Here is a 72089-nt window from a genome sequence, read left to right as displayed (position 1 = left end):
TTGACTAGTGTTGGAGAAGGTTAACGCCAAGTTAGTATATTTGAATTTTCTACATCTGAATTGATACTTTTACCAGGAGATATCATTTTCTTATACTTGTATTTAGTGTTATTGTATGATCAAATCACGTTCGTTTCAGTTTGGCTACATGAAGTATCCTATTCATATATACACTGTAAGATTTTAACAATATCTTAGACTATTTCTAAATATTTCTCTTATAAGTTATCAATGGTCTTTAATAACTTTAAAGTGAAATCTGTTACCTTCCTAAATATTGGTCAAAATTAATCAATTTTCGAAAAGTGCCTAGAGGGACATTCTTCAGCAAACCGCAATCATGATGGAAGTAATTACACAATTCAGACATGATATCATTAATTTTGATGATAGCCGTCCTAGTATGCATAATATGCAAAATTTTAAATATGTTTGTTAACTGCAATTTATCACTGAATATTAAAGGCCATATGAACAAAAAATGTTAACGCGTTTAGTATCATGACTTTGTTATTCAATCTTAGAATAACGTTAGGTCTTCAAACTTTTTTGTCTTTAGAATGAAACTATATGATCGAAAATCTTCTGTTTCTCTCACCCCTTAAAACAGAAGTGTGCATGTCATTATGTCATTAAAGCTTTATTTATACCTTTCGTACTAAAAAATCCATACCAGGCGGTGTATTTTGACAATATAACTTTCAATGTTATTTACCTAAGTATGCACGAACACTTGGAATCTAAAGCCATTTAAAAACATCGATTCAATGCGTATAAACGTTTTCAGTCCTTTTTTGGAATACACAATAGGAAGATTGAGTTATAAGACTTAAAAGAAATTATATAACTTCATTCTTATATCTCTTTATTTTGTTGATTATATGTTATTCTAGGCAATGGTACGTAGATGTGATTAGTGTTGTATATTAAACTTCAAAATGAATTAACATTTAAAAATTTATTGACATATAAATCAACTGATATGATATGGGATAGAATAAACAAAATATTTTTTATGTACGAGTTTGAAGCTACTTTAGAAAGCTCATCAAAAAGTTTTTGTATAGATATATGATATCCAATTTTTCTTTTGCAGTCATTTTCGTGTAAACCTTTACCCGAAATTTATAAAAAAGTGTATTATTTAATTTAGATTATCGTTTAATAATCTAGCTATAGAGAAGGGAAGGTATTCTAATATAAATAGAAACCTTAGAATCTGTACATTGTGTACTGATGATATAAAGGATGGAATGCAATTTACTTTATCGTGTTCTTTATATTCAAATGTTCGTGAATGTTGATAAAACCATATTAATGGCGTAAGCCATATGTTTATAAACTTTTACAATTACTAGTATTAAGCACTACCAATGTAAAAAGACTTGTGCAACTTAGGAAAATATATATTGAGAGCATTGAAGCTCAGAAATCAGTGTTTTAAGTAAGATGATTTGTAATTCATTTGTAACATATCTTTGATATTTGGAATTATATCTATATGTATTCATTCCTTTGTGTACTTGATACTTCTGTCTGTTTTGTCATGATCGTATATTTGTAATCTATGTATAGTATATATTGATTATACATGTACCTATATGTTGTAAAACATTTGGTTAATAAAGAATCATCTAGAAATGACAATGAGGGTCGGTTGAAAACAAAACTTTACGACAAAAGAGATGATTTCAGCTTTCCAATTGTGAACTTTCCATTTCTAAGTAGCAACATGCCAGCAGCATCTGCATACGGGGTATATATCTCCCAATTGATACGATATTCTATGATTGCATTTCCTATCATGATTTTCTTCATAGAGGGTTGCTGCTTACATGGAAGCTATTAAACCAAGAGTTCCAAATGGTGAAGTTGAAATCATACCTTCGTAAATTTTACGGACGCCATCACGAGTTGGTTGACCGTTATGGAATAACTGTTATACAAAAAATATCGGATATGTTCCCAACGTGGTAACTACAATCCCCTTCCCTTTCATGAAAGTGACCTACCGAATTAGACTATTTACCGGATTTGTAATTACATAAGCAACACGACGGGTGCCACATGTGGAGCAGGATCTGCTTACCCTTCCGGAGCACATGAGATCACTCCTAGTTTTTGGTGGGGTTCGTGTTGTTTATTCTTTAGTTTTCTATGTTGTGTTATGTGTACTATTATTTTTCTGTTCGTCTTTTTCTTTTTTAGCCATGGCTTTGTCAGTTTGTTTTAGATTTATGAGTTTGATCGAACGTCCCTCTTTTGAACAGAATTGTATAGTAAACATGTATAAATGACAAGAAAAAGCGATCAATATATGATAACATGGTTCACATTTTAATGTCAACTACTAGTCCCCTAGTCATAATTAATAAAGACTGGTTTTATAAAGGAATCTGTTTTTTTTCTATCTAGTTTGGGTTGACGGGCAGATCTGCATTTGCGTTTTCGGCATTATCCGCCATATCAGAAAATCTGTTCTGTTCTGTTCAGGTAGATTCCTTCGTTATATATCGGAGCACTCCCACTTGGGGATATATGGTTTTAAAATATTTACAGATATTTATAGTGAGGTGTGGTGCTCAAGTTTAAAAGTTTATATACAGGTAAAACTGTGAATTTTACAAAAAAAATGTTTAAAATTAAGTGCTATTTACATCATTTGTGATTCTACCTAGGTTAGAGTTTATAATTTTAAAAAACAGTTTTGATCCCTTTTCATGAGACGTTACTATCATATGTTTAAAGAATTAAAAGATTTAAATGTGAAAGAAAAATGATAAAATCAAAGGGTAAAAGGTAAAATAAAGTAGTTCAAACAAAAATAATAAGAACGGGATTAAATAAATATGGCAGTATGGTAATTGCTTTTAATAGATAAGGTAACCAATTAAAAATAAAAATTATCTTTAGCTAATAAAAAAACAAAAAGAAGAAATCTTTCATATATATCGTAAAATTTGAGTAAAAGGTGAATATCTGCCAAGGTCTTAGCATATAATTAGATGTAAGCAACTAATCTAGTCGTAGATGGAGGAAGTTAGCTTGGCATTCCATGCAGACTGCTTGGTCCATCTTTCCGTTTTGTATATATATATATATGCAGTTTATATAGCTGAATACAACAACAGTGTTGTTGTTTAAATGTACATTCACTTTGCTGAGGGTCTTGAAGAATCACAATTATCCGGGAATTAATTTTCAATAACTTATAATCTTATGGTGGAGTGCTTTACAAAAGAAAATGTATAGGCTGACATACATGTTTCGGATTGAATTTTTATGCTTCGAACCTTTACGATAAAAACTATTCTAGATCTGATCATTGTTGAGGATATTGTCTAATATTTTAAAAATTTGAATATAAACCTGTTTTTAATTTATCATTTGGATCAGTATATATATATATATATATAAAACAACTTTACTTTGATAATCAATATTTTCGAGTTTTTGTTCCTACTTTTTTTGTTTACGGTTAATCTATTGCTCTAAAACCAATACAATATTACAACAAATGCTATTTCTACTCACACCAGTGAGGGACACCTTTAAGATTTTATTGGTTTTATATGATGTGTACCAATTTTATTAATGTTCACAAAGGCAGGGGAAACAAATCACATGACTGACACTCCCAGCGCGTTAATAGGGACATCCTATATATGTCTGTACCAAGTCAGGAGCTTGTCACTCAGTGGATGTAGATTGATTCTGTTTTTGGTTCCATATATGGTACATAAATCAGTCAGTTATTTTGCCCGGTTGATGAATTGTTTTACATTTGTCATTTCGGGTCCTTTTATATCTGACTATATAAGATGTACGGGTTTTAGTCATTGTTGAATGCAGTATAGTACCTTTTGATGTTAGTTTGCGTTTCATCTCGTCTATTATTTTGAGAAATCGCATTGACTATCTTACCACTTCGTCTTATATTCATAATGATAATTGTTTGTATTTATGCAAAAAAGAAGATAAAAATTCAAACCCTACCTTCTCCAATTCGAATGGCCCTTCGCATGCATTACACTTACAAATCCATAATCTGTACAAGTGCTATTTACATAGCAAAGTTGAAAAAGTTAATGCTCTGAATTTGTTTTCCTCATTTTAGTATGAATGTGAAATACGATCCTTTCATTTATATGAAATTCACAACATTTCACTTGAATGCATTTTTAAAGCCATTATGATGACCTTAAGATATGTCGAAGAATGCTGTTTCTCTTTCCGAACTATGCGACCACTACATCTTTATTCATAGATATTTCAAATTTGGTATGACGCCAATGAAATAACTTTCAACTATTATGATATAGCTTATCTAGACTTTTGTTTGATGATGAAGGTTGTATTAGGCGATTGTCATTCAGACCTAAAAAATATTTTTAATGCACCTATCTAACACACAGCTACATTATATATCATTCGAAAGGAAAAAATATGTAGATTCCATTTGTCCCGGTCGTTAGAGTGAAATATAGTGCAATTTTTTTTAATTGGGGTCAAAGGTCATTCATAAAAAATTGACAAAATAACACTTTTGTAGTATTGATGTATTATTTGAAGCAGCTGGTAATATAGTTAATTCAAATTTTACTTTACACGATACTTTGATAACGTCTCTCTGATTCTTAGTCGCATATCGTTCATGATTTGGCGATAATTAACGTCATTTTGACGTTTTCACTCTGCTATATGTAAAACGGTACTTTCTACAAAAACGGCGTATAATCAAAAATATTTGACCTTTAATGTGTTAATATTTAGTATAATTGATGGTGTGCCATACAAAATAAAAAAAAATAAGATGAAATATTTGTAAGTTTGACGAGTTAAAGGGAGAGAAAACAACGCATTTAAAGAGAGTAGAAAGTAGTCGTCTTTGTCACATCAACAGCGACAATAGTCTCCTGTTTGTTAACAGCCTACAAACCGTGTCAAGATCGGAAATCACTATCGAGTGCATTTGTATATGTTCAATACAATCACCAGCAAAGTTAAAGAGGATACATGAATCATATTTTAAGTATGTCCGTCCGTCAGTCCCTCTTGTTTGTTGCCCGTGTCGAATTAAATCTGGTAACTTATAAATGTATACAGATATACAGTTCATCCAAAAATCAATGATTTCAAATATAAAATTCATTGATTTAAACTATAGAACTGATGTTAAACACACTTAGTTCAGAAATGTATTTATGGGATGGCACGTAAATTAAATCAGTTCATTTTGACATTGACATTGACATTTCAGCCATCAAGTTTTCAAACAGTGTTTGATTCGTGCTTGTCTGGTTTGTGTCCGGTCCATATCGTTTGAACCGTTGAACCTGTGTTTTCCAAATTAAATATGACTATACATCATGTAATAGGAGATAGTCATAAACTAAAATCAGGTCACTGTGATATTGATCCAATCATAATGGAACCCTGCCCGTAGCTGCAAAACTAAGGTTTACCAAACTTCAGATACAGAAGTCGGTTTCTCAAAAAAAAACTTAAGACAAGATTAATCGTAAGTTAACGGAACTTTTCATGCCTTACGACCAGTTTTAGTCTTAAGATTCGTTGTGAAACTGACTCCAGATGCAAATTAAAATGCGGTGATTTACAAACTAAAGTTCGGTCCAACAGTGACCTTTATTTTGACTTTTGGGATTTTACAATTTACAATCACTTTAATTTCTTAACGTATTGTTTTTATTACGACTGCATTTGTTTTCACTCACATTTGTGCAGTCAAAAGGTTTGCTGTTAAAAATGCAAGCATTGATTTCTTACCAGTATCAAAACTGAGATATATATAGATATTTATTAACTACATTGTAATATGAAGGTGGAATTTGCAGGATTTAATTCGGCTATACCTATATAGTATAGTTTTTTTTGTCATTCTTGAGGAGTTTCTGTGATTAATCTATGTCTATAAAAAAAAGAAATTACAAATAATGCATTTTCTAAGTTTGAGATTTTTAACGATATCAGACAGTCAAAATTCATATTTTAAAACTGAGCCTGTAAAGCTTTTGCTTTACTGGAATAATTCCCGATACTTTGCTATTACTGACATAATTCCGTGTAACAGAGGCTTTCAATGAATTCAGTACATGAACATGCTCCCTAATGTATATATATTTTTCCTTCACAAGAACAAATTTATCAAATCCAGCAAAAAGTATGACGTATTAAGACCACTTTTGTCATCTGTACTAACATATGGGAAAACCTACTGCCGTATTTGTTTGTTTTATGACGCCATGTCTTTGTTTGCTAGCTTTCAGAACATGTACTTAGTAGTTTTAATGATGATGCACTTAGTGGTAGGCGTGACACGATGGCAATCTTTTTGATTGGAAGTCTGATATTCAGCTTGCTCAAATCGTCTTGATTAGACTTATACATACTTATTTTTGGCTTCGGACACTTTAGAATTTTCTTGCAGCACCGACCTACAGTCGTGTCAATATGAATTTTGTTTAATTTGTGATAGACCCGCTATCTATTGATGATTTCGAAAGCTTTACAAAAGAGTTTTCTTAGGAACAAAGATAGATGAGCTGTTAGAACCTGGAAGAGCATGAACTGCTGGTAAAGAAAGATATATTAAATAAATAAAAAAAATATACATGCACAATAAACATGGTGCATCCCCAACCATAATTCCCACTGGTTATACAAATCGTAACCAGCACACAGTTGTTCCATGTCTAGAATACAAGGAAGTGTCAGGTTAATGTTGACCCTCTGACATTAGTCATCTTAAATTGTTAATCCGTATTAAGAATAAGAAGCCTAAAGATATCATAGTATAAGCCCGGTAAGTATGATAAAAAGCACACTTTGATCTTTGTATACCAGAGACGAAATACTTTTAGGTACACAACAAAAGCTAATAGTGTGGCCTAAATCAAGAAGCAATAGCCATCACTGTATAATAAGCTAGAAAGGTTCTAAAACAATTTTAATTAGATACCCAAAAGCTTGATTCATGCTCAAAACTACAAACAAAAGTAAAAGTCAAAAATCAATTTGAAAGATATCCGGCATATGATCAATTGTTTACGTTAGACACGCGTTTCGTCTACATAAGACTCGTCGGTGACGCTCGAACCAAGTAAAACTTCGAAAAATATTTAAAAACGCGTAATATATTTAAAATACGGTTTTAAAAGGTAATATATTCGCCTGAGGTGGAACATTTATTGTACTTCAAATATCTACGATTTTTTTTTCGTTCAAATGAATGAATAGATATCCCCATATATTAAAGTATTTATAGCATGTCAACATACAGGCTCTTGACGTGGCCCTAGCACGTTCACTATGCTTCCTCTAGAATACTGACCAAATGTGCATCATCTATAAGTCTACCGTATGTGGTGGTTAAAACGGTAGGACATTTAAAAGGTGGACATATCTCACGTTCAAGTTAATGTTGATAATATCAGATTTGACACATTTTGCGTACTTTTAGTTGCAAGACTAAAATATGCATTGATCAATTGAGAAAGAAGTATTTTTCAATAGTTATTCATAATCTCTGCCTATTGTAAGACTTAGTGCAAATTGACTAAGAATAATAAGACAGTGGTTTTCTACCAAGACTAAAAAAACGTTGACGTCTCAGCTTCTATGGTCCTTTGATTTTTTTTAATACTTTGCGCAATATTTGTACCAAAATAAATGCCTTCATGGTTATTCATACTTTTTTGAAGCGTTTTGGTGCGTTAACTTGAGGAAAACTAACAGAGAAAGCGATTTCGGAAATTTGATTGAAAAGGGGGAGTGTGTAAAAGTGTATAAAATCCAGAATAATACAGTGATAACAATATTTATTGAACGAGTAATAAACTTTTGAATAACACGAACATCACTTACTTGGGTTTCAAGCATAAAATGTCTAAGAAAATGAAGAAAAATATGAAAATTGGCACCACTTTTATAAAAAAATCCAAAAATGTTACGAAAATCTTTTTTTTTTCGCCAAAATTACCTCTTTTATTTTTGAAAAGTATTTTTTTATACATTGACATGTTAAAGTACATATTTTTTGCATTGTGACAAAAGAAAATAAAGCTACATATTATTTTTTCACGCTTCAACACTGTTGGTCATTTTTTAATTTGAAATTATTTCTCGATTTTAATTCAATTTTTACAAAAATTGCACCGTACGATTTTTTTACGACCGACCAAAAAAGGAAGTTCAGATATTATACTATAACATATAAAAAATTCAGCTGTGTGTTAGGTGGGTGCATTAAAGTCACTAACTAAGCGTCTTTTTTGAAAATGTCACTCGCCTATATTACCTGCTTTTTTTATGTCACACTATTGCCACCCACGGCCGTGTGTTGTCGTGGTAAATTGAATAAATAAATAACCGCTGAACCCAAAAGACAATTCCTTGGATAATTTTTCTTCCTGTGTATATTTGAAAAAAAAGTATATAGAGAAAATTGGGCAACAACAAATTGCACAGAATGTTATTTCAAATATTAGAGAGGGGGAGAATGCTACCAGAGGAACATTCAAATTCAAAAATCGAAAAGAAACTGACAACGCATGGCTAAAAATGAAAAAGACAGACAGACAAAAAAAAGAACACATGACACAACGAAGAAAACTAATGAATAAGCAACACCAAAAACTAATAAAAATGTTTGGATTAGTTTATTTTTGTCAATTGTTAGTATGAAGTGGTTGTTTTGTTTGTTTCGTAGACGTACGGTGAATGATAAGGTCAACACGGTCTGTATTACTGTCTTTGGTAATTATTGTACTAGTACCTGTAATTAGTGTCTTGCAATTTGTAACATTTCAATTTTCAGAATGTGTTGCACGTTCATATCTGTAAAACTCTGGAGAATAGACGCGTACGTAATAAACATAAGCTTATACTAATCTATAAAATATTAAATGGGATAACACCTGCATACTTATATGAGTTAGTCCAGCCATATCTTCCTAGACAAACCCCTTATACTTTGAGGAATGAAAATACCACTTTGAATCTGCCTCGTGCTAGAACTAGCTCCTATTTTAATAGTTTCATTCCTCCCACTATAAGACTTTGGAATAATAAATAAAATAATGAATAAAGTATGTTTAAAATCAAAATCATATCTGTAAAAGGAGATTTCATGTATTGTCCAGAAGACAGCCACGTACGCAATAACAAAAGAAACATTCTTAAATCGTCTTATGTATTGAAGGAAACCAAAACATGGGTTTTTCCTTCATGGTACGATTTGTGTGTCTACCCTGTCAAAAAAATGATATTTATGCAAACATATATCGTTTTATTTCCACTTTAAAAAAGTAACATTTAAATTTTGAAATGGTTATATAAACAGACCTACAAGTTCAAATTTAGTTTTTTTTCGGTCAATGGGTATGAATGTCGTTTTGGGCGTCGTGTATGTTGTCCGGTGTTGATAGACATCTTAATAAATGTAAAAACTACAATTTTTCATTATGTTATGCGTAAGGGGATCGGTTCTGATTGAGGACATTATAAATGCGTGAGGGGACCTAAAATCATATCTTAATATCCAAGCTATGAGTTGTTGAAAATTTTGGTCAAGTTTGGTTTGATTGTTCATGAAAAAACACTTTTGTGTGCAACAAAAATAATGAGATAGATAAAATAAATTGTGGGAAGATAGGTTTCATAATGTGTTAGGAAGAGTAAAAATTGTGTAAACTTTGATAACTGATTTATATCTATTAAGATAACCTCCCTTTAACTTTTTTTTTTTTTTTATAAATTTCTGATATTACATTGAGAAGTTATTGAACTTTATTTGTTTATAGTGTGACAACAGATTTACTAAGTATTGCGCAACAGCACAGTGTATTGCACAACAGCACAGTGCATTGCACAACAGCAATAAATCTTTAATTGAATATAAATTCAATTCATATAACCAATTTCAAGTTCTTTGACTATATTTATTCAGAAACATATAATATGTCAAATATTTAATTACAATCAAAATTCAGACCAGTATCAAGCTTGAATATTGTGTCAAATTTTGCCCAAACTGTTCAGGGTCAGACCTCTGCAGGCATATCCAGCTGCGCTCAGCAAAGCAGTTTATCAAACTCTGGTGAGTTCTTAAAAGGGAATAACAAATAATAAAGTTGATCAGAATGAACCTTTTCAATTGAATGTTAATGTTAATTACAACTCGGTAAGTTCCCATTAGTTGTAGCACAACCATGGTTAAAGATGTAAAGAATTCGAAAACATTCCGAATACTGGATCATCACAGATCAAGTGAGCATTTATCTACCAGGTTCAAATGCTTGGTATTGACTTGACTTACTGCCAAAAAGTGAACTTTTCACACAAACATCATTAAATGAAATATCTTGCCATCATACATAAGAACCTACACACTCAATTTAGTATTTGATCCTCAGTTAGATCAACAAAAATTGTGATCTATCATAGGAACAGACTAAAATCACAGACATACCTTTGACAGTTTTTATAGTGTCTACCTACTTAGAGTGGTCTTCGAGTGATTTTATCGGGTTTTTCGTCGGGTGTGATAACTTTTTTTTTCTCGAGTGAATAATTATAATCAAAAGGTAAAGAAACAGACTTCTTTTCCTTTAAGACTTGAAATACACACTTGGACTTGGACTTAATATGCAGAATCATACAAGGTAAGTTAGTATTTTTGATGAAAAGATATCAATAACCATACAAAAGTGTGTGTAATAGAAGTTTTATTAAGCTTTATAATTGCTTTCGTCAATCCGGGTTTTTCCGAGTGAGGCCCGGGTTTTTTGGTTTGTGCGGTCCATGTTTTTATCGAGTGACCATACGAAGTTTCAATTGCCAAACATGTTACATGTTAGTGTATTTACGTTTTAAACACAATAAAAATATTCAACCAACGTACTGTTGCAAAGCAGGGAAACATGTCAATACAGTTCACACATGTCAATACCGTGGGAAAATGTATAAATGGCCAGCCAGTTTTAATAGACATATACAAGTTATAAATAGACATAAATATTAAAGCAATCTAATAAGTTTTTTATTTGTTGCAAGTCTAAATATCACATTAATCGACACTAAAAATTAATCGCATCTTCGAAAATTCTACATCAGAAATGAATGCTATACAGTGATAATTCATCGCATCTATAGCGAAAGTGAATCGCTTTTTATAATTGATATTCTATATTATGTTGCTTTTATAACACATATTTGAACTTTAATACATTTATATTACATTAAAAAGACACACTATAATGAAAATATGTTACAATTGAGTTTCAAATCAATTATTTTGGTAATTTCAAAACGTAAACAAATAAAGTTTTCCCATGATCCTTTTTTCTACAATAAACATACTCGCAAACAACAGGGAAAATGAACTGACTGGATTCGCACTTTATATACCCTGATTATGGTATCAAAGCAAGTCCAATTGACATAGTTCTTTTGTTTGTTGTTACTACAATTTGAACATATATATTCGCATTCTGACTTTTAATATGTTCATTTAATTAGGTGTGTGAATTTTTTCAAATCACAAATATAAGCATGCAATTTATCAAAAAAATTCAACGAATTTTTGTAAAAAGTTAATAATTCCACTATTTTCAAAGGCCTCATGTGAACACTTTATTACCAGGTTTTTGATTGTACCAAGTGTACTAGTAATTAGAATAGACATTTAAGTAGTGGAACGATGGATGGAAGACGAAATAAATATATATTTTAAGGTGTTTTGTGCTGCTTCAGAAGCCAGTACATAGTTTGAACTTTCATTGTATTGTGTTCTGCTTTTAAAGAGGTAGCTGAATGTTTATGTTTGTTACATAATTATGTCATTTTCTGAAAATGGAATGTAAGTGAATTCGTGGTTTCCTTTTGCTGAACCTCAATGTGAAATTAACGTCAAATAATATTGTTATGATTAGCAGCCTCATATAGCCGGGATAAAAACAAATTCCTTGGCGAGTTCTTTTAGCATATGTTTGATGCGAGAAATAGGGCTATTAGGGTTGTTGTTAGGAGTAAAATGTTTTTAAAAGGTTTAATACGAACAACAACTATGTTCATCACTGAATTAAAAAAATCTAAAGATGTTTTGTCAGCTTTTTCTCGTTTTATCCATTTTGAGCAGTAAGTACGGAGTGAGTCTTGGATAATGTTACGACTTTCTGTCCAAATAATAATTGACGGGGTACAATATTTAGGTCTTTTACTGAGGAATGATTTCAACTCTTGGTCAAGAACAACGTTAAGGTATCCTGTTATAACATGGGAACTGTGGCTATACATGTATTTAGAGTTATTGCAATTTGATGACGTAGGTGGATTATCACTGATATTAACATCTTTACACACTTCGCTATAATTAAACGCATATTCCCGGGAAGATTTTTTGTAAACATAACATATAAGAAGGATTTCAGTATAATCCAAATAGCCAGGACTCTGTTCTTTAACAGAATGGTCATATTTACAAAATCAAATATTTGATTTTAATCAAATGTTTATATGATCTTCAGGACGATCAATTTTGGGAAACGGTTTAGAATAACAATATGCAATTATAATTTGGACGATTTCATACTTAAAACTGCAATATGGAATTGTGTTGCAATCCTCGAAAATTCAATGTAATTTATTAACAGGTAAGGAACAGAGCTTGATTAACAGATAATGTTTTCCGTGGTTTCTTTTTAAAAAGTAATTAGATGCGAAATATTTGTACTGTCGGTACAAAACTTTCTCTGATTGCGATATTTATAGGACTGGTTTGATATTTGATCACAATAATATACTGAAAATTTTATATTTTTATATTTGGTATAATGAATTCCATAGTGCAGGCACTATAAATCCAAACATATTGATAACACTGTATGGTTATCTTTCTCAAAATATAGTAGGAACAGAAGATTACGGACATTACGTTAAACAAATCTGAGATATGAACGCTGTCAGGGACAATATAGCAAGTAACAGTGATGAACAATTATAACAAGTGGTAGCTTTGAGGAAGTACTTGAGATGCGAGGCAGTGACTTATATATAATGATTGCATATACACATTTAGAGGTTTTTAAAGATTTAAAAACCAAATTCCAAAATGGTAATGTAAAGAGACTATGTAAAACCTTGTTATACTCTGGTGAGACTAGAATATAGAAGCATTCCCGAAGATTTTAACTACTGGGAAGAGCAGAGTGTTAAACAATATTTGTCAAGTGCATTGCAGAAACATTGGTTTTGAATGATGACGGTAAGACTATTCATGGTCCGTGTATATCAGACAAAGAAGGAAAATTTTACTGTTCTATTTGTTAACATTGTAAAAGGTGCACTTCAGTGGATAAAAACTTTAAAAAAAAAAGTAACTTGTGGTCGAGTCATGATGCCAAACAAAGTATTTTAAATCATGGAGTACTTTTTGTGCCGATCGGAGTAGTTAAAGGATCACAAAAAGAAGATATAGAATGGCGAGTATCTTTTTTCAGTTGGGGAAAAACTTCTGATTAATACCTTTACACGCACTCGATAAGTTTGCTCTATTTAAATTTTTTTGCAAGATATAATATCTACTTATTCCGAATGTAAAGATTTACTCTGTTCATATTTCCTCAAAAGAGTTAGTTTGCATATATCTGAAGGACTTCCACAATCCATATGGAAACCTAATAATCTTATACCTTGTTTCATGAGATGTAATAAACGGCTTATTTATTGTGTTCAACACTCAGTTTGTTTGCATTACTTCATTCCTGAGAACGACATGTGTGAGAACAAAATAGAGGGTCGTGCGCGTAAAATACCTTTGAAAAAACTACACTTTTCTACCTCAGGCATAGATAACCTTAGCTGTATTTGGCAACACTTTTAGAATTCTGGTTCTCAATGCTCTTCAACTTCGTTCTTTATTTGGCCTTTTTAACTGTTTTGGATTCGAGCGTCACTGATGAGTCTTTTGTACACGAAACGCGTGTCTGGCGTGTATGCTTAATTTAGTCCTGGTATATATGATGAGTTTACTTGTATAGCGTTTGTGTATCAATGTGGAATTTCTACATCGAACCACATACTGTATATGCAGATGACATAAAGAAAATACTAAACTCAAGGTTTTATTTTTATTTTTGCAAATAATAACTTTACATCTCGTTCTGAAGACATGGAATCGATGCTCAACAATTGATTATTACAGACCGTGTTGTGTCAGCAATCTTCAATAAAAGACATTTTCGCAACTTACATCACTGGACAGTACAAAGAATAATAAAAAATACCGATACAAACAGTACAAATACTATCTTAGTACCTTGCTACAGAATGTATATCATGACGCTGTAACGGGATGGCTGATGGTAGCATCGCTTTTCTATAAGACAGGACAATACAGAAAATCTTTATACATCGTAAGGTATTCTATATCGAAATGTACTTCAGAAAAATTGTGCCACTTCATGACTATGTTGGATTACCATTTCAGAAAAAGAGTTTTGTTCATCTGGAAAAAAAATAATGCTAGCAGGTGATTTACTTTGGTTTCCATCTACTGCGTATGCTGAAATCCGCGATTTACTTTATCATTATCATCTCAATAATGTCAGGATTCCCTTCAAGGTTTACAACTGGTTAAAGAAGAAAATTATTTAACTTATTTGTTAAAAGAAAAACCATACACTTTGTTGAAAGTAGCTTTATAGTCATTAGGTCTCAACGAATCCGCACTACAAGCATCCTTACATCTGTTGAAGTATTCCTACACCAAGCAGTGAGACCACTTACAATGCAAATTTCTATATAATTGACGATTACGCGGGGGATTTTTCTTGTAAACAAAATTGACCATCTCTGCATTTCGAACTCGTTCGAGCCATTGTTAAATAAACCTTTGATATGAATTACAAAGCCATCATTCGAGCGAAAAAATAATTCATCGGCATTGATTTGCAAACTTGCCTAACACATTGTTAAACATTTGACAAGAATTGCACACGTGAGAGCGCTTACAAGATCGGAAAGACGCGCGCCCGTTATTTATATGTCCACATAGCGTTACACGGAGACAATAAATACAAGGTTCAGTTTCATCATAGAATACAAAAGATCACAGTTGCTAGATAAATTCTGATACTTGTTACATACAAACTTGAAGTGATGTTTGATTGTCATGAATTATGAATGAACAATTATCTTGAAAACTTTTTATCAAATGTTAATGTTACATAAATAATATATGCATAGATCAAAAATGGACAAAAACACGTAAGACAAATAACTGTTAAAAGTAGACAACACTGTTAATTGGAGACTATCAATAATTATAATGGTTAAACTGCCAATTTTGTGTGACCACCTGGTTGTTACATGCTCGCATTATTGGACCCTGACCATCATGATCTAGACACAATCCACTTTTGATATGTTTGAGATATCCACTCTAAAAAAAATTAAAAACATAAAAGTAGGATTTAAAGCTTTATAATGTGTACTCTTATATATTCAAATTTTAAAAGAATGTCTGTTCGACAAAATAAGGATTTTGATTGCCTATTTTGTTTTTTTAAATTCGATGCCAGCGAACAATTCGTACTAATGATACCCCCTCTTTCCCGCTGTACTAAAACATTCAGTAAACACGAAGCTAATAAGCGATGGATGTAAAAACGCCATGCGCAATCCCAGTCAGACAAAATATCACAATCGGGAACAAGATACTACAAACAAGGACTACAGTTCTATCTAAAGGCCTAAACCGTAATAACATGTCGCTTGTGCACGAGTCCATCCCCAAACATCGTATCGGTCACGTGATGGTGTCAAATCATTATAACCACTCCTTTCTACGAAGCTAGGCATACATATTGAGATACAAATATAAGGAATGTTTGAGCTCTAAAAAACATACATAACACGCCACATTCTATGTATGGCTGCCCTAAGCCAGGAGCATGTAGTCCAGGAGTTGTCGCTTGTTGCCGTTTGTCATAATTGTTTCCGTTTTATTCGTTAAGCTTAAATAATGCTATTATATTAGTTGTTTGTATATGATACATAACCGTATTAACAATCGTATCAACCCGGCAATGCTAAAGAGTGTATGGTGACCCGAGGTAGATGCCTACATCTACGTTATTCGGTCTCTACTGGATAGTTGTCTAATCACCAATCATACTTTTATATTTAACATTTGCTCATAAACACACAAGTTTGGCATTTCGTCGTATACAACAAAGAAACTAGTTAATTCATTTTTTATACTATACAATTTAAGACCTTGTAATCATCGTCATTTCGGGAAATGTATCTAAAGGACGTTTCTAAATTACGTATTTTACATTGCAGTTAGTCCTGTTAATTACGAACAAGGTAAAACAAGTGATGTATACCATGTACATGTAGGTAATTTTTTAATCATTTTTAGCACCTCACTTTTCTCTATTCTTTACATATTTGTCCATTATTATCTATTCGGTAAACCCCATCCACACCCTAATGCATCAAATCTAATGCCAGAATGACAAAGCAGAGCAAAATATATCAACAAGTTCAGTGTAATGATCAAACTATATATTTCTTTGTCATTTGGTCTCTTGTGGAGAGTTGTCTCATTGGCAATCATACCACATCTTCTGATTTTTATATATAACCTTTAGCCTGATAGGTGTCTCGAGCTCTGGAAACCAGGCAAACCATGATTATACATATAGCACAGTCTTTTAACATTAAAACACAGACCTTTTTATGGTCCCATTTATCACGAGGACCTATAATACAGCCTTCTAACACCGGTCTGGTACCTTCATGCATGTCTTTCACAACCACACACTGTAAAGTTGTTCGAAGTAGCTTCTCTTTGGTCCATGAAAACCCCTTAATTTAAAGAGGAGGACGTATTAAATATATATATTTTGTATAACTCAATGAAACAGTAATCTAACGGCAAAAAAAATTAACTCAGAAGGTCAATGTATGGATTTAAACAATAAAAAAGGGTCTAATATGTCAAGTGCTAACAATTTTAACACTTGACATATAAGTAAAAAAATTATATATCCCGTAACCATATGTGACATATGATATATAGATATTCAATAAATTTCAATCAAACGGACGGCGTCCGTGATTGACCACACTCAACTCAAACGGTGTTTACGACAAGTATAAGAATTGAGAATAAATAGTCTTTCAATAAATATGTAATTATCAATGACGGATAAAACTGAGAATATTTTTATATTCCGATTTTGTTATTCTGGAGGGAGTGTTCAAAAATTGAATTGAACTTTTTCTCTGCAAGCACGCACAACTATTGGCAAGGAACAAACATTGAATGAAACTTATCTAACTTCACTTTTCTGTTAAAACATCTCACATATAACATGGTGGGATGCATACTGTTGATACATAAGAAGTACAAATGTATTTTCAAATTCTTATAAGCTATATTTGTATCGTATCCCAGCCTATGTTCGATGGTCTGAATGGAGGTCAGCCTATGTTCGATGGTCTGAATGGAGGTCCTTCATTTCAATTCTTGTAAGCATTATTTGTATCGTATCCCAGCCTATGTTCGATGGTCTGATGGAGGTCAGCCTATGTTCGATGGTCTGAATGGAGGTCAGCCTATGTTCGATGGTCTGAATGGAGGTCAGCCTATGTTTGATGGTCTGATTGAGGTCAGCCTATGTTCGATGGTCTGAATGGAGGCCAGCCTATGTTCGATGGTCTGAATGGAGGCCAGCCTATGTTCGATGGTCTGAATGGAGGCCAGCCTATGTTCGATGGTCTGAATGGAGGTCCTTCATTTCTGTATTCTAAGTCATTTTCTCTTTTCTTTATATTTGTTTTTTTCTCTTTTCTTTATATTTGTTGCCAATCATTCTCTATTCTTTTTATTTTTGCAACCAATTATTCTCTATAATCTTTATTTTATTGTCTTATTTTCCTCTATTCTTTATAGTTCATGTCTGTAATTCTCTATTCTTTAAAACCCATCCAGAACTTCATATAAGTTGATATGTTTTTTTCGATCTGGTATCGTCAAATCAAAACGTTAAGAAAACATTACATTGAAACCAAATTATTGATAACCTGCATTTACTGCATATGATAGTTTGTTCTGATAAAACACGATTCAGGAATATCTATACAAGTTAAAGGATGAGTTAGGAAAATATCAACATGATTACCTGAGTTTCCAGTTTGTAAGATGAATGAGGTAAATATCAACATGATTACCTGAGTTTCCAGTTTGTAAGATGAATGAGGTAAATATCAACATAATTACCTGAGTTTCCAGTTTGTAATGACATCTTTCTAAATAAAGTGCTTCTGGGGCTGGATATAGATAACTATGATTGTCTAAACATTGATTGTTTTGTATATTCCGTGCCTACAAAAGAAGTTAGTGACACTAACTAATTATAGTTATAAATTTATTTAAACAAAAACATTAATAACATAGTACACTAGGCCATACAAATGTTTTTTGTTTTTTTTTAATTTCAAATTTAAAATGTGAATCAGATCATATTATAACTAATGTAATGTTTTTGACTTTTTTTTTTTTTACAAAATTCAATTTCTTTTCTAAGAAGAACGAAAATGTTTACGGTAGATGGGGTGTCTAAATTATAGTCCATAGATTTTTTTAAAGATTTGACAAAATGTAATTTTTATAATGCTTTTTTAAAAATAATAATAAAAAGAATGGGTTAGCGTGCTTATTTTCACGCAACACGGTGTTCAAAATTGACAGATTTTGTATAGATTATGCATGGAAACCTCAATTTTCTACAATAAAGCGTAAACCACTCCATGGTATTTCGAAATCCAAGATGAAGGAAGACACCCTATTTACCTTAAGTAAGAAGGAATTTACTAAAAAATGACAATTTCTCGACATTTTGATATTTAAATTAGGCTGTGATAAGTCCAGTAAAATGTTTGATAATAACGGGTAAAAGGGTTGTCATTCCTTTATGTCATTAAATCAGTATGCATTTGATGTGCAGATTGTGCATCAAGACTTACGCATGTAGAATTATTTTATGATCGAGTCATATAAATACGGCAAGTAAAATACTGAAACAACAATGTGAGACCAGTGCTGATATGCATAAAACCACTTAAGTTAAGATATACATTCGTAGTACTAGTTTATCGTAGGACATGTAGAAATATCCGTCCGTTCTGAACAAATCTTAACTTATTAAGTAGCTTTATGCAAACAGTCCCAGGACTCTCAAATATTTGACACACTACGTATCCATAACCGAGACAAAGCAAACAAGGTTACGGGCTCGAATTATAATGTTCTTAATGAATAAACAATATCTTATATACTAAAAGTTTCTTTTGGTATGATTTACTGAATTTAACAAATAAATAAATACATTTTATATATAAAACAAGAACATCAGTTCTGCGATACAGGACTTATTTATATGTATGTTTATGTGTTTCGTGTCAACCCCTAATGCCCTATAACAAATTGAAAGTTTTCAAATAAAACACTTCCGCCCTCCATGATCCAGTAAATATATATTTTGTTATAAGAGTAGTAAATGAATGCACTCCGATACAGAATTCTAAATCTAAGTGGGTTCTTGTCGACAAGTTGGTAATGGTAAGGAACATTCTGCTATTACAAAAATCTGCTGACGGTCGGTGTTTCTCTTGAGGGCACTCCGTCTTCCTAAACCTATAAAAACTGACCGTAACAAAATAACCACCAGTGCTGAAAGTGCCGTTAAACACCAACCAATCAATCAATCAATCGAAAAATCAGAAGGTAGATTTACTGCATACCGCCATCTTGGATTGTAAAATCTCCCGTTACATGACTTAGTTGATAATTTGATTCAAACAACACAATACTTGGTATTTGATAAATCAGTTTATATAATACAACAAATCACCTATTCTTCTTTATTCCAATACACATCAATTGGCAATCTGTCTCAAAGTTTGCATATTTAAGCAAGGAACTAGACTTGTTGTGAACTGCTATTTTACAATCCAAGATGGCGGTATACATTTAAACTACCTTAACAGATTGAACGAACGTTTCCTCAATTTTCTACACGCAAACCTTAAAAGGCTTTTGTGATAACCCTCACATGAAAAGTGAATTATTGCTGGAGTCAAGCCATTCTTTCATATCAAGTTTTAAGTAGAGTTCGCGCCCCCTTTGCTATAAAAATTTTCTTGTTGTTTTGCTTTCGTGATATTTTAAATTTAAATGTTGACATTGTTTATATAGGTAATACTGTTATCTATCTTTGTCCTGTAAGACTTAGCATTCGATCACTTCGACAATTTTCACTTACCAATGATTTAAGTATTACAAATTGATAATGTCTTAATTACATAAACGGTACCAAGTTTATTGCATCAGATGCGCATTTCGACCATAAGTGCCTTTTTAGTGATGAAGGCAACATATATAACTTAAGTCAAAACCTTTGTTAAGCGATGAAGGGCTGATAAAACAAAAGAGGACCAAAAGTAAAGTACAACCCGGTCAAGGAATCTGATTTATTCATAAGGGAGAAACATTCCTTATATATCGCCCTGAACATGCATGAAATATTTGCCACTGAACGTTAAAACCCAACAATCAATCAATTAGTTTATAATGATTTCGGAATTTTATAATATTCGGCAAATTTGAATAGAACAATACACGTTTTTTCATGCTTGGTTAGACAAGGGTAGTACAGTTTGTTTGTTTGGGTTTTTTTTTGGGGGGGAGGGGTTGCGTTCATCAATCTTTTCTGTGTAATGTTTTGTTGTTTTCGTTTGTCTTTTCCTTTTGTGTCATTGTGTCATTGCAAAAGATTCGTATTTCTTTCTGAAGTGTTCTGATTGTTTAAAAAATTGTCTGGCATCTGGCGAATACTTACTGATCCCCAAGCAAAAACATTATCATCAAAGATAAATAATTCCGGCCAGATATTTGTCAAAAACCAAGTAAAATTTTTACACTGCAATTTCTCCTTCAGCTTGAATCGTTCTGATAAATCCCCAGCGTCAATAGTCTAGCGATAAATAAAGAAATACGTAAGGTCAAGTTACTGTAACGGGATGTTAATGCACAGATTTTTACTCGTTTACTGAAATTCATGTATCAACATATTCGTTTGTAAGAAAAATCGATTATTGGACTTGAAATTAGACATTTGATGATTTTCGACAAATTTAAGAACGTTTTACGCTAATTTTATGTGCTTTCTATACAAATATTCACCTATTTTGAAAGAATTCAATCAGGTATATTTCAGAGAATTAAAACCATAATTGCATATTTTTTTCTATTTACAGCTCAACTGTATGCAAAATTTTACCAAAATTTGTGGCAAAGCTCATTTACTATTCCTTGACCTTAAAGAATACAAGATAAAAAAAATGGAAGAAAGCAGTTTCATAATAAACACAACATTTCGTGTTTCACCTAGCAATGTTAAGTAAGAACTGATTGTACTTTAACAGAATGCAGTATGTCTAATTTCAACATTAGTCTCTTTTTGTGTTGTATTATCTTTGTATGTAGATATTCCCGTGCTTGCATTTCCTATCATGATTTTCTTGATAGAGGGTTACTGCTTACAAGGAAGCTATTAAACCAAGAGTTCCAAATGGTGAAGTTGAAATCATCCCTTCGTAAATTTTACGGACGCCATCACGAGTTGGTTGACCGTTATGGAATAACCGTTTCACAAATGATATCGGATATGTTCTTTACGTTGTAACTACAATCCCCTTCCCTTTCAAAAATTTGACCTACCGAATAAGACTTTTTACCGGATTTGTAATCACATAAGCAACACGACGGGTGCCGCATGTGGAGCAGGATCTGCTTACCCTTCCGGAGCACCTGAGATCACCCCTAGTTTTTGGTGGTGTTCGTGTTGCTTATTCTTTAGTTTTCTATGTTGTGTCATGTGTACTATTTTTTTTTCTGTTTGTCTTTTTCATTTTTAGCCATGGCGTTGTCAGTTTGTTTTAGATTTACGAGTTTGACTGTCCTTTTGGTATCTTTCGTCCCTCTTTAGATAAGAGTAAATAAAATAATTCTAATATGAATCGTTGATTTTTCGATCGTATATTGATTTTGTAAATATTTTGTGGATCTGTTATGTTACCGTTTGACTGTCCTTTTGGTATCTTTCGTCCCTCTTTAGATAAGAGTTAATAAAATAATTCTAATATGAATCGTTGATTTTTCGATCGTATATTGATTTTGTAAATATTTTGTGGATCTGTTATGTTACCGTCAACTTATACGAATTATAGAAATATGTGTGCACGGTAAGTTAACTATATAGCTGCAATAGTTTAAACTGTATCATACCGCCATTTCTGGGTAACTATCATAAACAAATCGTCTGTGTTTCGGTTCCATCCACACTTCTACTGCCCGTTTATAATTGTAAACCTCGACATACCTTCTACCACCGGGAAAACTGTATGGCTGTGAACGTGGTATGTGTCCTATATGAGAGCAGGGAATGTGAATAAGACGTCCACCACACATCCAGACCTAAGTTAAAAACCAGAATGAAATTTAAAAAAAAAAGTAAAGACAATAATTAAATTTAACAGAATGATGTAAAAAGATATATTGTTACAGTAATTGTATTTTAATCTGATATTGATCCAAATAAAAAGAAATGTATCTAATGCTTAAATGAGACGGCAATTCATCAACATGATACAACAAAAAATGCACGGGGGAACGGAACGCCACAGCTGCCTTATGAAAAGAATAACCATGTCGTTAAGGTTAGAGATATATCATGAAACCAATGTTCTATACTATAAATACATTTGACTATAATACTATGTCAATTCGTTATATCACTAAGATACATTTATATACTATAAATACATTTGACTATAATACTATGTCAATTCGCTATATCACTAAGATACATTTATATACTATAAAGACATTTGACTATAATACTCTGTCAATTCGTTATATCACTAAGATACATTTACATACTATAAAGACATTTGACTATAATACTATTATAGGGTTGTAAAAGCGTTGACCGTGCGTACATTTTTAGAAATGTACTTCGGTCAACGCTTTTACACCCCAATAAATTTACAAAAGGAAGCATTCAATTCTTAAATAGGCGAGGATAATTGACGAACTTTTCCGGTGAAGGACATAACTCGAAAGTGGTCTATGATATCGGCATGAATTGTCATAATCATGGAAGTTATTGATATATGTGTGTCATAAAGATGATATGGTATACATTTTCATTATTCAAAATATATGAAAAGTGTGAGGTATTGGATATTTCAGCTTCTCGTCCATACCACAAAAGGAGTTAGTTCCCCCTTTCCCGCGGTGAGCATATAACGATGTATGTCGTCCAAAACTACTTTTAGTAAATATGGTCTAGATGTCACTCAGACAGCATAACAACTAATTTCTGTTCAATTGTTAAAGTCATGTTGTCTTGTAAAGATTAAATAGTTCATGTATATATATACAATTTACATTAATAAGTACATACCCTCCAAGACATTTCCAGATTTTCACCACCCCATATATACATGTCTTCATCGTAAGTACCTATCTCACCAAAATAGTTACTGTCCACGGCATACGCAGCACCAACCATTACCGTACCACTGAAATATCAAAATCAGAAAACAATTGTAAATAAAGGATAATGGTTTTACTCCTGGTGTTTTAATAATGCGATAAACTAAGAATTGGAATTTAGGGGGAGGGGCGCAGGGACAGGAAGATTTATGACTCGTATGAACTGAAAATAAACAATTTTGTTCAAGACAAGATGAAAAAGAATATGCTGCCTACAGCAACGCCGAAATTAATTGTGTACAGAATTGGGATAATGAAATAAGCCGTGCGAAATTATTAAGCCGGCCTGGAAAAAGAAAAAGAAAAAAATGAATGATCTGTCTGTTATCAAAAATCATACAGTCGTCCCTTAACTTCATACCAAAGAATGTACTTTTGATGTATTTATATGGAATAACAACACTGGCACGATACCGCTGCAGGTTGGTTTGGCAATCATTTTGAGGGTCAATTTTGTCATATAGCTTTTCAACTGTTTCGGTTCTTATACATCCTTGGCTTTCTTATATTCAGCTTCGAGCGGTCCTGATTAAGAGAAAATTCAGAAAAGCCTTATGAACGCATGAAATTTATAAAATGTTATTTTCAATATTGTTTTCTATTTTAGATATAGTTCTAGTTTTATTCTAATAATACTTGTTATGTTTCTTATTATTGAATATTAACATACGGTCTTGCGTCTTCCTCTGTAGCTCCAATCTGATCTTTTCTGAAGAAAGTTTCAAAAAACCCAAGTTTCCATTCAAACCCATAGCGAGGCAAATGACTCTCGTAGAAATAATATTCAAAGTTTTCTGCATTTACATAGTCAAGTACTGCCATAGCTATTGTTTTTCTGTCCTTCTTAACCTCTGTAAGCAAGGGTTGTAACCTGAAAGTCAATCAATACACGTTTAAACACAAAATAAGAATTCTTCCTAACTGAAAATAAAACATTGACTATATGCATTCAGATTTAATAGACTTTACATGTAGTCGGGGTGGGGGTTAACGTGTCATTGTACGTTGATATTGACTAAGTATTTTATTATTATTGAGGTATAGCAAGTAGAGGTGTACTTTAGACTCAAAAAAGGACAAGGGTTAAAAAAGTAATCAAATTTGTTCTATGTGTGTAATCACAAATTACCAATAATTTCAGTTTCGTACTGTATATATTTTAAGCTCACCTGGCCTAAAAGGCCTAGTGAGCTTTTCCGATCACTTTGCGTCCTGTGTCCGTCGTCCTGCGTCCTGCGTCCGTCGTCGTCCTGCGTCGTTAACTTTTACAAACATCTTCTCCTCTGAAACTACTGGGTCAAATGAAATAAAACTTAGCCACATTAATCATTGAGGTATTTAGTTTGAAAAATGTGTCCAATGACCCGGTCAAGCATCCAAGATGGCCACCATGGCTAAAATAGAACATAGGGGTAAAATGCAGTTTTTGGCTAATAACTCAAAACCCCAAGCATTTAGAGCAAATCTGACAGGAAGTAAAATTGTTCAACAGGTCAAGATCTATCTGCCCTGAAATTTTCAGATACATCCGATAACCCGTTATTGGGTTGCTGCCCCTGAATTAGTAATTTTAGGGAAATTTTGCTGTTTTTGGTTGTTATCTTGAATATTATTATAGATAGAGATAAACTGTAAACAGCAATAATGTTAAGCAAAGTAAGATTTACAAATAAGTCAACATGACCAAAATGATTAGTTGATCCCTTTAGAAGTTAATGCTCTTTATAGCCAATTTTTAATCATTTTTCGTAAATCTTAGTAATGTTTTACAAAAATCTTCTCCTCTGAAACTATTGGGCCAAATCAAACCAAACTTGGCCACAATCATCTTTCGGGTATCTAGTTTGAAAAATGTGTCCGGTGACGCAGCCATCCAACCAAGATGGCCGCCATGGCTAAAAAAAACATAAGGGTAAAATGCATTGTTTAACAGGTGAAGATTTATCTGTCCTGAAATTTTCAGATAAATCAGATAACCCGTTGTTGGGTTGCTGCCCCTGAATTAGTAATTTTAAGGAAATTTTGCTGTTTTTGGTTATCATCTTGAATATAATTATAGATAGAGATGAACTGTAAACAGCAATAATGTTCAGCAAAGTAAGATTTTCAAATAAGTCAACATGACTGAATTGGTCAATTGACCCCCTAAGGAGATATTGTCCTTTATAGTCAATGTAAAACAATTTCCATAAAATTTATAATTTTTGACTTACATTTTCCACTGAAACTACTGGGCCAAGTTCATTTTAGATAGAGATAATTTTAAGCAGCAAGAATTTCAGTAAAGTAATATGTACAAACACATCACCATCACCAAAACACAATTTTGTCATGAATCTTTCTGCTTCCTTTGTTTAATATTCACAAATACCAAGGTGAGCGACACAGGCTCTTTAGGACCTCTACTTTATACAATAATGTTACTCATTCTTAAATCCTAGAACTATCTAAAACGAAGGATCTAGGTCATATTTATAAAATAAGCAAACATTTCATTAAATACAAAGTCCAGTATTAAAGTCCAAATACTGATTGGAGGTTTGTAGCTATGAATCTAAACTCGTAAACTGTACCCCCATTTCAAAGCATTAACCTAAACAGTACTTCACACCATCTAATCTCACAGCGATAACTTAAACGATACTGAACACCAGCAAATATCATAGCGTTAACTTAAACGGTACTACACACCACCCAAGCTTACAGCGTTAACTTTAACGGTACTTCACATCACCTACTCTCACACATCCTAACTTAAAGGGTACTACCCTAAATTAGTTCTAATCAATTTCATTGCCAGTTTTACGTTGTTGCCTGCCGGGATACACGAATAATGCTTTACTTCTGGGATTATACGGCAGGTGAATAACAGTAAAAAGGCGATTTTAAAAGTTTCCATACCGATGTTTGTACAAGTACGTCAAACCATGAGTCGACTTAGTTGATTACCACCATGTTTAATATTAGATTTCATTCAAATGTCTAGCGACTGACATGACTATCATTTTATCAATTATGGATTTTTGACGAGGTCTATACGTTATATATGGACCTGTTCATATTATAATGACTGAGGTCCATATATACCGTATTGACTGACTGAGTGAAAGTCCTTAATCTATATATTACATATGTTAATAGTGTAAGTTTAATATAATGTATTGACTAGATGTTACTTTTTTTGGAAATGATATTGACTCCATGATACTATTTTAGGTAACACGGAGTCAATATCATTTCTAAAAATTGTAACGTCGAGTCAATATGTCAAAATAGTGAAAAAATACAAAATATATATTGGAAAAAACGTGACAAAATAACCCAGTGAAAAACAAGAAAATAAAATCATATGTGATACCAGTCTATATTGACTTCCACGTGACTGTCATTCACCATTATAGTAAAGCTAGTGAGATACCAGTCAATTTTACATATGGTGTAGCATTCTCCTTCTTTCATTGGATATAACGATCACGCGTTTCAAAGGTTATTTTAGGTATCCGAAGCCTTGTCTCTATTTTTAAGTATATTGACGCCATATTTCTAGTTATAGGTATATTGACGGTCAATATAAAAAATCTTGCTAAATTTAGATTTATGACGGCATGACGTCTCACAGAACAACCATGAAGGAAGCCCCGCAACACACGAAAGGAAAATGTGTTTATCAGAAGGAAATATCAAGAATTTTATTTTAAATGCAGTTGCTAAGAATACAAGAAAGCTAACGCAACAAGCTATGAAGTTATTCAAAGAATATTGATATTTTTAATAACATGTTAAAATTCTTGCAAAATACAATTCAAAAGTACACAGATGAACATTGAACGCCATTTTCCTAATACATTATTTACATATGTAATATATAAATTAAGGAATTTCACTCAGTCAATACGTTATATATGGACCTGTTATTTCCAGGACTTCGTCCTCGGTTAATATAATCTGAGCAGGTCCATATATAACGCATTGACCGGTCAAAAGTCCATAATTAATTAGTATTTCATATCGGTTAAGAATTAGATTTTTTTATTGGATAAAAAGGGGCCATATGACATTCTTTATTCTTTCGTATCAAATTCCATCGGTCATTAACAGAACAAAACGGACCAGAAAATCGATCTTTAACGGACTTGACTTGTACATGTTAATGAACGGTGGGTCGTGGTTTCTCTGTAAATGACCGGTTGGGCGTGCTTTCTCTGTTTAGAGAGATGAACCTTAAATAAAACTTTTCCCTGTTTTCAGTTTTATATTAAAGTAAACTTTATATAGTATTCAAATACTGAAAAATTGAACATAAATGAATGGCAGTGACTTATAGCTACATGTTTTACTACGACTGGTATTCACTCTTTACTAAAGAAATCGAGTTTGCTTTGAACATTTTTAATTAGTGAGAAGTTGTAAAAACATGGTTCTTCAATGTAATAAACATAATAGTTATTGAAGAACTGGTCATTATCGTGATACATGGACTGCTGAAGGACAGCCTATATACCACGATAATGACCATTTTTTCAATAACTTTTATGTAAATATTGACTTCCATGTGTCTGTCTTTCACCGTTATAGTAAAGCTAGTAATATACTAGTCAATATTGACTTCCATGTGACTGTCTTTCACCTTTATAGTAAAGCTAGTAATATTGTAACGAAAAATATTCAGTTACCTTAATTGTGTTCAGGAGTTCTAAGTTTATCTATTAGGAAATCGGCAAATGTTTAAATTCATTCACTCTCGTCTCTTAATGAAGTACGTTTATTACGGTTGTAATGCGGAAAACGATTTCTGAAGTTTTGGTTTTGGTACTGGTTCCAATCCTTTCAAGTCGACAAGTAAGTGCTTGATATTAAATTACTATAGGCGTTATTATAAAACGTAACAGTCATACGGAATATATTTATTTCTGTTTAGAGATTATATGCATTTTGGTTAGAGATTATTCTAGTATATAAGTATAGTTTCTCGCAACGTTAATCAGTTAATTACTAGCAGCCATGAAGCTAACTGGAAAAGAACCTGCCTGGAAGTTTTCCGCAAGTTCTGACCAGGTGTCCGTACAGCTCACGTTGACCAAGACAAAAGCTAAGGAACTAGAGGCACCCTCTAGTAAATCCAAGCCGGCCCTGAAAAGTAAGCCACCCTCCACCAGGAGAAGAGACGCAAAGCGCTTTGACCAGTGGAAGGCAACAAAAACAGTCGAGGTACCTGCTGACAAAGTCCAACATACCACCACACAAACAGAGACAAGAGACAGCGTTGTTGGACCTGTACTTACACCAACGAAGTACAAGGGGGAACCAGTTGGGGTTGTAGTCAGTAGGGATATTGTCACCAGTCCCTACAACCCCAACAAGGCCTGCCACCGCCTAGTATTGTATACCTCCACCAATGACAGAGGCAAGCGCAGTAGGATCGACTTTGAAGATGGGTTCGACATCGACCACCCAGACTTACTGTGCACACCACCACACACATCGCCAGTCATTAATGAAGAATCCAAAAAGGCAATGAAATCAGCCATACAAGCGGCTCGACCAGATACTCCGTACCAGCAACACCAACGCAGTCGGAGTAAAATGAAGGCAAAAAGACCAACAGACTCCAGTCTTTAATATAGGTTACTTCAGTCGTCAATATCCAACAGGATAGCCGGACTTAAAAATCCACACATCATCATCACGTTAATCAGTTCGATCGTCAGAGACACCAGAGTGAAGACTTAAGCAAAGGTAATTATAACTATTTCTGAATAAGAAGTAGCTTACAAAGGACCTTTGGTTAAACTTTTATAACCAAGAGCCAATTGTACTATCTAATTAAAGGTGGTGACATATTGTCCTGTGGTATATAATTAAGGTGACAACGTGATACTGTCCCTTTGGACCAGCGACACCATGGCCCTGAAAAAGGACCAGGGGCGTACTGGAAATCATATTTCCATATCACCTTTGAATCAAAGAACTAAGGTACTGTAAGGCAAATATGTGATAGTCATATATCAACTTTTGAAGTAAGGTTAAGTCACAGCTCCAATTGAGTGTCCCTTGTGTTGTACTTCATTTTAAGATTAAGGGTTCCATTTTGTTTACTCACCGGAAGTAATCTTTTGTCACTCGTTTTTTAGGCTTTTATATCTGAGGTTGAATTAGTTTAGGAAACACGTTACTATTTGTAAGGGTAAGCCAACGATACACAACAAATCCAGGGAAGTAACCCTGGTACGGATCTACGGGTACACAAAGTACCATCTGGCGTGTAGGACCCCCTGCACGGTACAATATAGCAGTTTATATTGACCTACATGTGACTGTTTAACACCGTTATAGTAAAGCTAGTAACATACCAGTCTATATTGACTTCCATTTGACTGTCAAAGAACACAGCAACTTGTCCAGTTGAGGCTCGCCATCCGTTTACTCGAGACGTACCTGCGCCTACACGTTTAGGATTACGTACAATCTTTATCATATCTTTAGGAAAATTGTCATTGATATACTCGTCTAGTGGCCTTTTCAGTTCAACTGTAATAAATCATAATGATAAATAGTTATTCCGCATGTCTATTAATCTAGAATTACAATGAAACAGCAAACAAACGCAATCGACAATCAGCGGGTGAATCCGTTACTCTTCTATTTATATGACAGGAATGGAATCGGATGAGTTGTGACGAATGCAAAAGAAAAGACTTTGTGCAGATCAACATATTATATTGAATATTATATAAACCCAATCGAGACCCAGTCATAGCAAAGACCTCAATAATTCAATTGACCCTTGCAACAATCCTTAATGATATTTGTCGATGTGTAACTTGCCAATTTGACTGTTGTTTTAACCAAAAAGTAACCTACCCATTTGACTATTGTCGTCAACTAATATAATTTCTTGAAGTAAATGTCTAGGAGTTCTGTTAATTATGCTGTATACAGTTCGAATTAAAACCGATGGCCATTCGTCATAAAATGGAATAATGACACTTGTAGTTGGGAGATCATGTGCGTAGGTCCGGTATTTGCACCTGAAAATATAGAAAATAAAATCTTAAATTTTAACAAATACTTCCAAAATAGTTTCGAAAAACAAAGCAAATGGGGTATCCACCCATGACACAAAATCAGTACATGCACAGCAACAACAATAAAACAAACAAACAAAACAAAACAAACAAACAAACAAACGAACGAAAAACCACACACATAAGCAAAGAAACAGCGCTTTTATTTCGATGGTGCAGATGGTTGATACTGCTGAGAAATGGGAAGTGATAATTCAAAAATGGAAATCATCATGTTTGTCATAGATTCTAATTTGAAGACGTCCATCTGTGTCAATATTAAAGATCAAAATATAAAGCAGACCTTCTAGTTTTTTTTATTATCCTTAATTTTACTGAAATATGCATTTTTGACCAATGACAGGACATCACCAATATATCTGAAAGTGAAAATTATAATAAAAAAAATCAAGATGTTTATTTGGTCTTTTAAGAAGGTTTTGTATGACGTTCAGTTCACATGAGTACAAAAACAAGTTGGCCAGAAAGGTGCACAATTAGGACCAATTGGATTATCTACTGTTGATATATCAATCCATCAAACTCAACACATAATTATGTTGTCGATCAAGTTGAATAGTGAAAACTATCCATTTAGTTATAAAAAACATGTGCATATCTTTTTTTAAATTGAAGTTCCTTATGACTTTAACTAATACAATAGGTTAGTTGTATCAGAATATATCTGACCCTGTCAGGTTGTCGAATTGAAGAAGTTTGCCTGTCGAGGGTAAAAACCAAAAGCCTCATGAATCGCTCTATCGTTCACATATTGATACTATTTTTTGGCGGATTCGTGATTTGTGGCAATACGATTGATTATTTTACTTCACTATTGTTTTAAGATGCAGAACATGATTGATAAAGAAATACATTAATGATGATATGAATGGGATGGGGGGAGGGGCCTTTCTATATTCTTAAAACTTTTCCCCGTTATTCTCTTTTCTTTTATTTTGGGTCCATTTTTCTCTATTTCTTATAATTTTTGCCCTTTATTCTCTTTTCTGTAAATACCCATCCACATTTCCGTTCATTTAAACCCGCTGCATTTCTTTGCAGCTATCCTAAGTCAGGAACCTGATGTTCAGTGCTTGTCGTTTGTTGATGTGGTCCATGAGTGTTTTTCGTTTCTCAATTTTTAACCGGATTTTTGTGACAAAAATGTCGGTTATTGATTTGAGGATGCTCGGCGGGCGGGTGGGCGGCAATTAAATGTTGTCCGTGCATTAACTCATGAACCGTTCAACCAAAGCTTTTAAAATTTTAACATGTTGTGACAACTAAATGAAGGTCAAGTTCAAAAATGGCGATTTTGACTTTTACCGTTCAGGAGTAATGGTTCTTGAAATATTGAAAAATGGCTGTTCCAGTCGTGTCCGTGCATTTACGCATGAACTGTTCTACCAAAGCTTCCCAAATTTTTATATGTTGTTACTGATGACTAAATGGAGGTCAAGTTCAATAATGACGATTTTGACTTTTACCGTTCAGGAGTTATTGTTCTTGAATGATCGTTAAATGGTGTTTCCATTCATTGTTGCATTTACTCACGAACGATTCAATCTAAGCTTTTCAAATTTTAATATGTTGATACTGATGACAAAATAGAGGTCAAATTTGATGTTGAAGATTTTCACTTTCACCAATCATCAGTTGTGGTTCTTGTGATATTGCCAGGACACAAATGAATGCTAATAAATTCGGTTTGCCGTCGTTGTGACAGCCTCTTGTTATATAGATTATACTGTTGGTTTTTCCCGTTTGAATGGTTTTACACTAGTCATTTTAAAAGCAAATTTACAGATCTAACATTGTTGGGTTGATGTTTAGACGAGTTGTATATATATAGCGGGACGGCTGCAGTGCAGGCGATTTGGTGTCACGATATCACAGTAGCATGGGTTCGAATCCCGGCGAGGGAAGAACCAAAAATTTGCGAAAGCAAATTTACAGATCTAACATTGTTGGGTTGATGTTTAGACGAGTTTATATACATTATGTACACAGCCATGTATCACCATCATTGATGGCGATCCGATGGATACATCTGTTGTAGGGTTGTCACTGACTCAGACGTACTTATGAATATAATTATTTTCTGTGACTGTATCTTACATTAATTTGTAGGATCATTTACTATAGATAATTTAGCTGATCTGTAACAATAACATCTTCATGCCTTATATATCATGTACTGTAGTACGCCGCTAGATTAAAACTGACGTGGAAAGGTAACAACTGCCCACCGGAAGCTCTTTTTTTGAGAGCCCAGGTGGTCGTGTGGTCTAGCGGGACGGCTGCAGTGCAGGCGATTTGGTGTCACGATATCACAGTAGCATGGTTTCGAATCCCGGTGAAGGAAGAACCAAAAATTTGCGAAAGCAAATTTACAGATCTAACATTGTTGGGTTGATATTTAGACGAGTTATACGAGTAACGATACATGTACACAATAAATAAATTATTTAAACGCCTAAAAAAGTGTACACAACAACTCCAAATACAAAAAAAGGTAACTATAAATGTAATTATTTATAAATATTTCGGATAACAGATATCCTTCGTCAGTCAGATTCTGATGTTAAATGAATCATCTTTGAGTCTCGTTAGATTAAACTTTTACTAAATCTTGAATTATATACAATAAAAAAAGTCAAACCGAACATCAGTAAAGACGCTTGCACCATTCTAAAAAAATGTTAACATGACATAGGTTATATGGTTTATTACAACAGAGAGCTCATATATATGCTTTAAATACAAATAATAATGTGCGATTTGAACTAGCACAATTCTAAAACTGTATCGGGAACGACAATTATGATGGTATAACATGTATACGCATGATAACGTCTGTAAAATTACCAAATAGACAGCACTGAACGATCTAAATATTTGAAATTGAGAGTAAAGTAGTTACAACAGAGTCTGAATATTTAAACATCGTGAACAAACGGCCGTAAAAATGTAATAATATTTTTTTACTAAGTATAACTAGAAGAACGTGGCTAGGTACTTATACATCCCTCAAAAAATTAAGCAATTTAAATTGGTATCTTCAACAAATGTATTTAACAAATGAAAAAGGTTAAGAAAAAGAAACAGAGACTGTAATAATAAGTAATATAACCTGAATGTGAAGCACTACACGGAGTCGAACTACATCTTTTCATTTATCCCATTTGGTGCCAAAGTTGTTCATTTTCGTATCCAAAATCTTTCCCGAGCGAGTCTATCCTCCTTAGACCAAGCAGAGTTGTGGTCAATGATTTTAATGGTCAGTCGATTGAGATCTGCCTTAGTGTGGCCAGGGGATCTCAAATGTCGACTGAGAGGAAGGTCTGGCTTGCATTGGTAGTCGCTACGATGGCCGTTCATTCGTTTGTGAAACGGCTGTTCTGACTCGCCAACATACTGTTTACCACTTTTACACTGTAAGAGATACACAACATTTGAAGACTTGCAGTTAACATTGCAAAATATGGTGTATTCTGTGCCAGTGGAGTGACTGTTAAAAGTCTGGGTATCCAGTATTTGTTTGCAAGTCAGACATCGTTTGTTTCCGCAACCCTTGCAAGATCCCATAGATGATAAGCCTGCTTGAGAGGATAAATCAGCTCTCATCAGCAAGTCTTTAAGGTTTTTGGGCCTACGGAATGCCAGTACAGGTGGTTCGGGAAAGATCTTGGATAGTTTTGAATGTTTTTCGATCTCTTTCCAATTTTCGCGGATAAGGTGAGATAAGTTGTCAAATTTTGGATGGTAATTCAACACAAAAGGCACCCTCTTGTTGACCTTTTTTTCTTTATATTGTAAAAGCTCATCTCGGCTGATGTTGTTAGCACGAGAAAAACCTTTATCAATGTCTTTTCTTTTGTAGCCCCGATGTTTAAGGTGACCGCGAAGTTCTTGTAGACGTTTTTTTGCAATATCGTTGGTGGAGCAAATCCTTTTTATTCGTATGGCCTGGCTGTAGGGAATGCTCTTGGTGCAGTGTTTGGGATGACAACTCAAAGGAGATAGATATTGATGTTTGTCTGTGGGCTTGCAATACAGATCTGTTAATATGTTTCCATCCCTCAATTGCGTTGTAGTGTCAAGAAATGTGATCTTAGAGTCAGAGATTCCATCCCTCAATTTTATTGAGGGATGGGCATTGTTGGCATGATGAATGAACAGATTTAGTTCTTGTTCAGTATTGTCCCACTTCATGTCAATATCGTCGATAAATCGAAACCAAGAGAGGGGTTGATGAAGAGATGCATTGAGAATTCTTTGTTCTAATTTCCCCATAAAAATATTGGCATAAGACGGGGCCATCTTTGTTCCCATTGCTGTTCCATTAACTTGGAGGAAGTGTTCGCCATTAAATACGAAGTTATTGCATTTCAATACCAAAGTTAGAAGCTGGATGAGACATTCAGTTGGTGGATGTAAGGTGTTACGAGAGTTCCAGACTTCCCTACAGGCTTCAATACCATCGTCATGGGGGATGTTAGTATAGAGGGAGGTAACATCAAGCGAAACAAGGATCGTTTCAGGTGGGAGAGGGTTCAGAGATTCCATTTTCTTAAGATAGTGTGTTGTGTCTTGTATATAGGATGGTAAATTTTCTACATGTGGTCTCAGATGAAAGTCAATAAATTCTGATATTTTCTCTGTAGGGTGGTCATTGGCGGAAACAATTGGTCTACCGGGATTATTAACTTTATGAATTTTAGGCAGAAGATAGAAACGCCCGGGCTTTGATTTTTCAGGTTTTAGGTATTTAAATGTGTCTTCATCAATATGCCCCTGTTCACACATGTTTTTCAGGTTTGTTGTGATCTCTTTGTTGAACTGAGGGGTGGGGTCAGTGTCTAATTTCTTATAAAATCTCTCATCAGAGAGTTGACGTTCTGCCTCTTAAATGTAGTCACATTTGTCCATGACGACAACAGCGCTACCTTTATCAGCTGGTTTAATTATAATGTCGTCTCTGTTCTTAAGTTTCCGCACAGCTTCATTTTCTTCAGACGATAGATTGCTGAATGTTTGGGAAGTGGCAGTGGACAGATGTGTTACGTCGGATTTAATTTTGTCAATTATATGTTCCAAAGTTGCACATTTACTGGGTTTCGGAATCCATGAACTTTTTTTCCTGAATCTGGGAATATCGACATCTGCTTGGTCGTCATCTGAGTCGAGATCACTTGTGTCACTTTCAGTGGTATCATTTGTGGTGTTCTTATAAAAATATTCCTTGATTCTGAGGGATCTTGCTAGCTTGTCTAGGTCATCTTCCAAAAGTATAGAATCTATTTTGCCCGGCGTGGGACAAAAAATAAGACCTTTTGACAGTACCTTAGTCTCGGTCTCCGACAAAGCAACTGTAGACAAGTTGACTACAGTGTTTGTGGAGTTCATGCAACTTTGTTTCTTTCTCTTGAATCGGCGATTCCGGGTTTTTTTACCGGTTATGATGTTACGATTGAGAGTTAAGGTGGTCTGCTCTCTTGCAACAGTGTCCAAAAGTACGCCGTCTCGTGTAAATTTATTAATTTGTTTTTTGTGTAATTTCCGGGATTCAATGCGTAAGATGTCATGGAGGCGCTCGTTGATGTTGAGCAATTCAGGACCGGAAAGTTCTTGACATGATTTGTTGTAAATGTTGTTATAACTACGTTGTAAATTTAAATGTTTATGAGACGCTTCAGCGTGTAATAGATCCATCAATTTCACGGAACTACTGTGGAGAATATTATTCCATCTATCTATAAATCTGGTAGATTTTGCACCGGTGGTAAGGGGTGAAGCTTTCAAAATAAGCCCCATTGGAACAATACCCTGAGACAAATAAGTTTTTAAATTTGATACATGATGTTCGGTTTTAACTATTTTTAGACTCAAAGCTCTAAGCTTTTTAAAAAATGACATAGTTTGCCTGATGTTAAGGCTGTAAGAAAAATCGGATCGCGTAATAAATCACTCGATACAGACTAAGAATAAAAATATATATAAAACGTCTGTATAGTAGTCAACGATTTTCCCCACGAAGGCTGGATCGTTACGAGTAACGATACATGTACACAATAAATAAATTATATAAACGCCTAAAAAAGTGTACACAACAACTCCAAATACAAAAAAAGATAACTATAAATGTAATTATTTATAAATATTTCGGATAACAGATATCCTTCGTCAGTCAGATTCTGATGTGTAATGAATCATCTTTGAGTCTCGTTAGATTAAACTTTTACTAAATCTTGAATTATATACAATAAAAAAAGTCGGAAATTACACAAAAAACAAATTAATAAATTTACACGAGACGGCGTACTTTTGGACACTGTTGCAAGAGAGCAGACCACCTTAACTCTCAATTTGTAACATCATAACCGGTAAAGAAACCCGGAATCGCCGATTCAAGAGAAAGAAACAAAGTTGCATGAACTCCACAAACACTGTAGTCAACTTGTCTACAGTTGCTTTGTCGGAGACCGAGACTAAGGTACTGTCAAAAGGTCTTATTTTTTGTCCCACGCCGGGCAAAATAGATTCTATACTTTTGGAAGATGACCTAGACAAGCTAGCAAGATCCCTCAGAATCAAGGAATATTTTTATAAGAACACCACAAATGGTACCACTGAAAGTGACACAAGTGATCTCGACTCAGATGACGACCAAGCAGATGTCGATATTCCCAGATTCAGGAAAAAAAGTTCATGGATTCCGAAACCCAGTAAATGTGCAACTTTGGAACATGTAATTGACAAAATTAAATCCGACGTAACACATCTGTCCACTGCCACTTCCCAAACATTCAGCAATCTATCGTCTGAAGAAAATGAAGCTGTGCGGAAACTTAAAAACAGAGACGACATTATAATTAAACCAGCTGATAAAGGTAGCGCTGTTGTCGTCATGGACAAATGTGACTACATTCAAGAGGCAGAACGTCAACTCTCTGATGAGAGATTTTATAAGAAATTAGACACTGACCCCACCCCTCAGTTCAACAAAGAGATCACAACAAACCTGAAAAACATGTGTGAACAGGGGCATATTGATGAAGACACATTTAAATACCTAAAGCCTGAAAAATCAAAGCCCGGGCGTTTCTATCTTCTGCCTAAAATTCATAAAGTTAATAATCCCGGTAGACCAATTGTTTCCGCCAATGACCACCCTACAGAGAAAATATCAGAATTTATTGACTTTCATCTGAGACCACATGTAGAAAATTTACCATCCTATATACAAGACACAACACACTATCTTAAGAAAATGGAATCTCTGAACCCTTTCCCACCTGAAACGATCCTTGTTTCGCTTGATGTTACCTCCCTCTATACTAACATCCCCCATGACGATGGTATTGTAGCCTGTAGGGAAGTCTGGAACTCTCGTAACACCTTACATCCACCAACTGAATGTCTCATCCAGCTTCTAACTTTGGTATTGAAATGCAATAACTTCGTATTTAATGGCGAACACTTCCTCCAAGTTAATGGAACAGCAATGGGAACAAAGATGGCCCCGTCTTATGCCAATATTTTTATGGGGAAATTAGAACAAAGAATTCTCAATGCATCTCTTCATCAACCCCTCTCTTGGTTCCGAGTTATCGACGATATTGACATGAAGTGGGACAATACTGAACAAGAACTAAATCTGTTCATTCATCATGCCAACAATGCCCATCCCTCAATAAAATTCACATATGAAATCTCTGACTCTAAGATCACATTTCTTGACACTACAACGCAATTGAGGGATGGAAACATATTAACAGATCTGTATTGCAAGCCCACAGACAAACATCAATATCTATCTCCTTTGAGTTGTCATCCCAAACACTGCACCAAGAGCATTCCCTACAGCCAGGCCATACGAATAAAAAGGATTTGCTCCACCAACGATATTGCAAAAAAACGTCTACAAGAACTTCGCGGTCACCTTAAACATCGGGGCTACAAATGAAAAGACATTGATAAAGTTTTTTCTCGTGCTAACAACATCAGCCGAGATGAGCTTTTACAATATAAAGAAAAAAAGGTCAACAAGAGGGTGCCTTTTGTGTTGAATTACCATAAAAAATTTGACAACTTATCTCACCTTATCCGCGAAAATTGGAAAGAGATCGAAAACATTCAAAACTATCCAAGATCTTTCCCGAACCACCTGTACTGGCATTCCGTACGCCCAAAAGCCTTAAAGACTTGCTGGTGAGAGCTGATTTATCCTCTCAAGCAGGCTTATCATCTATGGGATCTTGCAAGGGTTGCGGAAACAAACGATGTCTGACTTGCAAACAAATACTGGATACCCAGACTTTTAACAGTCACTCCACTGGCACAGAATACACCATATTTTGCAATGTTAACTGCAAGACTTCAAATGTTGTGTATCTCTTACAGTGTAAATGTGGTAAACAGTATGTTGGCGAGTCAGAACAGCCGTTTCACAAACGAATGAACGGCCATCGTAGCGACTACCAATGCAAGCCAGACCTTCCTCTCAGTCGACATTTGAGATCCCCTGGCCACACTAAGGCAGATCTCAATCGACTGACCATTAAAATCATTGACCACAACTCTGCTTGGTCTAAGGAGGATAGACTCGCTCGGGAAAGATTTTGGATACGAAAATGAACAACTTTGGCACCAAATGGGATAAATGAAAAGATGTAGTTCGACTCCGTGTAGTGCTTCACATTCAGGTTATATTACTTATTATTACAGTCTCTGTTTCTTTTTCTTAACCTTTTTCATTTGTTAAATACATTTGTTGAAGATACCAATTTAAATTGCTTAATTTTTTGAGGGATGTATAAGTACCTAGCCACGTTCTTCTAGTTATACTTAGTAAAAAAATATTATTACATTTTTACGGCCGTTTGTTCACGATGTTTAAATATTCAGACTCTGTTGTAACTACTTTACTCTCAATTTCAAATATTTAGATCGTTCAGTGCTGTCTATTTGGTAATTTTACAGACGTTATCATGCGTATACATGTTATACCATCATAATTGTCGTTCCCGATACAGTTTTAGAATTGTGCTAGTTCAAATCGCACATTATTATTTGTATTTAAAGCATATATATGAGCTCTCTGTTGTAATAAACCATATAACCTATGTCATGTTAACACTTTTTTAGAATGGTGCAAGCGTCTTTACTGATGTTCGGTTTGACTTTTTTTTATTGTATATCATTCAAGATTTAGTAAAAGTTTAATCTAACGAGACTCAAAGATGATGCATTTCACATCAGAATCTGACTGACGAAGGATATCTGTTATCCGAAATATTTATAAATAATTACATTTATAGTTACCTTTTTTTGTATTTGGAGTTGTTGTGTACACTTTTTTAGGCGTTTATATAATTTATTTATTGTGTACATGTATCGTTACTCGTAACGATCCAGCGCCCTCGTGGGGAAAATCGTTGACTACTATACAGACATATATATATATATATATATATATATATATATAAAGTGCCTAGAAAATCAACCTAACGATGTTAGAGTAGATTTGATTCGTAACTTCCTCCCCGGCGCCGGGGCTGGAACCTGTACTTTATTTCTAACTTCTACGACAACACCGCCTAGCATTGTGCAGCGACCTTATCCCCTCCTCTAACTCTAGCTTATAAAAATAAGCCGTCGTTTCGGGAGGTGTTACCTGCTCGTAGGAATTAAACAAGGATCTCTGATACAATACACGAAGTATTTATTTTTAGTGTACAGAAATGATCATCTACTCATCTCTTCAGTATAATTGCAGGATGCTAATCTATTAATAGAAGCATACAATCACTGTAAATATATATGTGTATATGTCTGCCTGTGTGTAGTGACAACTATATATATATATATATATAAGTACGTCTGAGTCAGTGAAAACCCCACAACAGATGTATCCATCGGATCGCCATATATATACAGACATACTTATGAATATAATTATTTTCTGTGACCGTATCTTACATTAATTTGTAGGATCCTTTACATGAAAATACGGATTTTTTGTGGTATTAAAATTTGCTGTTACAAAATATTAGAAATTATTTTAAATTAAGGAATGTATCTCCCTCATGCAAAGCTCTGATTCCTTTCACTGATTTGGCTATACTGTTTGGACCTTTTGGATTATAGCTCTTCATCTTTTATATAAGCTTTGAATTTCAAATATTTTGGCCACGAGCATCACTGAAGAGACATGTATTGTCGAAATGCGCATCTGGTGCAAAAGAATTTGTACCGTTAATTTTATTACTATAGATAATTTAGCTGATCTGTAACATGTATTGTAGTACGCCGCTAGATTAACACTGACGTGGAAAGGTAACACATGGCCGCTAGATTAACACTGACGAGGAAAGGTAACACATGGCCAGCGAAAGCTCTTTTTTTGAGAGCCCAGGTGGTCGTGTGTTCTAGCGGGACGGCTGCAGTGCAGGCGATTTGGTGTCCCGATATCACAGTAGCATGGGTTTGAATCCCGGCGAGGGAAAAACCAAATATTTGCAAAAGCAAATTTACAGATCTAACATTGTTGAGTTGATGTTTAGACCAGTTGTATATATATATATAATAGTCCCGTTTGTTCTTACATACAATCCAGCCTTTAATAACCTTTCACGTTTGATCCGTGCCAATTGGCAAACTATTGCCAAACACCCTAAATTATCCAAGATCTTTCCCAATCCTCCTGTCTTAGCTTTTCGGAGACCAGCAAGTCTGAAAGACTTATTTGTTAGAGCTGACGTTTCCTCAAATAAAAGCTGTTCAACTGCAGGATGGTGCAAGTCATGTGGTAACAGACGTTGCCTGACTTGTCAACAAATACTGAATACTCAAACATTCACTTGCCACTCGACTGGGTCTGTGTACACTATATATTGCAATGTAACTTGCAAAACCCAGAATGTTGTATACCTCCTTCAGTGTCGATGTGACATGCAGTATGTTGGCGAGACAGAGCAGCCATTTAACAAACGCATGAATGGTCATCGAAGTGACTACACTTGCAAGCCCGACCTACCCGTAAGTCGTCATTTGAGATCACCTGGACACACACAAGCTGATCTCAAAAACCTTACCATCACGATCATAGACCACAACGAGTGTTGGTCGAAGGTCGACAGAGTCGCTCGGGAAAGATGTTGGATAAGAAAGTTACGGACAGTCTCCCCAGAGGGCATAAATGAAAAAACATAGAACGAGTCCCTCATTTTTCTGTGACCACCTGTTTTAAACAACGCCGGATTTAGTACTGGCTTTACAGTTCAAAATTATTTTTAAAATTACCGTTTAAATTACAGGTTTTCATTGATTCGGGATGATGTATAAGTACGTTGCCACGTTCAATTATTTAAGCTCAATATACAAAACTTATTTTTTCAATCACTATTAGACTGCTATTCGTTTGGAAGGCTTTAATATGTAGTTTCCGTTGTAATTGCCCTGCCGTTGTCTAATTTATACCATCCTGGATCGGTAAGGACACTTTTGATTATTTTGATTTTTTTGTTTGAGGACTGCCCTCAATGCAGTTATTACATCTCAACTGTCACATCCTTTGGAAATCTAAAGTTGTGCCATTTCACATCGTAAATAACTATTTTTATTTTTGGCATATTTCTGTAGTCTTTGCGGTGTGTTTGGAAATTTTAAAATTGTTCCAGCGTTCGCTTAAATTGTATAAATCAAGATTTTGATAGAGTCTCAATTTGAATTGACATGATTCATTTGACATCGTGCTATTATTGAAGAAGGATATCTGTTATCCGAAATATCTAATATTTGTATATTTTATAGTTATTTTATGGTGATGTTGTACCCTTTTTGACTTGTTATATATTATATTTTGTAGTGTACAGAATCATATTACATGATCCATCGCCTTGTAAGATTGATCGTTGACTATTTATTCAGTCATTTAATATTTTTACCTTTTTGGTAGTCTGCATCGAGTGTGTTCACCCGATCCGATTTTCTTACTGCATATTCCATCATGCATTTTCAATTTTATTTTAAGAAATTAAGATCTTCTACTATCAAAATTATCAAAACAGAACATCACATTTCAAATTTAGAAACCTACATTAATCAAGGAATTATTCCGAAAGGACTTATTTTAAAGGCCTCCCCACTCACAACAGGAGAAAAGTCGAACAGATTTTTTCACAGATGGAACAACATTTTATACAACAGTTCTTTTCGTCTGATGGATCTCTTACGCCAAGAAGCAATTCATCAAGTTAATTATATTTATAAATTACGTGATAATTTGCACTGCCGATCCCGTGAACATTTGTCTGATCCTGAACTTGACGAAATTCAAGTACGTCTTCGTGATATCAACCATATTGAATCACATAAGCTCCACGTCAAACAGATCAACAAATTTAAACGTGATGGTGTGCAAATTAACACCCCTTCAATTAGACCCTCTACGAAATCTAAGAAAAAACCTCGAAATCGTAGATTTAAAAGAAAAATTCGAGTTCCGATGGATCCCAACAACACGGTTGTCAATTTATCCTCCGTCTCTTTATCTGAGGACGAAACTAAAGTCTTGTCCAAGGGTTTGAATTTTTGCCCTACTCCCAATAACATAGATGATATGAAATTGGGAGATGACCTTGATAACTTTGCTAGAACCCTCAGAATCAAAGAATATTTTGGTAACAAGGATAAAGAGGTGGATAATGAGGAGGACACAGCCACGTCTGACTCGGAGGAAGAAATCATAATTCCGCATTTTAAAAAGAAGAGTTCATGGATTCCAAAACCTAGTAAATCTGCTACACTGGAAGATGTTATCGACAAAATCAAATCGGATGTTGTTCATCTGGCTACCAACAAGTACTCGTCATTTTACAACACTTCTCCTGACGAGAAAAAAGCCATACAATCGCTGAGAAACCGAGATGATATTGTGATAAAACCAGCAGACAAGGGCAGTGCCGTTGTGATAATGGACAAAGCTAACTACATCGCGGAAGCAGTGCGTCAGCTCTCTGATGAGAGATTTTATAAGAAGCTAGACTATGACCCTACATGTACTTCCGAGTTTAGCTCCAAAATTATCACTGCGTTACAAACCATGTACAATGACGGTCACATAGATGAGGATACAATTGGTTATTTAAAGCCAGAGAATGCCAAGCCTGGTCGATTGTATCTTCTTCCCAAAATACACAAGGTTAACAACCCTGGTAGACCCATTGTATCCGCAAACGGCCATCCGACTGAGAAAATCTCGGAATTCGTCGATTTTCATTTAAGATCTCATGTAGAAAATCTTCCTTCCCACATTCAAGACACTACAGATTATCTTCGTAAAATGGAATCCATGAACCCTCTTCCTCCGGAAACCCTCCTTGTCACTTTAGATGTCACCTCATTGTATACCAACATACCTCATGATGACGGCATACAATCTTGTAGGGAAATATGGGACTCGCGCAACATTTTAGAACCACCTACTGAATGTTTAGTCCAGCTGCTTACTCTGGTCCTGAAATGCAACAATTTCACCTTTAATGGTGAGCATTACCTTCAAATTAACGGGACAGCGATGGGGACGAAAATGGCACCGTCTTACGCCAATATTTTCATGGGCAAATTAGAAAAACAAATTATTGCAACATCTTTATCCAAACCTTTGTCTTGGTTCCGTTTCATTGATGATGTTGACATGAAATGGATTGAATCTCAACAAAAACTGGATGATTTCATCAGACATGCAAACAACGCCCACCATTCAATTAAATTTACGTATGAAATTTCCGACTCTAAGATATCTTTCTTAGACACAACCACATCTATAAAGGACGGTGTCATATCAACAGACCTCTACTGTAAACCCACAGATAAACATCAATACCTTTCTCCCCAAAGCTGTCACCCAAAACACTGTACAAAAAGTATCCCGTACAGTCAAGCTCTCAGAGTCAAGCGGATTTGCTCCTCTGAGGAGGCTGTCACGAAACGGTTACAGGAACTTCGCGGATTTTTGACAAAACGAGGTTATAAGAAATTGGACATAGATAAGGGGTTTGCGCGCGCTAACAATAACAGCCGCAATGACCTCTTACAGTACAAACGGAAGAGGCTCAGCAAAATAGTCCCGTTTGTTCTTACATACAATCCAGCCTTTAATAACCTTTCACGTTTGATCCGTGCCAATTGGCAAACTATTGCCAAACACCCTAAATTATCCAAGATCTTTCCCAATCCTCCTGTCTTAGCTTTTCGGAGACCAGCAAGTCTGAAAGACTTATTTGTTAGAGCTGACGTTTCCTCAAATAAAAGCTGTTCAACTGCAGGATGGTGCAAGTCATGTGGTAACAGACGTTGCCTGACTTGTCAACAAATACTGAATACTCAAACATTCACTTGCCACTCGACTGGGTCTGTGTACACTATATATTGCAATGTAACTTGCAAAACCCAGAATGTTGTATACCTCCTTCAGTGTCGATGTGGCATGCAGTATGTTGGCGAGACAGAGCAGCCATTTAACAAACGCATGAATGGTCATCGAAGTGACTACACTTGCAAGCCCGACCTACCCGTAAGTCGTCATTTGAGATCACCTGGACACACACAAGCTGATCTCAAAAACCTTACCATCACGATCATAGACCACAACGAGTGTTGGTCGAAGGTCGACAGAGTCGCTCGGGAAAGATTTTGGATAAGAAAGTTACGGACAGTCTTCCCAGAGGGCATAAATGAAAAAAACATAGAACGAGTCCCTCATTTTTCTGTGACCACCTGTTTTAAACAACGCCGGATTTAGTACTGGCTTTACAGTTCGAAATTATTTTTAAAATTACCGTTTAAATTACAGGTTTTCATTGATTCGGGATGATGTATAAGTACGTTGCCACGTTCAATTATTTAAGCTCAATATACAAAACTTATTTTTTCAATCACTATTAGACTGCTATTCGTTTGGAAGGCTTTAATATGTAGTTTCCGTTGTAATTGCCCTGCCGTTGTCTAATTTATACCATCCTGGATCGGTAAGGACACTTTTGATTATTTTGATTTTTTTGTTTGAGGACTGCCCTCAATGCAGTTATTACATCTCAACTGTCACATCCTTTGGAAATCTAAAGTTGTGCCATTTCACATCGTAAATAACTATTTTTATTTTTGGCATATTTCTGTAGTCTTTGCGGTGTGTTTGGAAATTTTAAAATTGTTCCAGCGTTCGCTTAAATTGTATAAATCAAGATTTTGATAGAGTCTCAATTTGAATTGACATGATTCATTTGACATCGTGCTATTATTGAAGAAGGATATCTGTTATCCGAAATATCTAATATTTGTATATTTTATAGTTATTTTATGGTGATGTTGTACCCTTTTTGACTTGTTATATATTATATTTTGTAGTGTACAGAATCATATTACATGATCCATCGCCTTGTAAGATTGATCGTTGACTATTTATTCAGTCATTTTATATATATATACATATATACGAGTCTAAATTGAAAACTACGTTCAAACCTATGACTGCGTTGGATAAAAACCGCAATTTTTATACGTGTGCATGTCAAACAAATTGCGTTGTAGAAGGGTCTTAAAACAGCACAAACAACATTTTCCAAAAGACCAAAAGAGTGAAAAAGTATATTTAAACAAAACGCATTTGACTAACAGGTCGAACAACTGATGTTCTTTAACCCTGCTGACTGCCATTGGCGATTGCCAAATAAAATTGATCACAAGATGTAACAAAATGGATTCTCATATAAATTTAATACGTCACAGAAAGAAAAACATTTTGTTAACTTGTGGACAGGATGTTGTGCCACAAACATTCGGTGTCAATATTTCTGTAGTACACCATATCCGGATTTCGACAATAAATGTCTCTTCAGTGATGTTAGGGATCGAAACGGTATTTGGAAGGCCATATAAAAAGTACCCTCATTTTTAGAGAAAGTACCCTCATTTTAAGATTAACTCTTGAATTTTAAGAGTCAATATATAGGATGAACGGATCATATAAACCGGAGGGAAAATATGATACATGCCCAAACAAAAAATATAAACGAGTCTAAATTGAAAACTACGTTCAAACCTATGACTGCGTTGGATAAAAACCGCAATTTGTATACGTGTGCATGTCAAACAAATTTCGTTGAAGAAGGGTCTTAAAACAGCACAAACAACATTTTCCAAAAGACCAAAAGAGTGAAAAAGTATATTTAAACAAAACGCATTTGACTAACAGGTCGAACAACTGATGTTCTTTAACCCTGCTGACTGCCATTGGCGATTGCCAAATAAAATTGATCACAAGATGTAACAAAATGGATTCTCATATAAATTTAATACGTCACAGAAAGAAAAACATTTTGTTAACTTGTGGACAGGATGTTGTGCCACAAACATTCGGTGTCAATATTTCTTTAGTACACTCTATCCGGATTTCGACAATAAATGTCTCTTCAGTGATGTTAGGGATCGAAACGGTATTTGGAAGGCCATATAAAAAGTACCCTCATTTTTAGATTAACTCTTGAATTTTAAGAGTCAATATATAGGATGAACGGATCATATAAACCGGAGGGAAAATATGATACATGCCCAAACAAAAAATATAAACGAGTCTAAATTGAAAACTACGTTCAAACCTATGACTGCATTGGATAAAAACCGCAATTTTTATACGTGTGCATGTCAAACAAATTTCGTTGTAGAAGGGTCTAAAAACAGCACAAACAACATTTTCCAAAAGATATATATATATATCACAGTAGCATGGGTTCGAATCCCGGCGAGGGAAGAACCAAAAATTTGCGAAAGCAAATTTACAGATCTAACATTGTTGGGTTGATGTTTAGACGAGTTGTATATACATTATGTACACAACCATGTATCACCATCATTGATGGCGATCCGATGGACACATCTGTTGTAGGGTTGTCACTGACTCAGACGTACTTATGAATATAATTATTTTCTGTGACTGTATCTTACATTAATTTGTAGGATCCTTTACTATAGATAATTTAGCTGATCTGTAACAATAACATCTTCATGCCTAATATATCATGTACTGTAGTACGCCGCTAGATTAAAACTGACGTGGAAAGGTAACATATGGCCACCGAAAGCTCTTTTTTTGAGAGCCCAGGTGGTCGTGTGGTCTAGCGGGACGGCTGCAGTGCAGGCGATTTGGTGTCACGATATCACAGTAGCATGGGTTCGAATCCCGGCGAGGGAAGAACCAAAAATTTGCGAAAGCAAATTTACAGATCTAACATTGTTGGGTTGATGTTTAGACGAGTTGTATATATATATATATCTTACATTAATTTGTAGGATCCTTTACTATAGATAATTTAGCTGATCTGTAACCATAACATCTTCATGCCTTATATATCATGTACTGTAGTACGCCGCTAGATTAAAACTGACGTGGAAAGGTAACATATGGCCACCGAAAGCTCTTTTTTTGAGAGCCCAGGTGGTCGTGTGGTCTAGCGGGACGGCTGCAGTGCAGGCGATTTGGTGTCACGATATCACAGTAGCATGGGTTCGAATCCCGGCGAGGGAAGAACCAAAAATTTGCGAAAGCAAATTTACAGATCTAACATTGTTGGGTTGATGTTTAGACGAGTTGTATATACATTATGTACACAGCCATGTATCACCATCATTGATGGCGATCCGATGGATACATCTGTTGTAGGGTTGTCACTGACTCAGACGTACTTATGAATATAATTATTTTCTGTGACTGTATCTTACATTAATTTGTAGGATCCTTTACTATAGATAATTTAGCTGATCTGTAACCATAACATCTTCATGCCTTATATATCATGTACTGTAGTACGCCGCTAGATTAAAACTGACGTGGAAAGGTAACATATGGCCACCGAAAGCTCTTTTTTTGAGAGCCCAGGTGGTCGTGTGGTCTAGCGGGACGGCTGCAGTGCAGGCGATTTGGTGTCACGATATCACAGTAGCATGGGTTCGAATCCCGGCGAGGGAAGAACCAAAAATTTGCGAAAGCAAATTTACAGATCTAACATTGTTGGGTTGATGTTTAGACGAGTTGTATATATATATATATATATATAAACGAGTCTAAATTGAAAACTACGTTCAAACCTATGACTGCGTTGGTGTAGCCATTCTTAAAATTTGAGGAATTTGTAAGATTGAAAGATTGTTCGAAAATTGCTTTTGAAATAATGTATCTTCATCTCCACCATGGCCTTGATATACATAATTAATACCATCATCTACTTTTTTTTAAATTTATAATATGTGGATTACGCTATTTTTTAGATTTCTCTCATGATTATCAACAAATATAATAGGTAGGTACTGTGAAAGAGTCCATACAGGATGAAGATCGGAGATGGTGACAATCTATCAGCACGAGTCATTGGATTTAACGTCCCTAATCTGACATGACGTGGCTGCGAACGTGTATATCCAGCACAGCAAAACGGACGCACAACTTTGGAAAGGGTTTCACTGACGGCCAGAAAAAGAACAAAGAACAAGAAGGACCATATTTCTATTCACCAGTCACATTGAGGGATTTCCCTTATCAATTAAGTCTTACCTTGGAGGTCTTGAATCCGGAACGAGTCTATTCAAAGGAATCAAATCACTAGCTAGAATATTAATTCTGTATTTAGGTAACAACTCCTTTACTTTTTTCTTTTCTTCACCGACAAACGTAATCCCTCGCCCGTTTTCTCCGTTATTCATATAATCATTACTTCCATATTTATCTATTAGAATATTTCCCGTTTCAATATCCCTAGATTTCCTAAATTCTTCAGCAGATATTAGAACCTTTTTAATTTTTTCTTTATTTGAATTCTGATTCGAAGAATAATAGTTTTGAATAAACTCTGATTTCGTTATGGTACGTAAATCTTGCTCTCTCAAGTTCAATTCCATTTTGAAAAACAAAAATAAACATATTACAACTGTCAACGAAATTATACAAATTCCTACAGCACGACCTTTTAATTTCATTTTAGAACTGTTTGCGAATCTTTAAATTGAAACTTTTAAAAGTAGTGTTTTGATAGTTATAATGAAACTTAATGTTAATGGTTTGTTATTTTTGGCAAGCTGTCACTCGATTTCTATCGGTACAAAAATAAAACAAAGTGAAATAAATTTATAAAATCAATGTAGAATTAAAAAAAGTAAGAAGTATAATTTATTATTTTGACGACATCAATACGTTAACTTAAGATATTAAATAAAACAGACTTTGATGTGTTTTTATTTGAAAAGCTGTTGTTGAAGGCCGTGTGGTGACCCACAGTTATTAATTTCTGTGTTATTTGGTCTCTTGTGGAGCGTTGTTTGATTTGAAATTATACCCCATCTTCTTATTTTATATATATAAAAGCAGGGGCCGATTCAGTAGTTTCGATTGGGTGGTGGGACGCGTACAAGTACTGTGGATTCATTTATTTTCGTGTGTATCAATTTTCGGGGTTTGAGGAAAACTTACATATTCGTGGATATTTAATTTCGTGGTTTGGGCAAAGTCTCCACTCATTCCTTTACAAAATTTGTATTTCGTTGAACATTTGAATTCGTGCTTCTCCTGTACAAACGAAATCCACGAAAATTTTTATCCAACGAATATTAATGAATCCACAGTACATTATTTCACTTTTGGAATCAATCTAAAGCATTCGATCGCTAATTGCACAATTAGAATTCTGTGGTTAAGAAAATCAAATAAAATAGTCTAATATTAAAATAGTAACACGTTAATTGTTAAAACAAAGGTTAATCCTTAATCACGATAAATCGTTAAATAAAGGGTTGTCATAATTATAGCTACAACACTTTGTCAAATTACTAGATCTTCTCGAAGGACAATCCAACAGCATTTTTTATAAACTGTTAAATCTGACATATTTTAATTAAGTAATATCAGTACATTTCCCCCAGTTTTATTAATGGTCCTTGTATATCTTAAAGATACAATACTGAAAGTAACTTTTCAAAAAAATAAATAAGATAAAGTATGTTGAGAGCTGTATAGCAAATAATTTAGCAAATGTATTTGCCCACATCTTTTTCTTCGCATTTACCTATTTGTCTGTATTGTTTTTGCAGACCGATGTCACACGAGACAGGGGTCACTGGACGTTTGTGCTTTTATAACTGTAACAAGATAGGACATTTGCGCTCCAAACATTACGGGAACAGCTAATATTCCCCCTAATCTAAAGCGCTTCGATCAAAAATTATTGCCGTCTTTGTCCTATTCGAATAGAAACAGTTCTTTAATTTCTATTTATTTTACCACGGGTGGACCTTTAAGTTAACCTGTATAAAGGATCAGAAAATATTCATATTTAGGTCATGTAAAGAACCTGTCCATCTAAATAACACAGTTGGTATGCGAAACTATAGGATAAATCGTACACGGACATCTAAGAAACCAGAACAATAAACGAAGAAGAGCGAACTAGAACATCTTCACAAGAATAAGGTTATCGGAGGAACCAGAGCGTGACAAGAAGCAGATCATGGCAGATATAGATTATGGCGGAAAGCAGATCATGGCAGGAAGCAGATCTTGTAAAGAACCTTGCTTTCTTAACCAGAAAATATATAGGACTAGAGCATGTGTTGGAACAGAACATCTAAGGAATCAGAACATCTAACGAACAAAGGCAAAACACAACATTCACAATTAATATCACACGAAGAACTAGACCATGTGAAGAACACTAGAACGTCCATTAAAATAAGATCATGAAATCAACCAGATCAAGTGATGAATCATACCAAATACAGAATGAGATCATGAAAATAAAACATATCATGTAAACCACCAGTACATTTAGAGAACCAGAGCATGCGACGAACAATGTTTTCGAAAGAAGATCATATAATGAACCAGACTGAATGAAAGATGCAGACCATGTTAGCTGAAAATAACAATATATCAATTGTGTGCGTCCGAAGCGCTATTCTGGATATATTTTCATGAGGAACGCTCAAAGCCAAATAAAAATGAAAGCATGATGTAAAGAACTAGGTCATGTATAACGAGATAATCTAAAGAACAGAATCAACTTATTCCTATGAAGAAAAGGATCTTGTAACAAACCAGGTCATCAAAGAGTCTGAACATATAACGAACTATAAGGTCATGTATTTATCTGACTGTTCAAGACGTCTTAGCACTAAATCCATTTGATGTTGGATGTGTACTGATTGAAATTTTAGTCTTAAATACATGATTTTATTATTAGTTGTTATTGGCCTTGAACTAGCCGTCAGTAACTGCGAGTACTCTCAGATATGTTCTTAGTGCCGTTTTTGTTCAGAGGGATGAGGGATGAATATATACCCTGCCATGTCTTGGTTGTGTTTTTGTTTAATTTTTTCTTTGTATAGATCTGATGAATTAAGCCTTTTTCAACACATTTTTATAGTTGGTTCTTATGTTGTGCTGTTACACCACTGTTCTAGGATAGGGTTGGATTGAGCACTCTCAAACATGCTTAACCCCGCCACATTCTGTATGTGCCTGACCCTGTCAAACGCCTGTAGTTCAGTGGTTGTCGTTGGTTTTTGTCTGTCATATTTTATTGGTAAACTATTTTGTTATAAATTAGGACGTTAGTTTTCTCAATTGAATTGTGTTATATTTTTCTGTTCGGGGCCTTACAGCCTAGCCGAATATACGGTATTGGGGTTTCACATTGTAAAAGGCCGTACGGTTGCCTATCATTACTTCCAACAACTTCATTTGAACTTTGGTTGATAATTGCCTCATTGGATATCCTACCACATCTCCTTATTGTTATATAGATCATGCAAAGAACACGATCATTTGAAGAACAAGGTCATTTTCAAATCAAAGTGATTTTAAGAAACAAAATCATCTCAATCAGAGCATCAAGATAATCTTAGGAACAATAGTCATCTAAATTGCAGAAGTTTTTAGCAAACCAGACATATAAATAATCAGTTCATCCAAAGAACCACATCATATATTGAACTATAATATTTTTAGTGCGAAGTAGGTAATTAGATTGAGTCACACTCTTCCTATATGTTCATCAATTAGTTTTCTCGAATAAAGAGAAGGTGATATTTAATAATAATCAATGTCTTGGCTTGCCTGTTATGAAATGAACAGAAATGTCAACAAGATTTATAAAAATCATAAATTTTGCTATAGTTAAAACATCAATAGAGTATTTAATATTTAGTACCACATACGCAAGAAAAACTCAGGTTGAATAAGATAGATCAGAAGATAAAGACTGCACTAACATTTTTGTTAAGAAACCAATAATTGTGTCTTAAAACCTTTAATTGTAGGACTTTATTTTTACGATAAACTTCCTGTTTTGAATTTTGCTATTAGATTATGGATTTTAGTAAACAATAACATCATCAGCTTGATGTTATTTTCGTCGATCTATGACCGAATATTTTATTTATTTGCGTAGCTCTATTTTATAAACATATTAACATATGCCAACTTTAAATTTCGAAAGCAAGGGCTGGACTAGATAGTATATCTTCCTCTTTTCGATACAATCAACAAGTTTTACGAATGATTGATTTTAAAACATTATATTTGTATTAACAATCAAATTTCGAAAACAACAAATCTCTTCCAAAGTTAAGCATTGCAATAAACTTTCGCCACAAGCACAAGTATTATTTTTAGTTGGCGATATTGGTTATGCTTTTAACGATGAAATTGGTTCATTTTATGATGTTTATGGAAGAATGTATCTCTTAGAATTATTTAGATTACGTCAAACTATGGTTGAACCAAAATAACCCTTGAGTTAACTTACTCGTATGTACTACTATAGATTGATTGGTCTTAGTTGTTATGCTATATACATGCTGCATGGTCATATTTGTCTATGAGTGTTTTAAATTACACGTATATTTTAACATTCTATAAATTGTCTTTTTTTATCATGATTATTAGAAATCTTTATTTTTGTCTTATTAATGTGCCATGTATGTTATTGTTTCAAAAGACATTCTATAATGAAACTATTAACTATAATGTATATAATTGTAAACAATATAGTATAGACTCACTATCACTTTTACACTGATGACTGATGCCCCCGATGTAAAGGGGTAGTTTTCTCAATAATATATAACCAAAAATTTGCGAAAGCAAATATACAGATCTAACATTGTTGGGTTGATGTTTAGACGAGTTGTATATACAGCCATGTATCACCATCATGGATCATGGATCATCTGTTGTCACTGACTCAGACGTACTTATAAATATAATTATTTTCTGTGACTGTATCTTACATTAATTTGTAGGATTTGTAGGATCCTTTACTATAGATAATTTAGCTGATCTGTAACAATAACATCTTCATGCCTTATATGTCATGTACTGTAGTACGCCGCTAGATTAACTCTGACGTGGAAAGGTAACACATGGGCAGCGATAGCTCTTTTTTTTGAGAGCCCAGGTGGTCGTATGGTCGTATGGTCTAGCGGGACGGCTGCAGTGCAGGCAATTTGGTGTCACAATATCACAGTAGCATGGGTTCGAACCAAAATTTTGCGAAAGCAAATTTACAGATCTAACATTGTTTGGTTGATGTTTAGACGAGTTATATATATATGTATATATGTTCCGGACCATATGAGTATTTGGACCATACGCGTATGGTCATGACCATATGGGTATATACTCATATGGTCCGACCATACGCGTATGGTCCGACCGTACGCGTATGGTCGGGTAATTAACACTCTGTTACAGTTTACTTTTAATACCTCTAAACTCGTCATATAATATGACCGTTCTTTTAAAAGACGCTATCATATAAGTAATTTTATTAATTTATATTATGATAACCAGATTAGTAAATTTTATATATAAAAATTAAGTTTCACATAGTTAATTTTACTTACTTGTCAAAACAATAATAAACACATTTTATACCGATGGTCATTACCGATTTGTTAACATTTACGAGTGAATGGCGACTTAAAAAAATAATTAAAAAAAATCTTAATGAACTGTTACACAAGAAGTCGATGGAAAGAAACATAGTTTACATAGTTGTCTTGTGAATATGGTGTTTTTCGATCATGTTACGATATTTTAGATCTAGAGCTCATTAAAAACACCGTAGAAATATGAAAAGGATCATGCACAACCAAGACTTGCAAACGCCAAAAAAATATGAGACCATGTGAAAGTAAACATCACCCAAGCCTACATGCAAGAATGTAATTAGCGATAAAAACTGTTGCATCAAAATTAATTTTTTTTTACGAAGTATTTGAATTAAAAAAATAATACATAGTCATGTAACCATCATTGGTTTTTTTCAGATAAAGTTTATGTACTTTTGAAACTTTTATCATGTAATTTAAAAAAAAATACTTAGACGGTCCAAATACTCATATGGTCCGGCCCGTTCATAACCAATCGAGTATTATACTCATATGGTCCGACCATACGCGTACGGTCGGACCATACGCGTATGGTCGGACCATATGAGTATACGCATATGGTCATGACCATACGCGTATGGTCCAAATACTCATATGGTCCGGAACATATATACTGAATCTTGTAAATAAGAAGTAATCTGAAAAATAGCTAAAACCTCGATAAAACTTGAAACTTTTCGGTTTAGACTTTCTTGAAGTTGTTAAAATAAAATGAACGTTTCAAACTTAATTCATTCACTTGTTATTGTATTGTGTATCAACACTATAATGTAGAAGCACATCGTTCATGATAAACAATGTAAACGAAGGAGCTGTAAATCTACACTAAAGAGGAATTTACTAACGAATTTATTTCGATGTCCCCTTCTCGCTAGTTTGTACAAATTGTTTGCATCGGTATCGGTGACAGAACAGACAATACACACGTACATACCTATCCACACCTTTATTGGATAGAGTACATTACTTAATTATCATCAGTTTCATTTTCAAAATTGGAAGACATAAATGAATAAAGAAACACATTGGTAATGATATATATTGATGTAAAAATCCATTTATGCGGATTCGTGATTTGTGGCAATCAGATTGATTATTTTACTTCACTTTTGTTTTAGATGCAGAACATTATTGATAAAGAAATACATTAATGAGGGTCTGGATGGGGGCCCTTCTGTATTCTTAACACTTTCAATCCGTTATTTTCTATTCTTTTATTTTCGGGTCCATTTTTCTCTATTCCTTATATTTTTTGCCCTTTATTTCCTTTTCTGTAAATTCCCATCCACACCTCCGTGCATTCAAACCCGCTGCATTTGTTTGCACCTGTCCTAAGTCAGGAACCTGATGTTCAGTGGTTGTCGTTTGTTGATGTGGTCCATAAGTGTTTCTCGTTTCTCTTTTTTTTATATACATTAGAACGTGAGTTTCCCCGTTTGAACGGTTTAACATTAGTCATTTTTGGGGCCCTTTATAGCTTTCTGTTCGGTGTGAGCCAAGGCTCCGTGTTGGCGACCGTACTTTGACCTATAAAGGTTTACTTTTACAAATTGTGACTTGGATGGAGAGTTGCCTCATTTATTGTACTTTTTCAATTTTTGTTTTGTCTCGCTTCAAAAATAAAAAATGTCAGGACAATGAGCAGAACTTTAAATTTGACAGAATGAAGGATTGATATATTGCTAGTTTTCCAAGTCTTTTTAAGACATTTAGTTGTCTGAATGCTTTTTTTAGCAGATGTTTGACATATTTGTGTTGAAATAAGCATCCCATAACTCGAGAATGGATGACAAAAATACGTTCAATATCGAAAAGGAACTTTCTTTGGTCAATCATTATGTTACGTTACAATTCATGAGAATTAGTAAAGCACATTTGAGTTATCGTACAAAGATTTGACGGTCGGGTGGACGGAAAGCCAGACTTTGACGAAAGCTGGACTTTGGTATACCCTAATACGGGACGTCTTTGACGGCAAATAAAAACCTGATTATTTCTCTAGAATTAAAAAAAAACCACAATCTAAACCGGACTATAACATGGGATGTGACCTTGGTCATTGCCATCTATTTTGATATATTAGGAATGATAATCTAATGTCACTCTATTAAATGAATCCGGTAAAGCAATGATGAGCAACATACGATTATTTTCATTGTTAAAATAGTCATATGCGATTGGGATTCCCTAGTAATATATTCCTTTACAATGACGACAAAGGGAAATGACATCCGGAAATTGTGTACTTTATGACAATTGAAAACATATAAAGATACGAATATGAATACTACCTTGTATTGGGTTCATGTTACTAAAGATTTTAAAGGGAAACAAAACCAGTGTGTTCTTCGGAAAACACATTACGCACTTATATACTCCTTATCTGGCTAACAAGATGGCAGGTAAGCAAGACTATTAAATAAATTTTAACTTATATATATATCATTTAACAGCATTACACGTGGCATGAGACAATTTAATATTTCGTTATTAACATTATTTGGCCGTGACATCGATATTAAATAATTCAATTAAATCCATCGCAACATTATCAATGAATGTAGATAAAATAGAAGCGGACAAGAGATATTCAGAATCACAAAATGAAAACTAGTTGACATTACTATGGTAAACAAAAAAATAACTAAAAATAGACGACCTTTAAACCACATAATAGAAAACTAAAGATTAAGTGAGCAACATGAATTTACTTTAACACTGAAAACGAAAGCACATAGCTTAGTTATTTCTATTTCGACAATCCCTGTAAGGGACCGTTCAATATTTATCAGATGGATGGGCCGGTGCAAAATGGGGCGGGGCAAGCACTTTTTTGGTGAAAATAATTGGATCGGCAGGAATTTTTTTTAATATATATATTGGATTGGCTAGAACTTTTTTTAATATATATATTGGATGGGCTAGAACTTTTTTTATTGGAAAAAAATCTGCTATCAATTTTATCGATGTGCAGGAAATTCCTTTTGCAGACACAAAAAACATATCATGGTATCAACAATAATTTTCAGTTAAGGCAAAATCCAGATAGTCATCTTTAAATTTGTTTATAACTTTTTCAAATCAACTGACATTTTCATAAAACTCTATAAATATTTCATTTATATATTGATCTTACAGACTACCAAGTTGTAAGGTAGGTTGGTGTATTGCTGTCATTCTATGGTTGTAATAAATAGGTTAAAAAAGCTTAAGTTTCAGTTTTGGATAAATCCAGATAGGCATCTTTAATTTTATTCATAACTTTTTCAAATCAACTGACATTTTCATAAAACTCTATAATGTTTTCATTTATATATAGATCTTACAGAATACCAAGTTGTTAGGTAGTTTGGTGTTTTGCTGTCATTCTATGGTTGTAATGAATAGGTTAAAAAAAAGCTAAAGTTTTCAGTTTAGATTAAATCATTAGATACTTTTTTATAACTGTTTCAACTAAATTTAGATCTTCATATAACTCTACAGCTTTCTCATTTATATATTGATCTTACAGAATGCCAGGTTGTTTGGTGTTTAACTGTCAAATTTACGGAATTACCAGTGAAAAATTGGTACATCAAAGTAAAAAATATGTCTGCCTAAATTGCGTAAAAAGACCATAATTTCTTTTTTGAAAAGTTGATTAGATAAAGGGGCATTGGTATATAATATTTAACATGTTGTGTTATTAGGACAATAATCAGTAACTCAGCATATGATAATATTCTTACCAGTCCAAAAGTTATTGTTCCTTAGTTTAAATTATTTCCTGTATTTTTAATCAATATTGTATCTGAGGTTGCACATATAAAATCAAATATATACATTGATATTCATACTGGTTTTGAAAAAAACAATAAAATGTATGGTTCTGATACACACATACATTTTTACATATTAATGGAACTAACTAGCACATTTTAAATTTTGTATTTACACCGAAGTCTTTTCTTTGATTTCAAGACATAAACTTGCAAACTTTAAAATAGAAAAAAAACTTAAATATTTTTTGATTGTGTGTTTTAAGCTTTAGAGGGGCGAGGACTTTTTTATATAATTTTTATAATGGGCATTTACTTTTTTAATGAATCAATAGTAAGAATGCAACGGCCCATCCATCTGATAAATATTGAACGGTCCCTAAAGAAACAACTCATTTTAATAAATAATAATACTATGGTGATGACGTTAAAAGGTATTGCAGAACTACTTTTCTGCAGTCAATATAATGAGAGTGTAATATTTGATCTTTCTGTTATACTTTGTCTATTGTAAGACCTGAAACAAGAGAGGTTTTATTTCCTTATATTCATAATTGCTAAGCCAAATTTTCAATTTCGAAAGGTTCAAATATGTTCATGAATGATTTCCGGTATCTCCTTGACGTGGCAATATAGTTCCTAATCCAATGGGAAAAAAAGTTGAACTGTTGTTGAAATGAGAAAAAAAAACCCGACAATTACGATTTACTCCCGCTTACGAACTACACTTATCACCGGGTTTTTATTTACATAAGCAACACGATAAGTTCAACATGCAGTCGTAGAGCAGAATCTGCTTACCCTTTCAGAGCAAATGCGTTAACCTCCAGTTTTGATGGATTGGGATTGATGTTGCTCAGTCTTGCATTAACTATATGGTATTTGTATACTGCTGTTTGTTTTTTGGTTTTCAACTAATATAAGCATAATTGTCTTATTTTGTATAAAGCAAGTTAGATTCTATCTTCTACGTCATATTCAAACAATAAGCTTTTTAATATACATGTCCAAAATCACTATAATTCACCGTTGTGCCGCTTGATCTAATATCGGATATTGCAAGTCACAGACTTTTCAAACCCGTCCGCATTGGAAAAGATGAAAAAGAGAAAAAGATCTTTTTGGCGTCAGCTTAGGCAACATCCGTCATCATGAACTAGTTCAATCGAAAATACCTCCTTATTTCAAAGATCAGTATGTATCAATCGTTTCTGATACCTGTACCAAACTAAAATGTACAATTACAAACACGATTTGCAGGATCTCAATATTGATGACTTCACGTCTAAATCCCCTGATTGCACTTGTGCTAGTTTCCAATTCACATATAATCCGGCTTGTCACGTTATTACCGGTTACTTCAACATTGTCAATAACACATCCCTTCGAAATATGTTATCGAAAGGTCCGAAATATCGTGAGCCTAAATCCATCAATTGGAAATACTACTTCAAAATTTTGATGGATTCAGTCGAGGATTATGCAAGGCAATGGGATAAGCTCAAGATGGAAGACATACACACTATTTCCGAATGGATAAAGACAGCGAGGTCGTTGATACAAATCAGAATTAAGAATCTAAATGGGTCTATCAACGCCCATGCTACTCCAATCTTTAAAGACCCAAATGTTGCAAAACACTAATCCTACCTTTTTGAGAAAAATGTTGATATCCCCGCAAATAAAGCCAAACAACATCGTTTTTGTGTTAAAAACTCTTGATAAACGAATTAAGTATTAACAATTCACTTGGAAACTAAACATATACCCTCACAACACTTACCAAAGAGGAACTCCTGGATAATCATAGGTATGTTCTGTTTTCCGTTGGAATTTCAACCAAAGTTAAAGAAATGGATCTTCCATCACTGTATTGGATACATAACTACATAAGTGTCATTATAAACGGTATATTGTTTAGTCTTCCAGGTGCTCCACGAAACATCTCTCTAAATTATTAACATCTATTTGATCAGCAATCAAAGGCGGGCTTCCAAGTTATTGTGAAACTGTCTATTCTAGAGGTGGCGTGAATCTGATGTGGATAGTTTGTTACGTTCGGAGGACGTGTTTTTTAACAGACTGTCGGCGTTCCAATGGGAACCAAAAATATGCCCCTTTTCTTTCCGACTTGTTTCTTTATTATTATGAGACTGACTTTATGCAGGAACTTCTTTGGAGGAAAGATAAAAAGTTAGCACTATTCTTTAACTCTTCTTTCCGCTATATAGATGATGTTTTTCACTAAATAATTCAAAATTTGGTTTCTATGTTGGACGCATCTATCCCATCGCACTTCAGATAAAGGATACAACAGATACAGTCGGCCTCATATCTTGACTCTCATCTAGAAATTGACAATGAGGGTCGATTAAAAACAAAATTTTTCGACATAAGAGATGATTTCAACTTTCCAATTGTCAACTTTCCATATTTAAGTAGCAACATTCCAGCAGCAGCTGCATACGGGGTATATATCTCCCAATTAATATGATATTCCCGTGCTTGCATTTCCTATCATGATTTTCTGGATAGATGGTTGTTGCTCACAAAGAAGCTATTAAACCTACAGCTCCAAATGGTGAAGTTGAAATCCTAACTTTAGGACAAAAGAGATGATTTAAGCTTCACAATTGGGACTATCATTTTGAAACCAAAAGTTTCAAATGGTGCAGTTGAAATCATCAGTTCGTAATTTTTTCGGACGCCATCACGATTGGTTGATGTCTATGGAATATTCGTTTCACAGAAGATATCAGATATGATCCTTATGTTGTCACTACAATCACGTTCCATTTTCACGAAAATGATTTGGCACTGTTTTTATCACGATCCGTTAACATTAGAAATGAGAGGGACAATACCTCCATAAACCAGAAACAAGGTATGAAACAGTTTTAGCTGAAGTTTTAGTTTTTTTCTTGTACGATAAAAGTTAAAATGCTGTTCGAGGGAATAAACAAGAATTCAGTAAAAATGGAGTCTAAGTTACATGTAGTCACTTTAAAAGACCAATTCACTCAAGATATAAACCCATAAGTTCCATGCAACGAGATACCTGTTACTAAAAAATATTATTTATGGCACGAAAATAAAACTATATAATGTGAAAAACATAACTGATACCGCACAACCTAGAATTATTAGAGTGCGTACTAGTGTGTGTATACATTTATAGGACTGGTTTGATATATCTGAAAACAAGTATATTTACATTTTTCTTTTGATTTTCGGTATTGCAGAAACAATATATCAAAACATATCAACCGCACTGTATAGGCTGGTGACCAAAGTCGGAATTATGAAATATTAATCGTCAAAAATGGTATACGGCTATATCATATATCATTGGATTCGGAAATATGTGTACTTGGAGATTTTTCTGGTCGTCAAAAGAAAATATGGTGCATTTTTTTAGAAATCATGATCAAAGGTCACTTGTCATTTTCAAGGAAAACCTAAATTGAATATCTAATTCCAATTTTAATACCCTTTTTATTGTAGAAGTATTGAACACTTGAATCTATTTCCTTCCTTAATCAATTTTACATCAAAACAGTGCAAACCCATCATTATATGAAATTTCTGAATACTCGTATGCGACTTTACAAGGGGGGGGGGGGTATTTTATAGTTTTAAGTTATATAGTTTTTTCAAGTAATAAGAACAACGTCCGTCAAAAACAAAAATATATAGAAAATTATGAACAAATATGTTTTAGTTTTATGTAACTATCTATTATACCTCAATGAGAGTGAAAACTTAAAAGTTTTTGCCATATATGTAAACTCGTTACATGCAAACAGACAACAAAAATTATTTCAAAACATACTTTTAATTGAGTTTTTATAATGTTATGACAATTTCTATAAAATAAATGTGTATTGATAGGAATAAAGACAATTTTAAGATAAACTAACAACTTTCGAAACATATGTTTTATTATAGAACAACCTTTCATTTGTTTGAAAATGGAGAAAGTTTCGGTTATTCAATCCCAAACTAAGCGACGCAAGATAATATTTCTTTTCCTATTCAGGATAGTTTAACATAGCACCAAATATATTTAACTTTAATCAGGTATATAGACCTCAAATGACTTTTGTAATGTGGGAACGTTTTTACGATGTTCTGATCCTTGGCTGGAATACATATGTGCGTACGTGGAAGGTTTAGCTAATCTTGAATGTAAGTATTGGTCCATAGTGCTTACAGAACACGACAACATTCTCAAGCCACGAGTCCTATAATATTATTGCGAATATGAATGTTAAATTTCGGATATTAAACGTGTTGTATATTGCAAAAAGTAAAATCACAAAAATACTGAATTTAGAGGAAAATCAATTCGGAAAGTCCATAATCACATGGCAAAATCAAATAACAAAACGCATCAAAAATGAATGGACAAGAACTGTCAAATTCCTGATTTGGTACAGGCATTTTCTAATGTAGAAAATGGTGGATTAAACCTGGTTTTATAGCGCTAACCCTCTCACTTTGATGACAGTCTCATCAAATTCCGTTATATTTACATTGATGCGTTAACTAAACAGACCCAATGGAGTAATGGTCAAATGTTTGTGTACTACATATTTCGAGCTTTTACCCAGCATCATTGGACATCAATTTTAAAACATTTCGTCATTGCAAAATACACTTTGGCCAAATCATTCTATAAATAAGGGACACACATGTCTGAAAAGTCGGAGGTCCACTAGGACAAATGTCAAAAGAACTCTGTATTGAAACAAAACTTCTTGTCCTGCTGCTTGCAACTTAAAATATCTCTAAATAAAAGTCAAGAAAAAACCCATCTCTGATCGACTGTTTACACTAGCCAAGATCACATAAATGTAGTCTGCGGAATATTTCCGATTGTCGAGGTCGTTATGCCCTACAGTCTGGTCTGTATAATTCACTTGATATTTGAACTAGGGCTAGCATTTATATCGAACTGCTGATGGTAAAATAAACCTTACTTCTGTGAATGTTCTTGTCGTTCAGAATAAAGTTTGACCCCAAGTAAAGAATTGTAGTGGCTGCTGTAAAACAAGTTAGCATTAGACAAGACAGCCTATACCTTTATGTTCTGTTTTAGAGAATGAAATTCCTTGTCTTTGGTTGTAGTTTATTTTACAATAGATGCAAGCATATGTAAGAGAGACGAAATATACCAGAGGGACATTAAAAACATCCGGCGGAAATAAAATGACAACGCAATGACCAAAAAAAGGAAACATCCACAGGCAAACAATAATAAACATAGCACAACCTTTGAAAGCCGTAACTTCTATTTCCTGACTTGAGCCGGCTGCTATTGTATCTGTATGTCTCAAAGAAACATTAGAGGTAATAGGAGTTTACCGATGATTATGTTTTTAAAAAAAAGCAATGAAAATACAAAAAAAATCAAAAAGGGTTCAGTTCGGTTGTGTCAACATGTAACCCGTGTCATGCGAATCAAAAGTATCAATATGTTTCAGACAGGAATAGAACACAAATTAATTGCAAATTTTCAGATCTGATCTGATACTTAGTATCTAAAAATCTTAAACTGCAAAAAAAATGTTGCTAGTGAGTTGGGTCACGACAGAGCTTAAAGGTAACATTATTATTGATACGGTGATATAAAAAAAAAATTCATGTCTATTTCAGTCACCAGTAAATCTCATAATTAACTTCATGTCACCAAATTCAAATTTCATCATTCAACACTCAGGTGTCACAATTGAAACAGAATCTGCTACACCTTCCGGGGAAACACGAGATAATCTCTGGTTTTTAGTATGTTTTGTGTTGATCTTTGGTGGTCTATATCGAGTTTTGTAGAATTTTATTGGTCATTAACGTCGTTCGTCGACTTTTGCCATACGGTTTTGATATTATCGTCGACTAATAGGTTTGAATATCCCTTTGAAATCTGCGGCCTTTTTTAATAAGTCAGGGTACACCACTGTTAATAAAGTATGTGTTGACTCAACATGCACGAGTGGAAGGCATCATTCCAGATATGTGCATATTATACGATGGCGCAGCGGCGTGTAGTACATTGTGACATGGGGAATTGACAATTGGAAAGTTTAAATCGCACTCCAAAGTTTTTCATAGATTTTTGTTGGAAGTCGTCAATCTGTCTCAGTATCAAAGAAAAGGTCAAGATATGCAGTAAACATTCTAGTTTCTGTAGTATCCTTTACAACAAGCTAAATGGGAAATACAATTACTGACGGACTGATGTGTGGGTAAATGAGAGACATGAAAACTTCAATATATCTGAATTTGAAATCAAAGAACTAATTTAAGCAAAATGGATTTCTTTAGGTCTTTGAAAAGGTTCTGCATTTTCAAATTGCAGTGCGAACTGTAAATACCATTATGTTATGTAGACTTATTTATCATTCGTATCCACTTTTATTATAACCAATTTTCAAACGAATAGAATAAACCATATATGTCCATCTATGAATGAACTAAAGTCACAATTATCCGCGCAATATCGGGAAATTTTCATCATTGCACCATTACAATGTGTCAAAATAACTGTAAGTGGTAAATAAAAAATCAATATTCCACTTCCGCATTTAAGGAAATAACACTATTTAAGGGATAGAATGGAATGTTAGCTTCTTTGAAAATATTAAAGACAAGTTTCAACGGACTTTCTAGTTTTGTTATCTTTTTGTGATTTTGTCGGATCCCTATTTCTTAAATAAACAACTGAAACACTTCTTTTGCCTCATGTATCATGTTTATAATAAAATCATATTAACACAAGATTAAAAAAGAATTAAGGACATCCGAATAATTCAACGGAACAATAAAACATCAACAGAAACAAGTAATATAAAGTACAAAATATTACAGCAAAACTATGTATTCAGCCAAATCATGGACGGGACGCAACTATCCAGAATTTTGTAAAGTAAAATATTGAATTGCAGAGATTTTTCCTCCACTTTGCATAATAAAACAAAAAGTACAACACAATACAGAATGTACACAAATAAAGTTAGATATGTTCAGACAGTGGAATACGATTTAAATTGTCATGTTTATGAAAAATCACATGGCGTAGGACATACATGTACAGGATCAAATAGTCAACTAAATAACATACTGAGCGTGGGACACTCAATCTTTCTCTCATTTTTATTTAATTTCAAGGCAGTTAATAGTTATCAAATGTACCAGGCTTATGATTTAATACGCCAGATGCGCGGTTCGTTTTAAGTAACCATGATAATTTCCTTTTTTTAAATTCATGATTTATATTGCGATAGGGTTCAATTATTTTCATGAATATTTTTTTCTTTCTTTCCTTTACGTGGCAATATAATCCGTACTGCGAGGGGACAGAAAGTTGAACATCCATTGACATCATGTTCCCCCTTTGCATGTATCTAGTATCGAGCCTAGCTTTCTACTTTGTGTTTTGTAATTTGTTATTTGCAATTTTATTTCGTTTCTTCGTCTTTTTAAATAACAGTGTGAATTTTGTTCGACTTATTTTGGATGTTGAAAGTTTGAATGTTCATTTGAATGATTGTCTCTTTTAATTACACCAACAAATTGATCGTTGTTCTTTTTCAAAAGCCGATGTATATACTTACTCCTGTATACGGAGTATATATCTTCCAGTTGATACGATATTCCCGAGCTTGCATTTACAATCATGATTTCCTTGATATAGAGTTGCTGCTCATCAGAAAGCTATTAAACCAAACGTTCTAAATGTTGAAGTTGAAATCATTCCTTCTCATTTTTTTATGGACGCCATCACGAGTTAGTTAACCGTTATGGAATATCCGTTTCACAGATGTTGTTGGATGTGTTACTAATGTCGTAAATATTATCCGTGTCCTTTTCTCGAATGTGACCTACTGAGTTAGACTGATTACCGTGTTTTAAGTAATATGAGTAACACTAAGGTAGCCACATGTGAAGCAGAATCTGCTTACCTTTCCGAAGCACCGGAATTCACCCCTTGTTTTAGGTAGGCTTTGTGTTGCTTAGATTTGAATTTTCTTTGTTGAGTTTTATTTACTATTATTTGTCTGTTTTTTTTAGACATGGCGTTGTCAGTTTATTTTCGATTTATGAGTTTGAATATCCCTCTGGTATCAATCTTTTTTTATTGATTGAGTTCTGGTTAAAAAAAATGGTCTGAATTGAAGAATGGATAGTTATCAAATGCAATATAATTTTTGTTTTCGAATATGTAATTTTTTATCTTTTTCAAAGTTTAATAAAAATATTTATTGTCTTATTTTGCAAAAAGAAAAACGAACTAGATACTTCCTTTTATCTATTCATTTAATATGCACTTTATTACACATTACTAAAACCACCCGAAATCTCCGTCTATGATCGTTATATTGACAGCGATGTACGTGTGATCAAAACAAAGAGACCTAATTGATATGAATGTCAAAAAGGGGTTCAGCAGTAAACACTGAATGTACAATCTTTCAAACTCATTTCCTATAATAATATAAATGTATTCATATGCTTATAATTATTTTTTAAATTCATATTTACCTTTTTACATTCCATATTCTTTATTTCAGACAGTATAAATCCAAACACATCAATAGCACTGTATCGTTATCTGTGTAAACATATAGTAGGAACAGAAGATCATGTTAAACAAATCAGATTGATGAACGCGGTCAGGGACAATATGCAAAATAGCAAGAATATAACAATTATAACAAGCGGAAGTTTTGGAGAAGGACTTGAGATGCGAGGCAGTGACTTTGATATAATGTTTGTAAAAAAGGAGGTTGACGTTTGTGAAGAATTAAAATCCCTTTATCATGACCCCAACAAAATACATTTGTTAATGGAAAGAGATGATGTAAAACCGTGTTATACTCTGCTGAGACTAGTATATAGTAGAAGTTCGGAAGTTATGAGAGACTGGGAAGAACATAATGGTAAACAATATCTTTCAAGTGCATTGTTTAAACAAAGTTTATTACTTGATGAAACTAGTATAATTCATGGTCCGTGTTTTTCTGACAAACAAGGAGAAAATGACATTGCAGCTTGTTTACATTGTAAAACGTGGATATCACCTGCAATTCAGTGGATATCAAGATCAAGTAACTCATGGCCCAGTCATGAAGTCAAACAAAGTATTATAGATTACGGAGTACTTTTTGTACCTATCGGAGTTAAAGGATCACCAAAGGAGGATATAGAATGGCGAGTATCTTTTTCAGTCGGGGAAAAATTTCTAATTAATACATTTACACACACTCAATTACTGTGCTATGCTCTCTTAAAAATTATTTTGAAAGATGTCATAGCAACTTATTCCGAATGTAAAGATTTACTCTGTTCTTATTTCCTGAAAACAATTATGTTTTGGTTATCTGAAGAACTGCCACAATCCGTATGGAAACCTAACAATATGATACCTTGTTTTATGCGATGTTTCAGCAGGCTGATTTATTGTGTTGAACATTCAGTTTGTTTGCATTACTTCATTCCAGAAAACAACATGTTTGAGAACAAAATAGAGGGTCGCGGTCATGAAATACTTTTGGAAAAACTCTATACGTTATATAGTTATGGATGGCGATGCATCTTATTTTCAGATCAAATATCTAACTTTCATGTATCAATGCGTAATTTCCTAATCGAACCTCATATATTTTACGTAGATGACGTTAACAAAATACTAATGTCAATGTTTACGAAAGGGCAAAATACACTCTTTAAAACTCAATATGTACAAAAGACGTTCGAGAATGGAATATGTCAGACCTTGCGCTGTCGGCAACATTCAATAAAAGATGTATATAAATACTTTATTTCAATGTGTTCTAGTAGACTGGCACATCGTATATCACTGGACAGTACACCCAGTTACAATAAAAACCAATACAAACAGTACAAATCCTGTCTTAGTACCCTGCTACAAAATGTGTATCATGATGCTGTGTCTGGATGGTTACTACTAGCATCGTTTTTCTACAAGACAAAACAATACAGTAAAGCTTTATACGTTATCAGGTATTCCATATCGAAATGTACTCCTGACAAATTGTGTCACTATTCGACTATATCAGATTACCAATTGTTAAACCTTAATTCCTGCCAGAAGACGAGTTTTGTTAATATGGAAAAATTAATGTTTGTAGATGATATACATTTCACAAGTGATTCTTTATTAGCACCAGATGAACTTCAATCATATTTAAAAAGTTTACATTTGTTTCCAGCCACCGCATATGCTTATTTCCTTGAATTTCTTTGTCAGTATCATCTAAAAAATGCCAGAAAATGTCAGGATGCCGTTCAAGGTTTAAAACTTGTTATAGAAGAAAATTATTTAATAACTATATATAACACCGAATCATACGCTTTGTTGGAAATTGCTTTACAGTTATTTGGAAACAATGAATCCGCATAACAAACATTCTAACAACTACACTAATTATAAAAATCTACTATGGAACGCCACAGCTGTCTTATGTGGAACTCTGATATAACTTTATGTTGTTTTATCATTTCTTAATAATAGTTTGTCTTTATTTGATATGGTTTGATATTACCCAATGATGTTTTAATATAACTCAATATGGAATAGTCATTACTAAACGATATTTCGATATTACACGATATGGTTTCGTATTGACTTGAAATAGTTTTGTCATTACTCGATGTTGTTTCACCATTATGTATTATGTGTATGTGACTTAACGTTATGTAGTTGTTTCATTACATGATGTGATTTTGTAAATTCGTAATGATGATATGCCTTTTCTTTATATAGAGAATAATACATGGCAAAATCCGTATCATATGTCGTATCATCCCGAGACATCAATATCAGCCAAAGGGCCTTTAGGCCCGAGGGATGATATTGGTCGAGGGTGATACGGCATGTGATACGGATTTTGCCATGTATTATTCTCTATATAAAGAATACCTTACAATTTGCGTGCTGTTGTTTTAAAAAAAATATTTTGTTTATTATTGTATTTATTTGTGTGTTTTGTACTTTTATAGTTGCATTTAGTGTGCCAAAAATATGAAACCTTGACGTTCGTGACGTCACATACAATATAGAAAAAATGACGTTGGTGACGTCACATACCAAACAATGACGTCATTAAAAAAAATGACCTGTTTTAAGGAAAATTTTTCTTGAGCAAAAAAAATAAAACTGACTTTATGTATAAAAATACCCAAAAAACTGATTTTATGTATAAAAAAAAAAAAAAAGTAGGGGTGTGATAAAGGGTAGGGGTGCGATAAAGGGTATGCGATAAAGGGTAGGGGTGTGATGAAGGGTATGCTATAAAGCGTGCGCATCAAAGTTGCGCGATATGGATTAAACAGCAGGCTATTTATCACATATGCAAAACTACTGTATTTACTACTTAACATATGACAAATGGTTTTAAAATTACGTAATCATGTTTCAAAATTTGACCATTTTTCATTACTTGATGTATTTGTTTCATAATTTGATGTGGTCTTTTCATTCTTTGATGTGGTCCTGTCATTCTTGGATTTGGTAATACCATAACTTGATGAGGTTAAACCACGTGACCTATTCGGAAAACATTGTTCTATTTTTAGATAGATTTCCATGTTATATGTGCCTCTAATGCGATTGGCCATCCATGATCTAGTCAATTTTTAAATTAAAGTTCGGGTTACTGTTTAAGTTAAACTGGGAGTAAGTTTTCGAATGAAAGTCATACTTATAATCAAAGTTCGAGTTAGAATGGATTTTTGAGTTGGACTTCGAGTTTGAGTCACATTTAAAGGCAAAGTTCTAGTAACAACTTTGTATTTGAGTCACTTCTTAGGGTAAAGTTTGAGTAAGACTCGAATATAAGTCGTATTTAGATTTATTTAGACTTCAAGTTGAAATTCGAGTTATTTCATATGTCTTTTTGAATTTGTAATTAAGTTTTTCTTTAGCGGAACAAGGGCTTTTGCTCGGGCTTCAGAAAAGAGGGATCCGGGATATGCGTACTAAATAACCAATGTCGCAGAATACAAAACGGAACATAGGAGTTGAAATATAGTAAGATGTGGTGGGATTGCCAATGAGAAAAATATCCACCAGAGTTTAAATGCAGTGTATGTAAGAAATCATAGAAAGGCAACCGTACAGCCTTCAACACTACAGGAACAAGGAACAGAGATTGATTAACAGATAATGTTTTCCGTTGTTTTTTTAAATAGTAATTAGGTCCGAAATATTGTACTGTCGGTACGAAACTTTCTCTGATTGCGATATTTATAGGACTGGTTTGATATTTGATCACAATAATTTATCTGAAAATTTTATATTTTTATATTTGTTATATGAATTCAATAGTGCAGGCACTATAAATCCAAACATATTAATAACATTGTATGGTTATCTATGTCAAAATATAGTAGGAACAGAACATTACGTAAAACAAATCTGATATATGAACCCTGTCAGGTACAATATAGCAAGTAACAGTGATGAAACAATTATAACAAGGGGTAGCGTTGAGGAAGTACTTGAGATGCGAGGCAGGGACTTAGATATACTGATTGCATATACACATTTAGAGGTTTTTAAAGATTTGAACACCCATTTAAGGTGGTATGGGTGTCTTCCTCCATCTTGGATTGTAAAAAAACCAGAGAATCAAAGGTCCAGATTTTCCATCAAGTTAGCAAAATTTGATGCAGGAATGCAGATGTTTAATTTGAATGTTCATTTATAAGAACCAATTTATAAGAATATAACTTATAAATATTATTTTTTTTTGCAAATGTTAATCATTTTTGGGTGTTTTAAATTTTTTTTATATTTTAGCCGGAAAAAACGTACGGTGACCCTATCTTTTCTTTTGATATTCTCAAAGCAGTGTCTGAAAACTATCTTTTCCTGAAGTATTTAACAATTCTATCATTTTGTTAAGCTTCTAATCACAAAATAGTGTTTTTTTTCCTGTATAATCCATACAAAATGTGTCATTTTGTCTCGTCGTGTAGCTTTGGAAAATGCGCGGTGACCTATCATTTTTATTATATTTTTCAACATATATCAACTACGTTTTGGCAAAGTTTCAACAAATTCTATTAATTTTATTTTAGACTCCCATACCACCTAAAATCCCAAAATGGTAATGGAAAGAGACTATGTAAAACCTTGTTATGCTCTGGTTAGACTTGAATATAGCAGCATTCCGGAAGATTTTAACTACTGTGAAGAGCAGAGTGTTAAACAATATTTGTTAAGTGCATTGCAGAAACAATTGGTTTTGAATGATGACATTAAGACTATTCATGGTCCGTGTATATCAGACAAAGATGGACAATTTGACTATTTGCTATTTGTAAAACGTGCACTTCAGTGGATAACAAGATCAAGTAACTCGTGGCCGAGTCATGATGTCAAACAAAGTATTCTAAATCATGGAGTACCTTTTGTACCGATCGGAGTAGTTAAAGGATCACAAAACGAAGATATGGAACGGCGAGTATCTTTTTCAGTTGGGGAAAAACTTCTGATTAATACCTTTACACACACTCGATTAGTTTGCTATGTTCTATTTAAGATTATTTTGAAAGATGTAATATCTCCTTATTCCGAATGTAAAGATTTAC

At 33.8% G+C, this 72089-nt stretch overlaps 1 protein-coding gene across 1 annotated transcript; it reads right to left on the bottom strand.

Moving 5' to 3' along the window:
- Positions 1–15334: 15334 nt before the first annotated feature.
- LOC134727355 (polypeptide N-acetylgalactosaminyltransferase 1-like) lies at positions 15335–49668 on the bottom strand. The gene is made up of 10 exons (XM_063591732.1): positions 49325–49668; positions 30512–30678; positions 30001–30178; positions 24321–24521; positions 23559–23676; positions 22379–22567; positions 20931–21065; positions 18311–18415; positions 16759–16893; positions 15335–15460 (listed from the first exon to the last, which is right to left on the bottom strand). The coding sequence occupies exons 1-10, from the start codon at positions 49666–49668 to the stop codon at positions 15335–15337; spliced, it is 1698 nt and encodes a 565-aa protein (XP_063447802.1).
- Between the last annotated feature and the right edge of the window lie 22421 nt (positions 49669–72089).

The sequence above is a fragment of the Mytilus trossulus genome, chromosome 8, assembly GCF_036588685.1.
Source record: "Mytilus trossulus isolate FHL-02 chromosome 8, PNRI_Mtr1.1.1.hap1, whole genome shotgun sequence".
Classification (NCBI taxonomy): domain Eukaryota; kingdom Metazoa; phylum Mollusca; class Bivalvia; order Mytilida; family Mytilidae; genus Mytilus; species Mytilus trossulus.
Note: the sequence above shows the minus strand (reverse complement) of the source record. Positions and strands in the feature narration are given on the sequence as shown.

Excerpts from the sequence above, each read along its gene's own strand:
- LOC134727355 (XM_063591732.1), bottom strand. The coding sequence starts at position 49,668 with ATGGAATTGAACTTGAGAGAGCAAGATTTACGTACCATAACGAAATCA. Across the intron at positions 21,066-22,378 it reads ATAGTTACCCAGAAATGGCG|ACTATTGACGCTGGGGATTT; the intron begins GTATGATACAGT and ends ATTTATCGCTAG. Across the intron at positions 16,894-18,310 it reads ATTACAAACTGGAAACTCAG|GGGTTTTCATGGACCAAAGA; the intron begins GTAATTATGTTG and ends CTTTAAATTAAG.